Source organism: Gossypium raimondii, chromosome 1 (genome assembly GCF_025698545.1).
Source record: "Gossypium raimondii isolate GPD5lz chromosome 1, ASM2569854v1, whole genome shotgun sequence".
NCBI lineage: Eukaryota > Viridiplantae > Streptophyta > Magnoliopsida > Malvales > Malvaceae > Gossypium > Gossypium raimondii.
This window is the reverse complement of record NC_068565.1, coordinates 22,984,922-23,057,010: the sequence shown is the minus strand read 5'-3', so window position 1 is coordinate 23,057,010 and position 72,089 is coordinate 22,984,922. Positions and strand designations below refer to the sequence as shown.

The 72,089-nt window shown below is 36.0% G+C and overlaps 2 protein-coding genes and 1 long non-coding RNA gene across 3 annotated transcripts; all 3 read right to left on the bottom strand.

Moving 5' to 3' along the window:
* Nucleotides 1-1,457: 1,457 nt before the first annotated feature.
* LOC128039683 (uncharacterized) lies at nucleotides 1,458-2,804 on the bottom strand. Its single transcript, XR_008194145.1, has 3 exons — nucleotides 2,726-2,804; nucleotides 1,828-1,895; nucleotides 1,458-1,496 (listed from the first exon to the last, which is right to left on the bottom strand). It is a non-coding gene; the product is annotated as an uncharacterized LOC128039683 (long non-coding RNA).
* A 21,938-nt stretch (nucleotides 2,805-24,742) lies between these two features.
* Nucleotides 24,743-25,918, bottom strand: LOC105786908 (uncharacterized). Its single transcript, XM_012613380.2, has one exon. It carries the CDS (start codon nucleotides 25,916-25,918, stop codon nucleotides 24,743-24,745), a length of 1,176 nt encoding a protein of 391 aa, XP_012468834.2.
* A 5,324-nt stretch (nucleotides 25,919-31,242) lies between these two features.
* Nucleotides 31,243-32,133, bottom strand: LOC128041909 (uncharacterized). The gene has a single exon (XM_052632723.1). The coding sequence runs from the start codon at nucleotides 32,131-32,133 to the stop codon at nucleotides 31,243-31,245; it is 891 nt and encodes a 296-aa protein (XP_052488683.1).
* Nucleotides 32,134-72,089: the final 39,956 nt, after the last annotated feature.

Sequence of the window (72,089 nt, the reverse complement as noted above, 5' to 3'; positions counted from 1 at the left end):
AGCCAGAGCTTACGCAATTCGTGCATGAGACAAAGCTTCAACGCTAAATGTTATTACTAGTACATTTTCTATCTTTGATACTGATTTTATTACTTTGATTGATCCGGGATCAACCCATTCATATGTTTGCACGAACCTAGTGTCAAGTAAGAATTTACCTGTTGAGTCCACTCAATTTGTGGCTAAAGTATTGAACACCCCAGGTCAGTATGTGCTAGTTGGTAAGGTTTGCAAAAACTATCCGTTGATGATACGGGGTTGTAATTTTTTGGCTGATTTGATGCTATTGCCGTTTGATGAGTTTGATGTGATTTTGGGCATGGATTGGCTAACTCTACATGATGCTATTGTAAACTGTAGACGAAAGCTTATTGTGTTAAAATGTCAGAACAATGTAAAGCTTCAGATTGAATCAGATAGTTTGAATGGTATGCCTAGTGTTATTTCGGCTATGTTAGCACAAAAATATGTGAGAAAAGGCTGTGATACGTACCTTGCGTATGTATTTGATTCCAAATTTTCTGAGTTGAATTTAGAATCAGTTCTAATGGTTTGTGACACTATACCAAAACAGGTTTTTAGCGGCGTTTTTTTAGGAAGCGCCGCTAAAAGTACAAAAATGCCGCTAAAGGTCATGACCTTTAGCAACGCTTCTCCCACAAACGGCGCTATAGATCATGACTTTTAGCAGCGCTTTTCCCATAAACGCCGCTATAGATCATGACTTTTAGCGGCGGTTTTCCTACAAACGATGCTATAGAACATGAGTTTTAGCGGTGCTTTACCCACAAACACTGCTAAAGAACATGACCTTTAGAGGCGTTTTACCAACAAACGCCGCTAAAGAACATGATCTTTAGCGGCGCCGCTAAAGAGCATGATCTTTAACGGCGCTTTAATCACAAACGCCGCTAAAAGTATGGTTCTTTAGCGGCGTTTATGGAAAAACACCACTAATTTTGGCAAATTTGTAACACCCAATTTTCATCCATATACAATCCTTCCTGTAACATAAAATCCAACCAAAAACGAAAAATTTAAATGATACTTCAAATTCAATGAAAGATATATGATATAAATTATAACTGAATTATAATTCAAAATATTCTTACAATAATATTAAAATTAACAATGTTAAAAATATTCTTACAATAACTAAAGCACACTAAAATGTTTACACAATCACCTCCAAAAACACAAATCCAGAAACAGCAGTTTTTGGCAATCACTTTTTCAGGAGTAATACCGAAAAAATAACCCCCTAGTTTCAACAAAAATGACACATTACTTAGAAGTCTCCTTGCTTTTCTTCGGTTTCAAATCTTAACTGCAAATAGAAGAATAGAAATGCACTTCAGATTCATCATATTTGTTCACATGACAAATCAAAACCCAATATTCATAACTTAAACAACACAAAATACCGCAAATGTCGCAAGTAACAGACTAGATCAAAGCTAAATGTCCTTCTCTTGCAACAGGGTTTCCAAATTATCCTGTCAAATGAATGTGTCATCAAGGCGGAGAAGAGAAAAGCATTGAATAGATTCAACCTTTTAAAAGTTAAAAGCTAAACGCAACTTTTACCGTAATATTTTCTCTCTTTCTTTTCTATTTCAAACCACATTCACAAAAGAAATCATTCAATGTTAAAAATAAAGTCAATTTATGTCATTAATCCTTGTACTATGCATAAATTGCAAATTTAATTTAACTACTTTTAAAATTTTGAATTCCAAAAAACATATGTTAAATTCTATTCTTTTCAAGATCTTATACAACAAACATATTATTATCATTAAAAGGCCTAGCTATTATCGTACTTACCTTCTTTAAGTGCTTCAATGGTTGATAGAAAATCCTAACGCTCTTTCTCTAGGCTAGACATTTTCTTTCTGCAAAATTCAGAATGAATAAGATGTCCTATAACTATTAGAAGAATCAACATGAAAATATATCCAAATGAAAGTCTAAACTTGATAATATATAGCAAACGGAAGGAAACAACATTAAACATTTCACACAGGAAACCTACTTAATAAGCAAATAACTAACAATTAAATATCTCCCATCCCACAGGCACTCATATTCTTTTTCTTCCTTTCTGGTTCTTTAGTTGTAATAAGTAACAATAATAAATGTTTCTCTACTAATAACAACAAAAGTAACCTTCAATTCTGCACCAAAGAGTAGAGGTGTTCATGGGCCGGGCCCATAAAAAAATTTCGGCCCGCATTCTAGGCCCGGGCTTGGCCCTACCAAATATGGGCTCGAATTTTGTCCAGCCCTACCGAGAAAATTCTTAGGCTCGAGCCCTACCGCCCATTTTTAAAAATAAACACCAATTTTAAAAAATTTTAAAATATTTTAAAATATTTTAAAATATAAAAATATAAAAATATTTTTATTATATATTTAGTGGTAATGCCCGGCCAAAAAGTCGTGTTCGAGGTCTGCCCTGCTTTTTAAACAGGCCTCATTTTTGCCCAAACCCATATTTTGGGCCTATATTTTACCCGAACCTCCCATATTTCTAAGGGCCGTCGGTGGTCAGTCCGCCCTACCATGAACACCTCTACCAAGGAGTTATGTATGAGCATTATAATCCACGCAGTTACTTTTGAACACATATGGCAAAAGGCATATATAATTGAAGAAACAAGTAATCAACTCATCCTGAAAATGTAGATCACAAGCCCTTTGGTAAAGAAAAATTACAGCATACTTGAAAGAAGAAATTTCAGCCTCTGTGTTCTCCAATTGACTCTCCAATTTTAGCTATTTCGACCTTAATCTAAGTGCCTAAAAAGAAAAAAGCAGATGCCAGCATAAATAACTTTATACAAAAAAAACATTCAATGGAAGATAATCCAAATGCTAGTCATATAGTCTAAACAAGCAAATTAACAAGATCAAAACCATATAAATATAGGAGAGAGAGAGAGTTAAATCAACACTTTAAAATCCTTTGGGTTCTGTGCAGTAAGGATGGCAAACTATTTAATCTAATGGTAGAAATTTATAACAAAGATATTTGTAATCATTAAATTAATACTTTTTTTTGTCTTTCCACTTTTCATCCTTGCTACCAAAAAGTGCTAGCCTTTTATCACATGCCTAAAGGAGAGGCCTTCAAGCAAGACATACACACAATAAGTACTGGAAAATTAAGCCAATACTAACTTTCAAGGTAACACTTTGGAATAAAAATAAATAAGTAAAGGTCTAATTATGAATTTTATCCCCCTTAATTTACAAAATTTGATAAGTTAGTCCAATTGGATAACATTAGTAAACCTTAATGTTAAATTACTAGCTTGAATATCAACACTTCAATATTTAATATGTAAGGAATTATCAAAATCAACATTTCAATAATTTATATGCAAGAAATTAACACAAATCAATCTTACAACAATTTATGTGAAACAAATTAGCAAAAATCAATTATTCGTAGTTCATATATTTACCTAGCAATAGGGCTAAATCTTCTATTTCTATAACGATTTATATGCAACAAATTAACAAAAATCAATGGTTCAAGTTCATGTATTTACCAAAAATCGACTAATTTTTCAATATTTATAACAACTTATATGCAACAAATTAGCAAAATAAATGGTTCAAGTTCATGCATTTACAAACAACTGACTAAATTTTTAATTTTCAATTTTAAAACCCTAAACCCATTTTGGGTAACATTAGTAAAACATTTCAATATCTAATATGTAAGGAGATATAAAAATCATCATTTCAACAATTTACATGCAAAAATTAGCAAAATTAACAGTTCAAGTTCATGTATAATGTATTTACCAAAACCGAACCAACTTGTCAATTTTATAACATTTTAAATGCAACAAATTAGCACAAATTAACAATTCAAGTTCATATATTCACCAGAAACTAGACTAAATTTTCAATTTTTATAAAATAAGAGGATAGAAGTCTAACAAATTAAAGTTTCCAATGAAATTTAGACTTACACCATTAAGTAAATAAGAGTTTTAAACTATCGGAGATCAAAACAAATTAGCAAAAACCAACTGTTCAAGTGCATGTATCACTACACCAAAACAGGCTTTTAGCGGTGTTTTTAGTGGCGTTTGGATAACAAACGCCGCTAAAAATCAAGCATTAGCGACGCTTTTAAAAAAATGCCACTCAAAATCAAGTATTAGCGGTGCTTTTTAAAAAACCCGCTAAAAATGAACATTAGTGTCGTTTTCCAAAAAGCGCCGCAAAAAACCTAAGTCCAACGATGTCGTTTTCTGAGTTTTCGGGGCTTTAGCGGCGTTTTTGAAAAAGCGCCGCTAATGCTCGGGGTTTTAGCAGCGTTTTTGGAGAAGCGCCGCTAATGCTCGGGGCTCTAGCGGCGTTTTTGAAGAAGCGCCGCTAATGCTCAGCTTTAGCAGCGTTTTTGAAGAAGCGCCGCTAATGCTCGGGGCTTTGGCGGCGTTTATGAAAAAGCACCGCTAATGCTGAGGGTTTTAGCGGCGTTTTTTAAAAAGCGCCGCTGATACTCAGATTTATCATATTAAATAATTTTTTGAGTTTTTTAATGTTTTTTGGGTACATTACTGAGTGTTTTTTAATTTACATATGAAATAATTTCTTATATAATCGTAAAAGAGATTTATCACTATAGTTTAAGGTTTAGGGGTTACTATTTTAAGGTTTTTGCAGATTTTTGTTGGTGGTTTGGATCCTAGTGTTTCTGGATATTTTGTTGTTGGTGGTTAGAGATTTTTGTTGATTGATAGAAATGTGTTTACCTCTATATATTTTCATCATTTCAAGCAAGAATGATTGATTTTTATTATGGTCTGATTATGGTTTTAGTCCCTCTATATTGATGTGAGTTTAAAAAAAATGGTAGATATGTGAATTTATTATTCATTAGGATTGATTGGAAATTTAGGTGTTCATTTGTAAAAGTTTCATAGCTTGTTTGTCCTGTTGTTTCAGAAACTGAATATGACCCATGGTTTTGCTTGACACTTTTACATTTTAAATTATCTGTAACACCTTACTATTTTCTTCTTCCTATGGATACCATTACAGCTTGCAGTTGAATGTTTCTTTTAGGTATTTCTGCCTCCAATTCGCCTTCTGTTTGTTGATTGAATTTTTTTAAGTTATTAGGTTTGGACATTGGTGCTAGGGAGAAGCAAGGAAATCCTAAAGTTGATGATGGATTTGAGGTTCCAAAAGAAAAAATCACCTGCATCGCGGCATCTGTTGATGTGGATGAGGAGTTTGAATCTTCTGGAGTTGAAGAAACTAGGAGTATTGTTACAACTAGAAGTTTGAATCTTTTGAAATATCTTTAAGATTAAGGAACTATACTAAATGCGGTCACAAAACTTATGGAGGACAGTTATAAGGGTTGGGGTTTAAGGGTTAGGGGTTAGGGGTTAAAGGTTTACGGTTTATGTTTTACGATTTAGGATTTTGGGGATAGGGGTTAGGGGTTTAGGGTTTACATTAATTAGTGTTTTTCAATTTATATATTAAATAATTTCTTATAAAATTGTAAAAGAGATAATATTAATTTTAATATATTAAAATTATGATTACGATTTAAATTATTTAAGAGCTTAATAGATAAGTCAGTATATATATTAACCGATTTAGGATTTAAGGTTTACTTGAGATTTGTTAAATGATAAAAATTATACAATCAATTAATACTTTTATATTTAAAAATATTTAATCTAAATCATTTGATATATCTAAATATTAGATTTAACAAAAAATTGATAAATAAATAAAAAAGTAATGATTGATATGGATAGGTAACTATCTATTTTGGATAGAACCAAATTATAACAAATAAAAATAAAATACAAAAACTAAAATCATTCCACATCGAACATCTAGCATAATAGTTATATTTCAGTTAGGATGAAATATCTCTAATAAAATGTAGATTAAATCGGAAAAGAATAATATAAAATCGTGATTAACATTTCAATCTTTAATAGAAATCGTGATTAACATTGGATAATTCTAACTTAATAATTAATTGCACCATTTAATCATTTGTTTTCTTTTTGAAATATACGATATTTATTTTGAGAGTACTTGGTTTTTTTTTATAAAAATCCAATTTATAAAAAATAGTAATAATAAATGTTTTATAAAATCACTTAACTAAAAATTTTTAATAGACAAAAAAAAGATTTTTAGCAGAGCAAAACGGCGTCGTTTTGTTTAAAATGAAATAATTTTTTGTGGCGTTTTTGTCAAAAACGCCGCGAAAAGTAATCAAAATCCCGCTCAATCCCATAAAATGATTTTTGGTTACCCGCTCATTACTCCCTTTTCTTCTCATCTCCGTCGTGTGCCCTAAATCCCAAAATAAAAGTTTGTTTTTCTTCAGCTGAAATCCCCCAAATTTCCCATTTCCAACAACACTAGTCAATACACCTACACCAATACACTTCTTTTTCCTTTTCATTTCACTGCACTGAATTCACTCACCATAGCTACTCCTTTTCTCTCGATCTGTTAAGGTTTCTTTTAATTTTTGGCTTTCAAGGGAACATACAGTTTCCTTTTAATTTTACTGGTGATTTTATAGCGACGGAAACCCTAGATGAGAAGAAATCAGAGGAAGAGGAGTTGAAGTTATTTTATTCCTTAATATTCATAAAATCTTATCTTGTAGCATTCTTTTACCGCAAAGGGATTGGAGTTATAGGCGAACAGCCAGTTATTCTTCCCAGAACAGGCTTCGAATACTCAATCGCTTGCTCATTAAGCACTCTCAGCGGCAGAATGGTATGAGAGGCCTGCTCCTTATTTGCTTTCTTTCTCACTGGAAAAGATGCTTAATTTGGCTCTTACCTTTACAGGAGCACTAATCTTGATGTTTAATCATTACTTAATTCCAAGGTTTCAATCTAAATTGATATAATCCTATTTATTTTAGTTTGCAATGAGTTGATAATCTGGGTAGAAAATAGTTAGACTGATAAACAGCGCAAAACATATCTTGGAATTTATTCATCATTTCCTATTGGTTGTGATTTGTACTTCAATTTTTTGAGCTGTACATAGATATTCTAACATAGCTGTAATGATAATCTTTCTTTGGCAATGGCCAACTGGTATGAGTCAAATTACCTGACCCTAATCAAGTTTTTTGGTATTTTCTCCCCTTCACTAAGGGTGTGGAAGCATAAATTCTGATGCAAATTACTAAGGGTCCATGTCCCGGCTCCTTGTATGCAATGCATGTCATTGTGAGGAAAGTTTCTGTCCATTTATATCACTTTTGATACCTTTCTGTGTCATGAAGTTTGTTATCTGACAAAAGAGATGAGAATTTGGGACTCGAGTTATAATTTAATTTATTAATGAAATCTTCAGTGCTTAATTTAGGGATTTGATTGATGTTTTGCTTGTATGATTTTATGAATCTTGTGCACACAAGTTTCTTATCTAAACATAAGAGATGAGGACTCGGGAGTCAAGTAATAATTTCATTTATCAAAGAAATATCAATTGAGCATGTGACAAAAGCGCCGCTAAAGGTCATGGTCTATAGCGGCGTTTGTGGGAAAGCGCCGCTAAAGGTCATGGTCTATAGTGGCGTTTGTGTGAAAAGTGCCGCTAAAGGTCATGGTCTATAGCGGCGTTTGTTGGAAAAGCGCCGCTAAAGGTCATGGTCTATAGCGGCGTTTGTGTGAAAAGCTTCGCTAAAGGTCATGGTCTATTGCAGCATTTGTGCTAAAAAGCGCCGCTAAAAACCTGTTTTGGTGTAGTGTATGCACCAAAAACAGGATCAAATTTCCAATTTTTGCAAATTAAGAGGATCAAATTCTAACAAATTAAAGTTTCCAATGAAATTCAAAATTACACCATTAAGTAAATAAGAGTTTTAAATTACCTAAGATCAAAAACACATTCTGGGTATAAACTTTTGTAACTATTAAATCTGCAACGTCGTTTTGATGCTTTGGTTCAATATTAGCTGAATCTTCTCTAAGTTCCTGCAATTTTAAAACAACAAAATTTAAAAGAATAAAAAAACAAAAGCTTTTTTCGAGATGGGGATTCAATAAGGCAAAATACCTGTTTGTCAACGACGTTGATATCACTGAGTTTACGAGTAGATTTCTTCCCAGAATTGCCCATTTCTTTTGCTAAGAAATAGTTTCTTGAGAATCCAAATTCCTCTTCCTCCATCGCGTTAAAATCCATTTTTTGAAGATTATTCGTTCAAAAAAAATATTTGCAAAGATAATCGAAAATGAAAATGAAAATAAAATGACATTATACATGATTGGAGTGCTATACGTGTAATCATGTTGCAAGAAAAGTGGCCACTATGTAAGGTCACAAAATGACATCTATAGAGTATAGCAACATTAGCTTCAAAAGATAGCATTAAGCAACAGGAGAATCTCATTAGTTAAAGTAATAAATAGTATACAGAGTGGTAGGAAAACTTTATGAGTTATCCTATCATCAGATTTCTATTTCCTTACATATAGGAATTCACATATTACAGATGAAATGGGCAAATGACCATCATAGATGACAACGTAGAGATGAACAGGTGAACCCAATCATAGACATTACTTGGGAAGGAGTTAAATCAAATGATGGACGAGCATCATTCTCTCTGCTCTGAGCACATACACAAGAAAGACCTCGACCCAACCATGCTGTTGATCTTGCCACAACCTCAGCTGTAACAAAATAAAGCAACTGTACTAAATTTCAAAAGGACCAAGACCTAAGACAACCATGATTCCAAAAGATTGTTCACTTCAAAGACTAATAAAAGCAAAAATCAAGAGAGAAAAACGAGAAAATGGATTCATCTCCAAGATTAGAAAAAGGAAAGCGAAGGTATAAACATGTGCACCCCGTCAAGAAGGCTATAAAATCTTCATTATACATAGTATCTGTAAAATCATTAAACACCCAAACTTTTCTACGGGAGTAACAAAGATTGTCCCACAAACTGAAATACTAAGCAAGTTGTGAACCATGAACAAAATGTGGACATATATACTCTATTTACAGGTAGATCTAAGAATTTGCTTCATGAAAACTTTATCTAGAATGAATCCGCCAGCCTTGAAATATACTAATGAATGGCTTCTACATAAGAGAAGAATGATCTACTTGCACAACAGAATGCGTGAAAATTAAGTTAGATTTAATATATCTTAGAAAAAAAATAGAATAAAACACAAACAGCCTGGTCCAATGTCTGGTAGTTATCATCTGTAAGGTCTCCATGAATCTGTACCACTTGACCTGCTAGTTCGAGACCTCCTTTTGCTACAACCCTTTGAGGAGATGAAAAGGGCTGCCGATTTGGGGAAATTAGGGGGAAAATAAAGGGAATCGGGGTAGGGGAGAAATGGTTTGGGAAAAATAAAATGGGGAAAAAAGAAAAGAGATTCCTAGGGATGGGGGGAATCGATTGAGGGAAAAAGAAGGGAAAAAAATAATATTTCATTTGAAATTTTGGGATAAAAAAATATAAACACAAAATGACGTCGTTTTGTAAAAATACTAGTGGCGTTTGGAAGAAAAGCGCCACTATTGCTCTTTTCTTGTGGCTTTTTCAACAAAAACGCCTCTATTTCTTACCTTTTGCGACGGTTTTTCATAAACGCCGCTAACGCTCTACTTTTTTACAAGTTTTATATTAAATTATTGTATCTTTCATATAAATTTTAAATAAATAAATTTTTTAATTTTAAGTAATATTTAAAATAATTAGATAAAATTATAATTTTTAGTTTTTGTATTTTATTTTTATTTGTTATAATTTGGTCCTATCCAAAATAGATAGTTACTTATCCATATCAATCTGTTACTTTTATTTATTTATTTATCAATTTTTTATAATCTAATATTTAAATATATCAAATGGTTTAGATTAAATATTTTTAAATATAAAAGCATTAATTGATTGTATAAAATTTCATCATTTAACAAATCTCAACCTTAAATCCTAAACCATTTAATATATATAAAGTTTATCTATTATCTCTTAAATAATTTAAACTATAATCATAATGCTAATATAATAAAATTAATATTATCTCTTTTACAATTATATAAGAAATTATTTAACATATAAATTAAAAAACACTAATTAATCTAAACCCTAAACCCCTAACCCTTATCCCTAAACCCTAAATCATAAACCCCTAACCCTTAGGTACACCTAACCCTTAAACTTAAACCCCAACCCTTAAACCATAAACCATAATCCCTAAACCCATAATCCATAAACCTTAAGATAGTAACTCCTAAACCTTAAACCCTAAACTATAATGATAATTAATTTAATATTTTAAAATTAATACTATCTCTTTTACGATTATATAAGAAATTATTTAATATATAAATTAAATAACACTAATTAATCTCAACCTTAAACCACTATCCCCTATCCATTCAACCATAAATCAGAAACCCCTAACCTTTAAACCTTAAACCCCAACCCTTAAACCATAAACCATAATCCCTAAACCCATGATCCATAAACCTTAAGAAAGTAACTCCTAAACCTTAAACCCTAAACTATATGATAATTAATTCAATATTTAAAATTAATACTATCTCTTTTGCGATTATATAAGAAATTATTTAATATATAAATTAAGAAACAATCAATAATGTACCCAAAAAACTTTAAAATTATTTTAAATAATAATATTTTAATTTTTCCATTTTTAACAAATATTTTTCTATGTTTTTTATTTCAAATTATTTCTACGTGTCATTATTTTTTTCTGAAGATTTTCAATATTCAATTAAAAATAAATTGAATTTTAAATAATATAAATAAACCAATTAAATAATAAATAGATAGATAAAATGTTTTTTGCGGCGCTTTTTTAAAAATGCCGCTAAAGCACCGAGCATTAGCGGCACTTCTGTAAAAACGCCACTAAAGCACCGAGCATTAGCGGTGCTTCTTCAAAAATGCCGCTACAGCACTGAGCATTAGCGGCGCTTCTTCAAAAACGCCGCTAAAGCACCAAGCATTAGCGGAGCTTTTCCAAAAACGCCGTTAAAGCACCGAGCATTAGCGGCGGTTTTTCAAAAACACTGCTAAAGCACCGAGCATTAGCGGCGCTTTTTCAAAAATGCCGCTAAAGCCCCAAAAGGTCAACAAACGACGCCGTTGGGCTTAGGTCTTTTGCGGCATTTTTTCAAAAAATGCCGCTAATGCTCATTTTCAGCGGCGTGTTCTGAAAAGCACCGCAAATGCTCGATCTTTAGCGGCATTTTCCATAAAGCGCCACTAATGCTCAATTTTTAGCGACTTTTTTTGTCCAAACGCCGCTAAAAACCAGTTTTGTTGTAGTGTGAGTATCCAGATGTGTTTCCAGAAGAGTTACTCGGGTTACCGTTGATCAGAGAAATTGGATTTGTCATTCTGTTAGTAATGGGAACATCACCGATATTGATAGCTCTTTACAAAATGTCTCCTACTGAGTTGAAAGAGTTGACAGCACAATTGCAAGAGTTGACAGATAGAGGTTTTGCTCAACCTAGTTTTTCACCTTGGGGTGCACCTGTTCTGTTCGTTAAGAAAAAGACAGATCTATGAGATTATGCATTGATTACCGCCAACTCAACAAAGCTATGACCAAGAGTAATTACACATTACCACGTTTTTATGATCTAGTTGATCAGTTGAAAGGTGAAACGGTATTTTCGAAGATTGATATTCATTTTGGTTATTATCAACTGTGAGTTAAAGATTCTGATGTGCCAAAAACTGCATTTTAGACCAGGTATGGACACTATGAATTTCTTGTGATGTTGTTTGGTTTAACTAATGCACCTGTAGTATTTATGGATTTGATGAACAGAAGTTTTAGACCGTATTTAGATCGATTTGTTGTGGTTTTTATCGATGATATCTTGATTTACTCACAAGTATGAGCATGCAAAGAATTTGAGAATTGTTATACAAACTTTGCGCGAAAAGCAATTATTCGCCAAGTTTAGCAAATATGAATTCTAGATTCGGGAAGTTGGATTTTTGGGACATGTTCTATCAGCCGAAGGCATCAGAGTTGATCCGAGCAAGATTTCAGCTGTTGTTGATTGGAAACCTTCGAGAAATGTATCCGAGGTTAGATTTTTTTGGGACTAGCTGGGTATCACAGAAGGTTCATAAAGGGATTCTCGATGATTACTACACCAATGATGAGATTATTGCAAAAATATGTGAAGTTTGAATGGTCTAAGAAATGTCAGCATTGTTGACCAAGGCACCGGTGTTAGTTCAGCCTGAGTCGGGTAAAGAGTTTGTGATTTTCAGTGATGCATCTTTGAATGGTTTAGGCTATGTTCTGATGCAAGAAGGCAAAGTGATAGCTTATGCTTCCAAACAGTTAAAGCCACACGAAAAGAATTATACAATGTACGATTTGGAGCTTGCAACTATTGTGTTTGCGTTGAAGATTTGGCGACACCATTTATACGATGAAAAGTGTTGCATTTTTACAGATCAAAAAAGTTTGAACTGTTTAATGTCGCAAAAAGATTTGAATCTGAGATAGCGTAGGTGGCTCGAGCTATTGAAAGATTATGATTTGATTATAGATTATCATCCGGGTAAAGCTAATATAGTCGCTGATGCTTTGAGTAGAAAATCTTTATTTGCTTTGTGAGCGTTGAATGCGCAATTGACGTTGTTTGATGATGGTTCGATCTTAGTTGAGTTAAAGGCTAGACCGGTGTTTTTACAATAGATTTGCAAGGCTCAAAAACATGATGATGCATTGTTAGCTAAACGGAAACAGAGTGAGTCGACTTTTGATTCAGATTTTTAGATTGGATCCGATGATTGTTTATCCTTCAGAGGCAAAATTTGTGTTCCGAGTAATTCAAATCTCGTCCAGAAGATTTTGCATGAGGCTTATAGTGGTAGTTTATCTATTCATCCTGGTAGCAATAAGATGTACAGTGACTTGAAACAAATGTACTAGTGGCTGGGTATGAAACGAGAAATTTCTGAGTTTGTATCGAGATGTTTAGTATGTCATTAAGTTAAAGTTGAACATCAAGTACCTTCTGGTTTATTACAGCCAACGATGATACCAGAGTGGAAATGGGAGCGTGTCACCATGGATTTCGTATCGGGATTACCCTTGTCTCCGAGGAAGAGAGATGAAATTTGGGTTGTCGTTGATCGTCTGACAAAGTCTGCACATTTTATTCCAATACATACAAATTATTCTCTTGAGAGATTAGCTGAGCTATATGTTGCTAAGATTGTCAGATTGTACGGGCTACCAGTTTCCATTATTTTGGATAGAGATCTGCAGTTTACATGACAATTCTGATGCAAGTTACAGGAGGCTCTAGGTACGCGTTTACATTTTAGCACTGCTTTCCATACTCAGAAAAATGGTCAGTCCAAACGAATAAGTCAAGTACTCGAAGAGATGCTTCGATGTTGCGTTTTAGAATTTGAAGGAAACTAGGAGAAATATTTACCATTAGTTAAGTTCACATACAATAACAGTTATCAATCAAGCATAAAGATGGCACCATATGAAGCTTTGTATGGTCGTAAATGTTGAACTTTGTTGTATTGTACTGAGCTCAGTGAGAAAAAGATTCACGGGGTTGATTTGATTCGAGAGACTGAAGAAAAAGTGAAAGTAATCTGAGATAGTTTGAAAGCAGCATCAGATTGATAGAAATCGTATGCAGATTTAAAACGTAAAGCTATTGAATTTGAAGTCGACGATAAAGTATTCTTGAAAGTATCGCCCTGAAAAAAAGTTCTTCGTTTCAATTGTAATGGAAAGCTAAGTCCGCGATGTATCGGGCAATATGAGATTATTGAAATTTTCGAGCCAGTAGCATATTGTTTAGCTTTTTCGTCGGAGTTGGAAAATATTCATAATGTGTTTCATGTATTAATGTTACGATGGTATCGCTTAGACTCTTCACATGTTATCTCACCAGCGGATGTTCAGATTTAGCCTGATATATCCTATAACGAAGAACCAATCAGAATCATAGCTTGACAGGTTAAAGAATTAAGAAATAAAAACATATATTTAGTGAAAGTTCTCTGGCAATGAAACGGGATAGAGGAGGTGTAACACCTTTAACCCGTATCCGTCGCTGGAATAGGGTTATGAAGCATTATCAAAAAAATTTAACTTAAAACATTCAATTACAATCATTTATAAAATACATCATATTCCATTCAAACACATGCATAACGTCCCTTTTTCAAGCCCTCGAGGCCTTAGAAACATTTTAGAAAAGATTCGTGACTAAATCAAAAAAATTTAGAATTTCATGGCAAAAGATAGAAAAAATCATACTACAGGGGTCACACGGCCGTGTGGCCAGGCCGTGTGACTCAAACAGCTAAGACACACGCCCGTGTCTTAGGCCGTCTAGGCATTCTAAGTAGGGACACACGGCCATGTCCTAGTCCGTGTCTGTCCCCGTGTAGCTCTCTAACTTGGTTCACACAGCCAAGCCACATGTCTGTGTGCTAGGCCGTGTCACTCTCGAAATGCAACCTTTAAAAACCTATAGGGGGCACACAGCCGTGTCGCATGGCCGTGTGTCACACACAGCTGAGACACACGCCCGTGTCTTAGGTCGTGTGGACGAAAAATAGGTCATTTTCAAGCCATTTTCCTCACCCAAAACTTGGTCACTTGCACAAGCCAAAATCACCTATTTTCATGCAGCCAAATTGTACCTAACACATGCATATTCAAGCTAGATGATCATAGTATTTAATCATACAACCAATATGCCTAAAAGGTAGCTCAATCACAACAATCAAACTTGATTATACATTTGCTAATTTTAGTCATAAATCAACCAACCATTGGAACAAATTCTATACCAACATTTACCACAATGTTAACATACCAATCATACTCAAATATACCAATTTGACCATTCAACAACTATCATCACTAAACCTTAGAAAACTTGGACATATGCCAACCACATCCAAACTTACCATAATAGCTATTTATCTACTCAATACCCACTATCTATTTCCATATCAAACCATAACTCAATGACAATCTTCAAGCATATCAAAATGACATTTCATAGCATGCATTTAACTTACCATTCCATCATTCACCATTTAAGCACTAAAATACCAAAATGTTAACAATTATAGCATCACATTTACATGCCAACATAACAACCTATTCATCAATTAAAGTCCCAAATTTACAAGTCATATATATAATGACCATTTCTTCAAACACAAAACACTTATAAATGCCGTTATAATCATGACTCAAAATCACTAAAATCTACCGATATAGTCAATGGATAATGTGATGGACCTCTGACTAGTTTCCAACCCGATCGAGCTTTCGATAATCTATAAAGTAAGAGAAATATAACTACGAAAGCAATGTATGCTTAGTAAGCTCGTATAAACTTTAAGCATAAATTTCCATTTCGATAATAAACTTATTAGAATAGACATAGCCCTATGCCAATGCCAAAATTCATAAATCTATATGATTATCGACTCATAAATGATTAAATTCATTAATGTCGCATATATTTATAATTCATAACATGAAATGATTTTATGGGACGAATGTATAACCATCAACCTTTCTATAAGATTATACACCTTTCAATTTAGTTACTTTCTATTCCGCTCCCAATGCTTATCATAAGCCTAAACGACATTATCAATTCTTGACTTAGTGTATTTATCCATATTATAGGTATATTCATTCATAGTATACATAAAATTTCTCACATATAAATACGTTATAATGCATTTCAATTACGCACTTACCGTTTCATTCATTTTCTTACCCGTTTCATTTGCATAGTACAAGCATAATCATAAACATCAATTATTTCACAAGCTTGGCATAAGCTTAAGCACATCAACAAAACATGTAAGTTCATTTAAACATGATTCATATGAATTTGACATGGATAACCATTATACTTGAGCATAATTCAATTAGATTTATCATCCATCTCATAACATATCATGTTTTCTATGTATCACCATTTCAATGAGTTTCAAGCATACATATCTTAATTCATATTGAACACTTACCTTTTCATTTGCATAACACATAAGACATAAACATAGCATTAACCATAGTCACAAGTTCATGATTAAACTCATAACTTGGCAAAAATCACCACATGATAAAATAACTTTCATGAATATAGCATATAAGCATTCATACTTGTCATGAACATGGCTATACACACTTTAATCATCAACAACTCATACCTTTCTATACTTTCATGACATTTCCAATAGGAACACCTATCGTTCCTTCCCTTTGTATGCCCGTTGAACCACTTAGAATAATATCGAATATGCAGGAATCTCGCACACTGTTTGCTAACATATGGTCAAAACCATTTCTTTCCTTTTCCTTTACATATATGCTTTCTCTCGATCCATAAATGGGTTTGCTCACACAAGCTGTTGGTCGGAACATAGCTACACAGTGCTGCTCACACAAGCTGTCAAATATTTGTAACACATATTGGAACTCAGCCACCGGTAGGACATTTAGGACCAGCACCCAAAACATGGTAACCCTAGTGACATGTCACTTGTATCCTATATATTCCTAAGGTTCAAACGGGGCTCGATAGTCATCGTACGTCGTTAAATTTTTCATCGTTTCTTTACTCGATAAATTGTATAATAAACATATATATATTGATTCATTTTCAATAAAATCATATAATAAAATTTGATCTAATCAACATCATACATAGTACAGTTCATACGAACTTACCTGGTAAAATTGCAGAAATGTCAAAGCACAGGGGCATTTTGGTAATTTTCTATTCTCCTCGATTTTCCACCCGATCTTGATCTAAATTAATAATTTCATTCAATCTCGTAATTTAGATAGTAAAACAATGTATTTTATGCAATTTTGTCATTTTTAACATTTTACAAAATTACACCTAAAGTTTTACTTTTATTCAATTTAGTCCCTAAGCATAAAACATGCAAATTAACCATTTTTACCCAAAATTGAGCCTAGTAAAATACTTATGGCATCCAAAGAAATCCACTATTGTAACAATATCACATCAAATCCATATACTTTTACTATTTTAATAATTTAGTCCCTAATTAGAAAATTCATGAAAAACACTTAATAAAATACTTTTAAATAAAAATATTTCAAATTCATCATTTAAAATAAAAAATCACTAAATTCATCAATGAAAACATTAAAAATCTTTAACAGTTTCAAAATCGAAGGTACGGGCTAGCTGGACCTAGTTGCAACGATCTCAAAAACATAAAAATTATTAAAAACGGGGCTAAATAGGACTTACATGCATCATCCAAAGTATGGCCAAAGCTTAAAGGTATAACCATGGTTGCTTTCTTCTTTCAATTCGTAAAGAAGACGTGAAAATGATGATATAACATTTTAGTTTTTATTTTATTTAATTTAATTATCAAATTACCATTTTGTCCATTTAATAGTCATCATTTTTTTATTCTTTATTCAATTAACCATCTAATCACTCAAATCAAATAGTGATCAAATTTTACATCTTTTACGATGTAGACCTTTTAATTAATTAACTATCGAAACGTGAAAAATTTTCAACGAAACTTTAGTACTACTTTAATGACAATATTTATAAAAATATTTACAACTTTGCTTATAAAATGAGGTTTCGATACCTTATTTTCTAAAACCACTTTACCTTAAGGTTTTACCACTCAAACTTAATAAACCGCTTAAATAACATAAATTATCAAATTAAAAACCTTTTCAAAGTCACATTTGACTCATAAATATTAAATAAGAATATTAACAAACTTACTCGTCGAATTTGGTGACCTCGAAACCACTATTTCTAACATCATTGAAGAATGGGCTACTAGAATAGGCCATTTGAGAACCAGGAAAGCTATGAGAAAATAGTATCCAAACCTCTTTTTCTGATAAGATTTTCAGGGACAAAAATTCATTTAGGGGGAAGAGTTGTAACAGCCCGTTTTGAGTGAAATAAGAATAGTGGTTTTGGGAACACAAATTTGATGCGTGAATAATTATTTTATTATTATTTTAATGTCTATAGTATATTAGTAGTATCGTATAGAAATTTTGTTAAGAAATTTTACAGTTTGCATGCTTAATTTGATCAAAAGGACTAAATTGAAAAAGGTACAAAACTTGAGTTCTATAAGCTAAAGGGATTATGTTGTAATTAGACCATTGTTTAGTTGTTGGACATATTTGAACATAGTTTAAATGATTTTTAAAGTTAAAAACATAGGTTAAAGTAGTAAATAAGTAAATAAGATTAATTAAACAAAACAAAAAATTTGGTATCATCTTTCTCACTTGGTTTCCAGCAATATTTGAAGAAAGAAAACACCATTTTTAGTGATTTGAAGGTTTAACTAGGCTACCTTGTGCATGTAAGCATTTTTTTCATCCCGCTTTTAATGATTTCTATGTTTTTGGAGGAGTTGTAACTTAATCTAGCTAACCCAGGGACTAATTTTCAAAAAAGTTAAAAGAGTAGGGTTCTCCATGAATGTATACATGTTTTTTGTGATGTTTGATGGAAGAAAATGAAACTTTGTTGTTAGATAAACAACTTTTGTTAAGTGCTTTTTGATGAAATTGTCAGTAAGGGATTAAATTGAAAAATGAGAGTTATTCATGGTGTAATTTGTAAAATGATGAATGTGTGGGCTGCTATGAGCTTATATGAAATTTGGCTAGGCTTGGGTAGGGATGAAATTGCATAAATTTCATTTTACAAGCTTAAGGACTAATTTGTAAAGATATCAAAACATTAGGGGCAAACGTGTAATTTTGCAAAAGTGTGAATTTGGATTGAATTGAATAGAATGGATTAATTGAATTTATTCATTTAGATCAAGATAGACCTCGTATGACTTTAGATCAGGGCAAAAAGAAAGCTTCAGATTAATCGACTCCGTTTCTACATTTTATCGTCGAGGTAAGTTCGTACGTTTAAATAGCATTTTAAATTATGTTTTAAATGCTATCATTGTTGACACCATTTTTTTTGATGAAACGGGGTCGACTTGGATTTTGAAAATGAAAACAAAAAAACGGGAGTCGCCACCAATCCTTTTTTGATAAGGTGTGATCGGATCACCTTGAAAAATGGTTGTTTTTAATAAACGATTTAATTTTATTAAAACAATGATTTTGGTCCACGAAATTTAGAAAAATGGGTTCAGGAGTCGGTTACGTATGAGGAAGGATTAGCACCCTTGTAACGCCCAAAAATTGATACCTAGTTGATTAGTTAATGTCTTAATGTCGAAGATTGAAAACTTTTAAGAGTTTTAAAAAAATACGATCCTTAAAAAAACTCGAATAATAGATTGAAAGTTAAGAAGATATTTGGCTATTTGGTCAAACGAGAAATTGAGACCCAGCATGTTAGGGTACATTCTCTCAAATTTCCAAACGCAAATATTGCCTTACTTCGAAAGTTTAAAAGAATATTTGGCTATTTGGTCAAACGAGAAGTCGAAACCCAACACGTTAGGGTACTTTTCCTCGATTTTCCAAACGCGAAATATTGCCTTATTTTAAAAGTTTAAAAAGGATATTTGGCTATTTGGTCGAACGAGAAATCGAAACCCAGCACGTTAGGGCACGTTTTCTCGATTTTCCAAACGCGAAATATTGCCTTATTTTAAAAGTTTAAAAAGGATATTTGGCTATTTGGTCAAACGAGAAATCGAAACCTAGCACGTTAGAGTACGTTTTCTCGATTTTCCAAACGCGAAATATTGCCTTATTTAGAAAAACCTTCCTTTTGATGTTTGGTATTAATAAGCATGGAAAAACAATAACGAATAAATAAATATAATAGGCAAAATGAAATGACGACAAGGTAACAACAATATAATAGGCAAAATGAAATGACGAGGCGATTACATAAACAAAGCAAACGAATAAATAAATAGAACTAACAATTTAGAAAAGTAAAAGTGTACATGAATAAATAAATAAACACCAAATAACAATGATAATAAATGGAATAAATACAATTATGTAAAAATATGTATGCATGCATAATTTTAAGTTATGAAAATAAGAAATGTATATAAATTATAGAGTATAAAATGTATATAAATATATATATATTAAATAAAAAATCTGTAAGTATTATAAAATAAAAATGTAAGTATGTGTGTATATATATTTACAAATTGTAATAATATAAGAATATATGTATGTGAAGTATAAAAAATATTTTGAGAATATAAAGAATATATATAAGTATGTATATGAAGTAAAATATGTATACATATATGTAACTATATAAGAATTATGAAATATGAAAATATATTTAAATATGTACAAGTACACACATATATATATATATATTAAAATGTGTATATTTATACCTATATCTATGTATATATGAAAATATGAAATATAAAATATAAAACGTATATATTTATAATAAATGAAAAGTATGTACGAAATATATATTATAAAAATGTATGAACAATTTGAAATTATTAATATTAAAATATTTTTACATAGATAATAATATATAAGATGATAATATATAAAGTTAAACCAAATAAATAAATAAGATAAAACTTTAGATAAATACTAGTCAATCTAAAATAGCTTAAAATAAAACAATATACAAAAGAAAATCTTAAACAATAAAAGAAAGCTTTTTTTAAATATATAAAATTTTTAATGCAAAGCAATTTCAAATAAATGATAAATATAAAGGCTTAAAACAAATAATGGTAAAATAGCATATATATAAAAAAATTAAACATATTAAGGACGTGGTTGAAGCAGAATTAAAAAAAACTGGTCTTAAACTACAAATATATGAAATAAGTGGTAAAGGGGTTGAAATAATAGTATTTGAAGACACTGGGGACCGACACGAATATTCCCGTCCCATATGCGCATTGATTTGCGCGGGACCAGATTGGAACAAGCGAAAAAATAGGTGGCCAAAATTAAAAAGAAGCAAAAGGCGCCATTGAAAGCACCGCAGGATTAGAGGGACCAAAGGCGAAAATTACCCATTAGGGCATGAGTGCGCCGGTCCCACTCCTTGAAACGACACCAATTTAATTACCTTAAAAGCTAAAAAACAAAAAAACTTTCTGCAGTTTCATTCTCTTGCAAAAACACAAAAAAATAAATGGGAGGTCTCCTTTTTTCTGCTTGGGTTCCAGGCCCAGTCGCCGCCGCCATCACGCCTCCCCACCGCCCGGTGGCCGGAGCCATGCGAGGGCATCTCCCACCAGCGCTTTGGAGCGCGTTCAGAGACCCAAGCTCCGAAATGGGGAAACGAGGGGAAAACGGAAAACCTCTACCCCTTCCTAAACTCGTGTCCGACGACGGCTTCAGGGGTCGATTTGAGTGAGTTTATTCCTTTCCCTTTTTCCTTATCTATACTTAGAGTTTTAAGATAGATTAAAAAAGAAAAAAGATAATAATAAAAAGACTATATAAAAAAACGAAAGAACAGTTCTAAAAAACAACCTTTAGAATTTCAATTTCGACTTTCGATTTTTCGATGTGCGTTAAGTAAAAAAATACAACGATTAGATTCGGGCTTTTATAGCCGAATAAAAACACTTTCTTCTTCTTTCTTCTGTCATTAACTACCCTTTGCCTCCTTTTGCCATTGCATTTAATTTTTGCAGTGTCGACGCGTGGATGACCGGTGGTAGGCGAGCCTTGGGCGGTGGCGGCGTGCGAGGAGGTGGAACGGCGCGCATTGCTGGAGCCTGGGCATGCGGCGCTGGGGATTAGGGTTTCCTTTGATGGCTTAAAAGCTTTTAAGTTTTGTGGGCTAGGGTTTTTTTTGATTTATTTGGGCTGTAATTGTTTGGGTTTATTTTTTGTAATTGGACTGTTGGGCCCGGGTAGATTTTGGGCTTTACAGCTGCCCCTCTTTGCTCATTGTCGTGAAACGGGAATGAAGCAAAGACTTTTAAGAAAAGCCAAAATTGCCCGGTATCGTCAATTTTTGACCTCTTGGTACTGCTCCAATCCACTGCGCCTTGTTGCTTTGATCCAGTTCACGACATCTTTAGAGAGATATGACTTCACTCTATTCTACTGCAACTCCACGGGGATGAGATTTGTGGTTTTAGTCTGCTCCACTATAAATTCAGGGAGATAAGACTAGATGCGATCTGCTCCACTACTGCTTAGGGAGATAAGATCTGTATTCTTCGATCTACTTTGCCACCAGTATGAGAAGACAAGATCTGCATCTTCGATCCACTTCCTACCAATAGAGGAAGATAGGACCTGCTATCTTCGATCCACTTCCTACCAATATAGGAAGATAGGACCTGTATCTTCGATCTACTTCATGCCAATACATGAAGACAAGATCTGCATCTTCGATCCACTACCTACCAATATAGGAAGATAAGACCTGCTATCCTCGATCTACTTCACGCCAATACATGAAGACAAGATCTGCTTTCTTCGATCTAATTCGCCACCAGTATGGGAAGACAAGATCTGCATCTTCGATCCACTTCCTACCAATATAGAAAGATAGGACCTGCTATCTTCGATCCACTTCCTACCAATATAGGAAGATAGGACCTGCATCTTCGATCTACTTCACGCCAATACATGAAGACAAGATCTGCTTTCTTCGATCTACTTCGCCACCAGTATGGGAAGACAAGATATGCATCTTCGATCCAGTTCCTACCAATATAGGAAGATAGGACCTATTATCTTCGATCTACTTCACGCCAATACATGAAGACAAGATCTGCTTTCTTCTATCTACTTCGCCACCAATATGGGAAGACAAGATCTGCATCTTTGATCCACTTCCTACCAATATAGGAAGATAGGACCTGCTATTTTCGATCTACTTCACGCCAATACATGAAGACAAGATCTACTTTAATGACTTCAATCCATCCCACTGCAACTTCAGGGGTATAGGATCTGTTTCCTTGATCTGTTCTCTAGGGAACATGACCTGTAAAATCCATTTTACGGACCTATTTATGCCTAGTGTTTAGGATGACATGATCAGAATAAATCAAATGCTCCTAACTAGATGTGTATGAATGATATTTGCTTGAATGTAGAATGTCATGAGAATGATCCCTTTTTAATGTTTGGTTGTCATTCCTCGTTGTTTATCAAGGTTCTATCACTGATGTTTTCTCGTTTAGCAAGTATCCTTGACAGAAGATTCAAAGAAATAGTCTCAATTTAGACTATCCTTTCTCAAATGTTTTCAACTCTCAGGTTTGGTCAGTTCTAAACAATAGTCCTGTTTCAGGTCCTCATATTATTTAGAAACTTTCAGAGTAATATGCAGAACTCCTTCTGCATGAGTATTGTCAGTCCATTAATCGTTATTTAAATGAAAAATGCTCGAAAAATATTATCAAAATGGACAAAATGGAATTTTGTTGAGAGCAAAGCTCTAAACAAACAAATCAATTAAGGTAGCAAATTTTGCTGAGATACGATATGAATAAGATGAAAAACATTATCACAATGGATAAGATGAAAATTTGTTAAGAGCCAAGCTCTAAATGAACAAATTAATCAAGGTAGCCAATTTTGCTAGAATACAAAATAAGAATAAATTAATCAAGATGGCGTATTTTGTCGAAATAAAAAAAAAGAATAAAATGGAAATAGGTGCCTTCGATATCATAGTATGAGCTTCTCTGCTCCAAACCTCTTGAAGACCCTTTTGAACCTGATATGTGTTTAGAAGTCCTAGAAGGCCTTGTTGATGCCCCAAGATGTAGTATCTCTCCTTCTTGCCAATTCAGAGAGGACAAGGCTACCGCATGCCCCACATTCGATCCAAATTTGAATTGCCCATTCCTGGGTTTTCAATTCAAAACCCCTTTGGTCTCAAGGCGCCCTTTGCGGGTTTTCACCTTGGCCTCTCCCTTTTTTTTAGGTGAAGTACTTCTTTACTGAATCTGAATTCACAGGATTAGGCAGGCTTTTTCTATCCATCTCGGTCAAAATTAACGCCCCTCCAGAAAAGGCTTCCTTAACTACATAAGGTCCCTCCCAGTTTGGCATCCACTTTCCTCTAAAGTCTTTTTGTATGGGGAGGATCTTCTTTAGTACCAAGTCCCCTTCATGGAAGTTCCTAGGACGAACTTTCTTATTGTAAGCTCGTATCATTCGTTTTTGGTACATTTGACCATGACGGATAGCTCTTAACCTCTTTTCTTCGATCAAGTTCAGCTAATCATATCGGGATTGGACCCATTCTGCTTCGTCTAATTTTAATTCTGATAAAACTCGAAGAGAGGGAATTTCAACCTCAATTGGTTGCACTGCCTCCATTCCATAAACCAAAGAGAATGGTGTTGCCCCGGTGGAAGTCCTGACAGACGTTCGATAAGCATAGAGGGCGAACGGTAACTTCTCGTGCCAATCTCTATAGGTCTCAGTCATTTTCCCCACAATCTTCTTGATATTCTTATTAGCTGCCTCCACCGCGCCATTCATTTTTGGACGATATGGTGATGAGATGTGGTGCTTGATCTTGAATTGACTACAGACCTCTGCTATCGTGCTATTGTTCAAGTTCAATGTGTTGTCAGATATAATCCTTTCGGGCATTCTATACCGACATATGATTTCCTTCTTTAGAAACTTGCTGACGGCTGCCTTTGTGACATTGGCGTAAGAAGTAGCTTTTACCCACTTAGTAAAGTAATCAATCACTACAAAAATGAAATGATGTCCATTTGAAGCCTTCGGTGATATCGGCCCAATGACGTCCATGCCCCACAAGGAGAAAGGCATGGGGAAGTCATGACGTGAAGGGGTGAGGGAGGCACATGAATTTTATCTCCATAAATCTGGCATTTATGGCACTTCTTAGCATACTTGATGCAGTCTCCTTCTCCTTCCATGGTAGACCAATAATATCCGAATCTCATGATTTGTCTGGCCATTGTGAAACCGTTGGCGTGTGTTCCACAAACACCATCATGGACTTCTTCCAAGATTTGCTTGGCCTTCACAACGTCCACGCATCTTAACAGCACCTGATCCTTTCCTCTTTTGTACAGGATCTCTCCATCTAAGACGTAGTCACTAGCCAGCCTCCTCAACGTTCTCTTGTCATTCTCAGTTGCTTGGTTTGGGTATTCACGATTTTTCACATATCGCAATATGTCTTGATACCAAGGGTAGTCATCTTTTCCTTCTTCCTCGTCAATGTTACAACAGTGGGCTAGAGCATCATAAATGCTCATTTGGATAGGCTTCACATCCTCTTGTTTATTTACTTTGATCATGGAAGCCAACGTAGCCAAAGCGTCGGCCATTTGATTCTCGTCTCGTGGGAGATAACAAAAAGTGATGTCGTCAAACTCCTCAATCAATTCTAGGACTAGCTTTCGATAATTAATCAACTTGGGGTCTATTGTTTCCCATTCACCTTTGAGTTGATAAATTACCAATGTCGAATCCCCATATACCTCAAGTACCTTGATTTTGCATTCTATAGCCGCACGAATTCCCATGACACATGCTTCATATTCTGCCATGTTGTTTGTGCAATCAAAATCTAGTTTACTAGTGAACGGATAATGATCACCGTCTGGAGATACCAAGACTGCCCCAATCCCGTTGCCCACAGCATTTGAGGCTCCGTCAAAGTTTAGTTTCCAAGCTTTGCTTTCTTGTGTGTTTGCTTCGGCAGTTGCCACATACATCAGATCCTCATTTGGGAAATCGAAGTTCAAAGGCTCATAATCATCCAGGGCTCTACTAGCTAGAAAATCTGAGATCGCGCTCCCTTTTACGGCCTTTTGATTCACATAGGTTATGTCAAATTCAGATAGTAGAATTTGCCATCGGGCCATCCTTCCGTTTAGAGCGGTTGACTCCATCATGTATTTCAGAGGGTCCAACTTTGAGATTAACCAAGTCGTATGGTACAACATGTATTGTCTCAATCTCCGAGTAGTTCAATCCAATGCGCAACATAATTTTTCAATTGATGAATATCTTGTTTCGCATTCAGTGAACTTCTTGCTGAGATAGTAGATTGCTCTTTCTTTTCGTCCTAACTCATCATGTTGGTCGAGCACGCATCCCATGGAATTCTCAAATACTGCCAAGTATAGAATCAGCGGCTTGTCAGGGCAAGGTGGCATTAGTACTAGGGCGTTGGACAAGTAATGTTTGACTTTTTCGAAAGTTTTCTGGCACTCCTCATCCCATACACCTGGATTGTGTTTCTTAAGGAGACAGAAAATAGGATCACATTTCTCAGTTAATTGTGAAATAAATCGAGTGATATAATTTAGTCTTCCTAGAAAACCTCGAACTTCTTTTTGAGTATGTGGTAGAGACAATTCTTGTATGGCTTTGACTTTATCTGGGTCAATCTCAATTCCCCTTTCGCTGACTAAAAATCCTAGCAACTTCCCTGATCCAGCCCCGAAAGTGCATTTAGCTGGGTTAAGCTTTAGCTGGAATTTCCTTAACCTTAGGAATAGTTTTCTCAGAACTTGCACGTGTTCCCCTTCTGTTCTGGACTTTGCGATCATGTCGTCAACATATACTTCTATCTCTTTATGCATCATATCATGGAACATCGTTACCATGGCTCTTTGATATGTCGCTCCCGTATTTTTTAACCCAAAAGGCATCACTTTGTAGCAAAACGTCCCCCATATTGTTACGAAGGTGGTCTTCTCCATGTCTTCAGAATGCATCTTAATTTGGTTGTACCCAGAGAACCCATCCATGAAAGAGAACAGTGAGTATCCAGCCGTGCTGTCCACTAAGGTATCAATGTGAGGCAATGGGAAATTATCCTTGGGACTGGCTTTGTTCAAATCTCGGTAGTCCACACACATTCGCACCTTCCCATCTTTTTTAGGAACAGGGACTATATTGGCTACCCATTCTGAATACTTGACCACTTGTAAAAACCCAGCATCAAACTACTTCTTAACTTCTTCTTTTATTTTCAGCAAAACATCAGGCCTCATCCTTTGGAGCTTTTGTTGGACTGGTTTGCATTCTTCCTTTATAGGTAGCCAGTGTACCACGATATCAGTACTTAATCCGGGCATATCTTGATAGGACCATGCAAAGACATTTTTAAATTCTTGAAGCAACCCAACGAGGTCTCACCTTGTTTCCTTGGTAATGCAAGCGCCAATTTTTACCTCTTTGCCCTCTTCTAAGCTCACGACTTCTACAGATTCCTTATAGGGTAGGATTCGTTTTTCTTCTTCCTCCACCATTCTTAACAAATCCGGAGATAAAACGCTGCCTTGGTCATCTTCAAAATCCTGAGGATCATCCATACTCATGTCTTGTTCAAATAGGGACTCTGAGTTAGTAACAGCGTCGCTCATCTTATTGATATCTGAAGACCTGTTATTGGGACAAAGGGAGGCCCAAATAAAAAGAATCTAAGAATACTTGTATGCATAGTATGATTATAAATGGAATGAAAAGAATGAAAGAATACTTGCTCAAGGTGAGACTGAATGATAAGTTTTCATTGAAATGAGATTTTGGACATGTGCCTTTTACAAAAGATTCTTATTACCCCCAGGCTTAGGGCAACAAGTGTTTTGAATATTAGTCTGAATTAGTTCTAAATGTTACAGGGATCTCCTCTGCAGTCCAGTTGTTCAGAACACTTCCAGGTTTGTAAGGGCGAATGCCCGATAAATTTCTTTCCACCCTTTCTTCTTCAAATATGGCATTGATGTCCAACCTTCTGGTCCTTCCTTCCATAACTTCATTCTCTCCTTCGGGGTAGACAATTCCCCCCGACACAAATGTCTTAGATATATGGGGAAAGGTCATTGGTTCCTATTTGGTCTCCATCCCGCTCAAACGTGCTCTTCTTTTCTCTCGCTTTTTCTCCAATTCCTTCTTTCTTTCCCTTGCGTCAGGCTTATACCCCAAACCACAACAGTCCTGTTTATTAACCAAGATTGGTACTTCGACCCATCCCTGGAGGTATTTTCCAAGTCCTCTTCCAGGTAACGCTCTATTTCCCATTGTTAGCTGCAAACCCAATGTCGTAGCCTTGGATATTTTAGGCGCCGGAATTTTACTCCCCTCGATGAGAAATGTTGCGTTTATGAATTCCAATGATCTGAATGAACATTCTATCATTTCACTATCGGCCTTTATATATGGCGTGTCATTGGTAACTGATGCAATGATGTCTTCTTCTGCACCTATAGTTACTAATCGGCCCTTTATTACCAATTTCAACTTTTGATGGAGTGATGATGGTACAGCCCCTGCAGAATGGATCCAAGGCCTCCCCAAAAGGTAATTATACGAAGGCTTAATATCCATCACTAGGAAATCCACCTCGTATGTATTTGGGAAATCAAGAGGGGGATCTCTATTCTTCCCATTACCCTATTTTCAATGCCATCGAATGCTCTCACTATATTTTGGCATGACTTCACGTGAGAGCTATCCACAGGTAGCCTGTTTAACGTGGACAGGGGTAAAACATTCAGTGCTGATCCATTGTCAATGAGTCCCCCGGTAGTATGCACCCCTTGCAGCGGGTAGTGATGTGCAGGGCCTTGGTAGATCCATACCCCCTGGTGGGATCTCATCATCGTTGAAGAAGATGAAGTTGTCGGCACTTATATTGCTAACCAGGTGATCCAACTTATTCACTGAGATATCGTTAGCAATATAAGTCTCATTTAGCACTTTTATCAATGCATTACGATGTGTCTCTGAACTTAGAAGTAACTCGAGCACTGAGATGCAAGCTGGTTGCTTATGCAATTGTTCCACCACGCTGTACTCGCTATGCTTTAGAAATTTTAAAAATTCTCTAGCCTTATCTTCGGTCACCGGTTTATTAACATGCGATTCAATTCTGGCCGTCTTGGTTCTATCTTGTTCAACCGCCAAGGTTTTTCCTTTTGTAGTCTCTACTTTTGTATTTACTGGGTCATAACGTTTTCTACTGCGCGTATAGAAGCCTGCATCATTACCCTCTTCTAAAGCATTTATCAGTTTCTCCTCTCCCGTGACCGTCACATTGCAGTCATAATTCCAAGGAACTTTTTTGCTATCCTTGTAAGGAAAGGCTACAGGTTTTTGGATTATGACCCTTGGTGCCATTTGTGTTCCAAAATCTGTGCTCTTTGGCCTTGAAATAATCACCACTGGGCGGTTTTGGGTCTCTCCCGTAGGTCCTTCCTCCGAGGCATAGACTTCTCCTTCTTCCATTCCTTTGATCTCTTCATAAAATTCCACCTCTTTGTTGTTCATCAGATTTTGTACCATGATTCTGAACTCAGCGCATTTTTGGATGTCATGGCCCTCTTCGGCATGAAACTCGCAGTACGTCTTGGTTCCTTCGGGCCTTTCCTTTGAATCTTGTTTGATGAGACCTCCTTCTATCATTTGTCTCCAAACCCAACTCAATGGGGTTTTTATCTCTGCAATGTCGGCCTTGATTCTCTTTCTCCCCCCTTCGATTATTGTGTTTATCCCTTTATCAGAATGATTGGGTAACGGATTCGCTGCTACGTTTGGTCTTGATGGGTTGTCAAACTTCACGATCCCCATCTTAATGAACCTTTCCACCGCATTTTTAAACCCAGTGCAGTTCTCAATTGAGTGCCCTGGTATCCCTGCATGGTATTTACATTGGGCATTCATGTCATACCATTTTGGTATGGGGGTTGCATGGGTTCTAGATAAAATGGAGATACTATGTGTGCATCAAATAGCTTTTGATACAGTACCCCATATGTTATTGGGATGGGCGTGAATTGAAGTCTTTCTCTGTTAGGCCTTGTGTTGGGCCTTGTGTTAGGTTCTTGCCTTGAGGGGTCCTGGTGACCAGTGGCTATCGTTTTTAGAGGGCCAACAGTTATCAGTTTCGAATAACCTTTGATATATGTGCTTATGTTGTTTACCTCGCTTTCTTTTTTTCTCGGGGCTGGTCTTTTGGAGCTTTTCCCCGCGTCTATTTTACCGCTTCTTATTGCGTTTTCAATCATTTCACCGAACATTACCATATTCGAGAAGCTCTTGGTAGCATTCCCCAACATGTGGTTAACGTATTAATAAAAAGCATGGTAACCTCTTTTTCCAAAAGGGGTGGCTGGACTTGCGTTGCCACCTCCCTCCATCATTGGGCGTATTGCCTGAAACTCTCGTTTTGTTTCTTTTCCATGTTCTGTAACGTAATTCTGTCGGGTGTTATATCCGTCACATGACTGTATTGCTTCATAAAAGCTTGCGCCAAGTCTCTCCATGAACTAACCTTAGTACGACTCAGCTGGTTGTACCACTTGGCTGCAGACCCGATCAAACTGTCCTGGAAGCAATGGATTAACAGTTGATCATTGTTGACGTATCCTGTCATTCTTCGACAGAACATAGTTATATGAGCTTCAGGACAACTAGTCCCGTTGTACTTTTCAAACTCCGGCATCTTGAATTTAGGCGGGAGCACTAAATCAGGAACCAAACTCAAATCTTTGGCGTCAACTCCACATTGGTAGTCGGTGTTCTCCATGGCTCTGAATTTCTCCTCTAGCCATCTACACCGGTCCTCGAGTTGTTTTGGCAGGTCCATTCTTACTTTTTTCATTTCTGCCATGTCATCGAGATTAAGGACCATAGGGTTGGTAGGGTTGTCCCCGGGATTAGAACCAGAGCCTACTTGAAAGTGCATTGGTACCGAGGCGCCAGCCCGATATTGAGGTCCAATAGTGACAGGTGCTCTTTGGGGGCACACATCTAGCTATGCCTGAGTGCTTGTCGGGGTAAAACCTGAAGGATAAACAGGGTCCTCCTGATAAACTCCCAAATTAATTACAGGGCTCTTTCCTTTATCAGCCAATAATTGTGCCAGTTGGCTCATAATTCTTTGGGATTCCATCGCGTCTTGTTGGATTTTATCCAATTGTTCTTGCATCTTTTCTTGCATATCTTTTTGCATTTGTTCCAGCCTTTCTAACCTCTGATCCATTGCTTTTGTTTGACGTCGAGTACCGTAGTGATATTTGGTTGGATTTTTGTTGGTTTCCAGGGTAACTGTGACAATTTTGATTAATTAGGGCCTTTTTAATGAAACTTAATGCATGTAATGAAATGTAATGTAAATGCATGAATGCAAAGGGAGGCATTGATTCCAATTCAATTTCATTAGAAGAACTCAATTTTGAAAACAAATTTCTTCACATAAAATGGACTACATATACGGCTTTGCCCTTATACTTAAAGCCTTAACACTCTTAAGGAGTCGAGCTAACTCTCGACCTCGGCTCGATTCTGATTCAAACTTTAAACTTAATACATCAGCCTGAATCGCTAAGGTTTGTAGATGATCCGCTACTTCCCGTACTTGAGTCACAGCTTCGCCCATAATGTAATCCCTTTCTCTAATCTGATTTTGAGAATGATGGAATTGCTCTTGGCACTGTTCATTACGCCTTTCAAGATGTTCCATTTGCAGTTCAGAATTGTGCAATGCGTCCTCAAGATCCTCTATCTTTCCTTTCAGTTCTTCGATCCTGTTTAAGCTCGCTCTTAACTCTATCACAGAGTTGCGACTACGGTGCAGATGAAGCGACTTTTCCAACTCTGCTACCCGGGCTTTTAATCTTGCTTCTTCATTCTGGCATTCTGACAAGTTTTTCTCCAAAGTGCTCTCTCGAACTAGGGCGTCTTGAAATTTCTTCTCCCACTGATCAGCTTTGGTCTTTTCTACTTTGATTTCCTGTTGCCACTGCTCTGATGTTTTACCCAAACCGACAGTTCTCATCGACAATCGCAGCTTCTTATAATCCATTTTTAGGCTATCCAAATCCTCTTCAGCCTTGTTCTTTCCTTTCTTTAGTTTCTCGGCTTCTAGCTTGTGGTTATCGACGTCTAGTCCCAAACGCGTCTTTTCCTCTTCTAGCTGCTCTATCCTCTTTCCCCATTCCAAACTCCTTTTTTCAAAGTCCTGTTTGATGATTTCTAATTCTGACGGAGCTACTTGCAGACGCTCCTCTAGAGACTGAACGCAATCTTCTCTCGGCCCAGGGATATTGTCATTGACCCTTTTGTTCCACCACCCATAATACTCGGGAGTTGTCATTGCCCCTACGGTAAATCTTTTCATCCGGTGAACTCGTTTCCAAGCATTAGATATTTCTCAAAATTTTCTCTTATAGTTATCATCCTTATAAGAGAACTCACACTGAGCCAACCCATGCGTTGCCGGTATGAACTGTCTCGATCTATATTGTCTTAATACAAGTAAAGGGGTATATCCGATAGCTCCCCAAATTCCAAGTAAAGGGACCCAGTTGAAGTCCCCACATCGATATAAGATCTCATCAGGCACCATCAATTGAGCTTTCCATTCAACGTCATCTTCTTGAAGACTTTGGAGAATCACCATCCAATTCTCTTCCGTGATGTCGTCTCGTCTTGGTGTAGCCACTAGTTCTTTCAATGGGGAGTAACTTTCTGAGAAGACCCGATATGAGACCTTTTCCACCTTCCAAAAGTGACTATGAAACCACACCAATAGCAACTGCGCGCACTCGATGAACCTTCCTTCACTCGCTCTTCGACACGCATTTAGGGACCTGAAGGTTTCGGCCAAAATTGCTGGGACCGGTGTGACTCCCTTGTCAAGCCTATCAAATAAATCTGAAACTGCTTCATCCATGTGGCCTAATGCCTTAGGGAAGACAACCAAGCCATAAATACTTAATGCAAAGATATCAACCCTTTTCTTTATATCCGGATGTGCCAAGATCAGATCCCGCAAGCTTTTCCAAGGTATGCATTTGCTGTCCCCTTTTTGCTTAATCCAGGCTGCAACCCATTGCTCGCTCATTCCGGTGATGCACACTAATTTCTTCAAGAATGTTGGGACATTAGCTACTCTCGAGTAGACTTTGTCAACTTGGATCCTCGGACATCGTAACAAGGTTGTATATTCTTCTACTGTAGGTACCAAATCTACTTTCCCAAACGTGAAGCAACTATAGGCTGGATTCCAGTACTGCGCAAGGGCTCGAAATAGGCGCTTGTCTACTCTTACATCAAGCAAATAGGGCAGGTCACCATAGTTACCATAAAATAGTTGCTTGAGCTCGTTATCCCATTGATTCCATATCTCTTTTAAATCTTGCACACCGTCCTGAGTCACACTAATGCGAGTGAAGTCCCATAATTCTGATGTATATCCTTCCACGAGGTTATCACCCTTTTCTCGCTGAACCTTTTCGGACCAAACTCGGACAGCTGCATTGTCTTCCACTTTACCAAGAAACTCCCTTTCCATGTTGAGCTTCTCTATTTAGATACTGAACTTGAACCAACACCTTTTTATGATGAAAATGCCATGCAATCACAGTCAGAGCAAAGCAAGTCAGTATAACACAAAACTTAAACTCAAAGTATACAAGAAATAATAATTAAAGCCATTATTCAGGAAACTACTAGGGTTCGAGATGGTTCTACATAAGGTAGGCTCCTAGGGCTCATTATATGCGGTTCGGTTCTAAAGTCGAGGTACCCAAACCAGCAGATTCCTCGATCCTCACCCATTATAGGCTCATACGGACCGAGTTCAGTTCAGGGGACTACATTTCCCTATGGCTGCACGGAGATGAAAATCTCACGAAGACATAGGTACGGATGTATCCCGAAAGCGATCTACTATCCTGCACGGAGGTGAAAACCTCACGAAGGACTAGTTTCTCGCTCCCACTTAAAAGGTGTAACCCGCGGCCATGCAATGCAATGCAACAATACCAAGCTTAAACTACCATAGTAATCAAATCACAAAAAAAACTGAAATAACGACGAATGAAATACAATGAAAGGACAGTAAATTTAAACCAAATCTTCAATTTTCGACAAAAATACAAAAAATAATCAACTCGTAGCTTGACTCTCATGGTTATACTCCCCAGCGGAGTCGCCAAGCTGTTGACACCATTTTTTTTGATGAAATGGGGTCAACTTGGATTTTGAAAATGAAAACGGAAAAACGGGAGTCGCCACCAATCCTTTTTTGATAAGGTGTGATCGGATCACCTTGAAAAATGGTTGGTTTTAATAAACGATTTAATTTTATTAAAACAATGATTTTGGTCCACGAAATTCAGAAAAACGGGTTCGAGAGTCGGTTACGTACGAGGAAGGATTAGCACCCTCGTAACGCCCAAAAATTGGTACCTAGTTGATTAGTTAATGTCTTAATGTCGAAGATTGAAAACTTTGAAGAGTTTTAAAAAAAATACGATCCTTAAAAAAACTTGAATAATATATTGAAAGTTAAGAAGATATTTGGCTATTTGGTCAAACGAGAAATTGAGACCCAGCACGTTAGGGCACATTCTCTCAAATTTCCATACGCAAATATTGCCTTACTTCGAAAGTTTAAAAGGATATTTGGCTATTTGGTCAAACGAGAAGTCGAAACCCAACACGTTAGGGTACGTTTCCTCGATTTTCCAAACGCGAAATATTGCCTTATTTTAAAAGTTTAAAAAGGATATTTGGCTATTTGGTCGAACGAGAAATCGAAACCCAGCACGTTAGGGCACGTTTTCTCGATTTTCCAAACGCAAAATATTGCCTTATTTTAAAAGTTTAAAAAGGATATTTGCTTATTTGGTCAAACGAGAAATCGAAATCTAGCACGTTAAGGCACGTTTTCTCGATTTTCCAAACGCGAAATATTGCCTTATTTAGAAAAACCTTCCTTTTGATGTTTGGTATTAATAAGCATGACAAAACAATAACGAATAAATAAATATAAGAGGCAAAATGAAATGACGACAAGGTAACAACAATATAATAGGCAAAATGAAATGACGAGGCGATTACATAAACAAAGCAAACGAATAAATAAATAGAACTAACAATTTAGAAAAGTAAAAGTGTACATGAATAAATAAATAAACACCAAATAACAATGATAATAAATGGAATAAATACAATTATGTAAAAAATATGTATGCATGTATAATTTTAAGTTATGAAAATAAGAAATGCATATAAATTATAGAGTATAAAATGTATATAAATATATATATTAAATAAAAATCTGTAAGTATTATAAAATAAAATGTAAGTATAAAAGTGTATATATATTTACAAATTGTAATAATATAAGAATATATGTATGTGAAGTATAAAAAATATTTTGAGAATATAAAGAATATATATAAGTATGTATATGAAGTAAAATATGTATACATATATGTAAGTATATAAGAATTATGAAATATGAAAAGTATATTTAAATATGTACAAGTACACACATATATATATATGAATTAAAATGTGTATATTTATACCTATATCTATGTATATATGAAAATATGAAATATAAAATATAAAAAGTATATATTTATAATAAATGAAAAGTATGTACGAAATATATTTATAAAATGTATGAACAATTTGAAATTATTAATATTAAAATATTTTTACATAGATAATAATATATAATATGATAATATATAAATTTAAACCAAATAAATAAATAAGATAAAAACTTTAGATAAATACTAGTCAATCTAAAATAGTTTAAAATAAAACAATATACAAAAGAAAATCTTAAACAATAAAAGAAGCGCTTTTTTTAAATATATAAAAATTTTAATGCAAAGCAATTTCAAATAAATGATAAATATAAAGGCTTAAAACAAATATTGGTAAAATAGCATATATATAAAAAAAATTAAACATATTAAGGACGTGGTTGAAACAGAATTAAAAAAACGGGTCTTAAACTACAAATATATGAAATAGGTGGTAAAGGGGTTGAAATAATAGGCGCGAGGACTGGGGACCGACACATAATATTCCCCGTCCCATATGCGCATTGATTTGCGCGGGACCAGATTGGAACAAGCGAAAAAATAGGTGGCCAAAATTAAAAAGAAGCAAAAGGCGCCATTGAATACACCGCAGGATTAGGGGGACCAAAGGCGAAAATTACCCATTAGGGCATGAGTGCGCCGGTCCCACTCCTTCAAACGGCACCAATTTAATTACCTTAAAAGCTAAAAAAAAACTTTCTGCAGTTTTATTCTCTTGTAAAAACACAAAAAAATAAAAGGGAGGTCTCCCTTTTTCTACTTGGGTTCCAGGCCCAGTCGCCGCCGCCGTCACGCCTCCCCACCGCCCGATGGCTGGAGCCATGCGAGGGCATCTCCCACCAGCACTTTGGAGCGCGTTCAGAGACCCAAGCTCCGAAATGGGGAAATGAGGGGAAAAAGGAAAACCTCTGCCCCTTCCTAAACTCGAGTCCGACGACGGCGAACGGCTGACGACGACGACGGCTTCAGGAGCCGATTTGGGTGAGTTTATTCCTTTCCCTTTTTCCTTATCTATACATAGTGTTTTAAGATAGATTAAAAAAGAAAAAAGATAATAATAAAAAGACTATATGAAAAAAAAACGAAAGAACAGTTTTAAAAAACAACCTTTAGAATTTCAATTTCTGACTTTCGATTTTCTGATGTGCGTTCGTAAAAAAAATACAACGATTAGATTCGGGCTTTTATAGCCGAATAAAAAACACTTTCTTCTTCTTTACTGTCTATTAACTACCCGTGTGCCTCCTTTTTGCCATTGCATTTAATTTTTACAGGTCTCAGACGCGTGGATGACCGGTGGTAGGCGAGCCTTGGGCGGTGGCGGCGTGCGAGGAGGTGGAAAGCGCGCATTCTTTGGAGCTCTGGGCATGCTGTACTGGGCTTAGGGTTTCCTTTGACGGCTGAAAAGCTTTTAAGTTTTGTGGGCTAGGGTTTTTTTGATTTATTTGGGCTGTAATTGTTTGGGTTTATTTTTTGTAATTGGACTGTTGGGCCTGGGCAGATTTTGGGCTTTACAATCATTATATAATATCAAATTATGTCTCGGCAAAAAAACTCAATGACGTATCGACGATCACTCAATTTTGAAAAAGGATGGTGACGACCATCAACTATGAAAAGGGATGGTGGCGACCATCAAATTTTGAAAAGGGATAGCTTCACCTATCGATTATGAAAAGGGATGGTGAAGACCATCGTGATTCGACTTCATGTGAGCTTCGGTAAAAGTTTTTGATGCAAGTTACTCATTACTATGAAAGGTAGGAAGCATGTGTATTCATGATTTGTAAAAAGTTATTTTATCATGTGTTGATATTGAATTTATGTTATCAAGCACTAATTTGGGTTGTTGGTGATGCTTGTGTTAGAATGATTCATATTTATTTTAAGCTTATGCATTGTATTGGTAAGCGTCATTTATGAATTACGAACTTACTAAGCATTATATTCTTACCTTGTGTTCATTTTTCTATGTTTTGTAGTTAATCAGAAGCTCATTCGGGTTGGAAGTTCTTTAGGGACCTATCACACTATCCATCGGCTATATGGGTAGATTTTGATGTTTTGAAGTCATGAATATAATGGCATGTATAGTTTTTTTTGCTTGATGATATAACCATTATGTTTGACTTGTAAATGTGGTATTTTGGTTAATAAATTAGTTGTCATGTTGGCTTGTGTATATATGTGGTTTTATTATGGTTGTTAATTTGGTAGTTTGGTGCTTTTTGTGCTTGATGTTGGAATGGTCAAGTTGATGTATATTTTAGTGAACATTCTGGTATATTTAAATGTGATTTTAGTATGGTCATTTTGATAGAATTTGGTATGGAAATTGGTTGAAATTATCGAGTTGTAAAATAGATAAGCTATGCTTTTGTTTAAGTATATGTAATGTCATGATTATTGAGCTACCTTTTCGCATGTTGTTGTATGATTAGGTACCACATTGTGCTAGGTTGATTCTGCATATTTTAGGTACATTTTGGATGCTTGAATTGGATGCAAATGGGTTGTACATGTGTGCACAATATGGGTGAAGGTAATGGCTTGAAAATGACCTAATTCTTGTCCACCCTACCTAAGAGACGGGCGTGTGTGACACACGGCCATGCAACACGGTCGTGTGTCCTCTATAGGTTTCAAAGGGTTGCAAGTTAGGCTGTTACACGGCCTAGCTCATGGCCTAGCACACGTGCGTGTGAGGCCATTTCAAGAGTTACATGGCCTGGCACACGGGCGTGTGGCTCAGCTGTGTGACCCAAGTTAGAGAGTTACACGGGCACGGACACGGGCTGGGACACGGCCGTGTGTCCCTACTTCGAATGCCCACATGGCTTAAGACACGGACGTGTGTCTCAACAGTGTTAGTCACACGGCTTGGGCACGTTATCCTGTGACCCCTACATTTTGAAAAATCCTAATTTTTTCCTAAAAATTCTATACATTTCTGATTTAGTCCCGATTCATTTCTAAAGTGGTTTTAGGGCCTTGAGGGCTCGTATAAGGGACGATATGCATGTATTTGAATGGATTATAACATGATTCATGAAATATTTAGAAGTGAATGTTTTAAGTTTTAAATTTTTTGATAATACTCTGTAACTCTATTTCGGCAATGGATACGGGTTAGGGGTGTTAGATAACACCCCAAAATTGGGCCTAGAAGTTTCAAGGGTATTTTGGGAACTTTAGCTTATATTTGCTCTGAATTTCATATGGTTGGTAATCAATAATGTTTTCGACAATGGCTATTAGGAAATTAAGTCAATTTTTTAAATGAGTTTTAAATACCTCTAATTTTGAAAATAGGACTGATTTGTAAAAGAGTAAATTGAGAGTTTTTATGAAGGAATTTACCCAGAATTTTAAAATCAACCTAAAAACCCCTTCTCTAGTTTGTTTTCAGGATAGTTTGCTCCTCACTTTGTTTGTGCCATCCCTTCTACTCTCCCATATCTCCTAATTGATTTTTAATTCCAAATCATAATTCCTCTTGATTTCCAACATCCTTTGAACAACCAAGAAAAACACCCTAAAACCTTACTAATCCCATCATCTTCGAGAGTGAGTTTTTCAAAATTGTGTCAAAGCTCATTTTTCCTCCATCAAAGGTAACCATTCGTCATTTTAGTAGTTTTAAGAGATATCTAGTCTCTTAAACTAAAATTTTAGCCATTAAAAATCATGTTTTAAATAAAAAGCCAAAAATTTAGTTGTTAATGGTGAATTTTGGGATTGTGGATTAAAATGTGATTTTAAAGTATTTTTCAACTTTTTTAACAAGATTAGAAGGTTTCTAAAGTTATTTTGAAGTTTTGTTAAGAATTTCTCGACTTCTAATAAATTTTCATCATAATGGCCAAAACTTATCAAAAAAATGTTAATACCATGAACTGAGTAGTTTTGTGTAGTTTAATGGTTTGGAATTAGTCATAGATAACTGTGTAGATGAATAGAATTTGTTTCGTTTGAAAAAACTAAGTGTAGGATGAGATATTTGAATTTAAAGTTTTTATGTTGAAGGTTTCGGTTAAAAGAGAACGTAGCTGAGACTATTGTTTTTGACTAATTAAGGTGAGTTAATGACTGATTATTGATTGTATATTTTTTTGGTTTTTCTTGTTGAAGTGTCAGATTCAATAGGACTTTCAACGAGTAGAGACAAAGGCAAAGAAAGCTTGTCTAAGCTTTCAGCTTTCTGGCGAAAGCATATTTTTGGTGAGTGTTTTGGAATAGCTACTCGTAGATGATTCATTGTGTAATTGGGAATTTAGAAGTCGCCTAAACCCCTACTCTAAATTTTGATTGTAAGTGTTGTCACATCTATGATTAAATGTGATATATGTGTGCTTGTGTAATTGTGTGATTGTGAAAATATGAACATATATGAGATACTATGACATGTGCCATAGGCTTGTGATGATTGTTGATAAAAAGAATATGTGGGTATGTTTTCATAACATGTGATAGTGATTATAATATGCTAACAATGTGAATATGCAGTGAAAATGTGCGAAAAATTAGTAAGTAAATATGTGATAATAATGTGGATATTTTTGCCTTGTGATTTTATGAGACCGTTGGATATAGTTGGCATGCCATAGGACTGTGAGTACTCACATTTGTGATATGATTTTGAGGCATTGAGACCCACGGATAATTTTCGGAGAGATAAGGGAATGTGAGTTAAGCTCCATTCACTGGGATATGTGTGTTTGCTGTGTTGGAGAGTTTTACCTATATGTTTCACTTTTGGGACATGATCGGCTCTATGAGTCATTTTGGTGTGTTGGAGATCCGTGCATCCAATGTGTGGTGATAGAGTCCACATTATGTTTCATAACCTCAAGAGCCAAACTATCATATAATGTGACTGAATGTGATTAAATGTGATTTATATGTGCTATGACATGTTTACATAATTATGTGGTTAATGTGATAAATGTGTAATAGTATAAATGGAAGATGATTAAATGTGTGAAATATGATATTAGAGTTAAATACATTATGAATATGTGACATGTCTGCTGAGTCGATGCATAATGACTTGTTTACATAGTTTTTGTTTTGAGTATTCACTAACTTGTTAAGCTTACCCGCTCCTTTTTAACCATTGTAGATAAGTAGTGTCGGTGTGAGCAGTGTGGTCTCGAGGGGTGATCTAAGCCAGAAATTTTAGCTGCTATTAGTAAGTGTTATTTGATTATTCTTGTTTGGGGGATAAAAAGGCAATATGGTAGATGTTATGTTGGCTTTGCTATGATTTATGTTGTTTGCATGCCTGTTGTGCTTAGGAACTTTGTGTACTTTAAATATGATGTTTGGGACTGTTATTAAGACATTTCAGTGTTTATTTTATGAGATAATTGATGCATGTTGTTTTGGACTAGTTTAGAATGATTTATGTGATGATATGTTGTGCTTTTAGGGTTTGGAACAAAGGTATCAATATTCGAGTTTTAAAAATGATACCTCAACAATTTTTAAAGTGCAAAAAGTCAGTTTCGCTAGTTGGTATCTATAGTTTGCCACGAATATCGATACTTGGAGCAAAATTATCGATACTTTTTCAGTGGTACCGATATTTTCTGAAAGTTGGGTTTTTAATACTAGAAATAATAAGCTAATTTGGTATTGATTTTCCAAGTAATATCGATACCACTCTAGTAGTATTGATACTTACGTAACAGATTTGGGAAATTTTTCTAATTGGTCCTAATGCATGTTTAATACCTATTTTATGATTATTCAATGAATATTTAGCATGATTCAACTTCCTTAGAGTGTAAATGACCTACATTTCATGTGAATACTATTATATTAAAAGAAAAAAAAAGTTATGCATGTGTAATAATGTAGCAGTTTGTGATTAATACAAGTGGGGACAGTGGTGTAGCATCCTAGTATTCAGGCTCGGCGACCAAGCTGTGTATAGGGTGTTATATTTGATGGTATCAGAGTCTAGGTTCAGTAACACTCAGACCTAGGTGATTGTTTTTGATATGCTAATTGGGGTTTTGGAATCCATGGATCTAGAAATCTAAGTGATTAAATTATTCTGGTTACTTGAATTGCATTAGATATCTCTTATTTGTAATACATGTGGGGTACGAATGGGAAATCATTGACTTTAATCCTAAAGTTTTCTTACAGGAATGAGGCTTGTATCATTTCCTTCGCCACTCATACCTCTTTTATTTGTGTGTATATTAGATTAGTTCGATATGCCTCCTATACGTGTGAATGTGAGAGCTATTGCTTAAGAGGATGGTACATCCTCTGCATCTCATATGCCATTGCGTAGAGGGAACATACCTGATGAAGGTGTAGGCCCTCTAATGGAAGCAATAATTGGACTATTTCAGCAGATTGCTAGTGTTAACCCTGCTACTGCACCTGTGAATCATGGGTTGTTGCTTGAACGTCTTTGGGCATTGGGTGGTAAAGAGTTTTCTGGAGTTAAAGGGACCAATCTGACCGTAGCTGAGTACTAGTTGGAAGGAATTGAACGGATCCTTGAGCAGATGTCCTATTCTGACAAGAAGAAATTAGGTTCCATAGTGTTCTTACTCGACGGTGAAGCTCATCGTTAGTGGAATATTGTCAAGAGAGATACAACTACTGATTGTTTGACCTAGGATTATTTCGTTGAGGTATTTAGGAGGAAGTTCATGGGTGAGCAATATATGGAAGCTTGTAAGCAGGAATTTTTGGACCTTGTGCGAGGTGGTTTGTCTATGGCTGGCAATGAGGCAAAGTTTGTGCGACTTAGTTAGTATGCTACTGAGATGGTTTTAACTGAGGAGGACCTTTGTAAGAGGTTTTGTTTTGGGCTCAATCGAGAGATTTAGGTTTTCTTGGTGGCCCAAAATGCAGAATTGTTTAATGAGCTTTTGGAAAAGGCCAAAGCTAATGATGAGAATTTGGCTGAGCCAGCACATTCTTTACTTGCTGAGACTGGTAAGAGGGTTTCTGACTGTGCTTTCAGACGACCGCCCAAGAGAGGGTGGGATAATTATAGTTTTGGTAGGGGTGCGAGACATGGGTCTCGACCAAGTCAGTTTAAACAACAAAGTAATGTTGTGGTTAACACTGGTGGTTCTGGATGGCCACTTTGTGCACATTGTGATCGTAGGCATCCTAGATAGTGCCGTCAACTGACAGGTGGTTGTTATAAGTGTGGTTCTAAAGAACATTTTCTAAGGGATTGCCCGAATAGATTTGAGGTTTCGTAGACTCAGAGTTCGACACATGTTTCTACACCTGCTAGGAGTCGAGGTCATGGTAGAGGTAATGGGAGACCGATTGGATAGCAGACTGTTGCTCATATTATTGCTTCGCAAGTTGAGTCTGGAGGTCCAGCTCGGGTTTATGCTGTTAGGGAACCTAAGGATCAAGATCTGACTGATGTTATTGTAGGTACTTTCACTTTTCAATCTATTCTATTATTATCCTTGGTTGATTTTGGTTCTACACATTCGTATGTTTTGAGCGAATTAGGTTATAAGTTAGGGATTCTTGTAAAGATGATTAATTTTGGTATGAATGTGTTTTTGTGAATAAAGTTTATCATAGATACCCCCTATGATACAAGGGCACATTTTCTCTATGAATCTCATGGAATTACCATTTTATGGTTTTGACGTTATTTTGGATATGGACTAGTTGACAAAATATAAGGCTAAGGTAGAGTTTGAAACGAAGCAAATTACTTTGAAGAATAGTGATGGGTTGGAAATTGTTATAGTTGGTGAAAGATTGAGATTTTTCTCTAATATAGTTTTGACAATGAAAGCTGAAAAGATGATGGGGAAAGGTTTTGAAGCTTACTTAGCCTATGTAATGAATTTAGATAGTAAGGAGTTGAGAGTTCAGGATTTTCGCACTATTAAGGGTTTTCCTGATGTGTTTCATTAAGAGTTGCCTGGTTTGCCATTGAACTGAGAAGTCGAGTTTAGTATTGAGCTCTATCCTAGTACTGTACCGGTGTCCATTGCAACTTATCGCATAGCACTAATGGAGCTCAAAGAGTTAAAGATTCAATTGCAATAGCTACTAGATAAATGGTTTATTTGACTGAGTGTCTCATTGTCGATTGCATCGATTTTTCTTTGTAAAGAACAAAGACGATACAATGAGGATGTGTATTGATTATAGGTGCTGGAATAAGTTGACTATTAAGAATAAGTATCCTTTTCCTCGAATTGATAACTTATTTGATCAGTTCTAAGGTGCAATGGTGTTTTTGAATATTAATCTTAGATTTGGGTATTATCAGTTGAATATGAAGGAGTCTGATGTTATGAAAGCCATATTTAGGACTCGGTATGGGCATTATTAGTTTTTGGTGATGCTGTTTGTTTTAACTAATGCCCTTGCTGTGTTCATGGATTTGATGAATCGAGTGCTCCATTCGTACTTGGACCAGTTTGTGGTGGTATTCATAGATAATATTTTGGTGTATTCTCATTCAGAGGAGGATCATGATGAGCACCTAAGGGTTGTTTTGTAGATTTTGAGGGTTAAGTAGTTGTTTGCTAAGTTATGTAAGTGTGAATTTTGGCTTAAGGAATTTGCATTTTTAGGACATGTGGTATCGCTAGAAGGGATTCAAGTGGATCCTAAGAAGATTGAGGTGATCTTGGAGTGGAAGCCACCTAGGAGTGTTATCGAAGTGTGGAGTTTCTTAGGTTTGGTTGGTTATTATTATAGGTTTTTGGAAGGGTTTTCCCTTATTGCTGCACCCTTAATGAAACTACTTTAGAAAGATGTGGTGTTTGAATGCACCAATAAAAGGCAAAAGAGTTTCGAATGGCTTAAAGTAGTGTTGACAAAGGCACCTATGTAGATTTAACCAGAACTTGGAAAAGACTTTATGGTTTAAAGTGATGCTCTATATTAGGGTCTTGGTTGTGTATTGATACAAGAGGATAAAGTTGTGGCTTATGCTTTGAGACAGTTGAAGACGCTTGAGTGCAACTATTCTACCCATGATTGAGAATTAGTTGTTGTGGTATTTGCAGTTAAGATTTGGCACATTTATTTGTATGGAGAGAAATGTGTGATTTATACTTTAAAAAGAGCCTTAAATACTTCATCACCCGAAAGGAAGTTGAATTTAAGGCAAAGGTGTTGGGTTGAGTTTTTGAAGGATTATGACTATGTGATTGAGTATCATCCTGTTACGACGAATGTTGTTGTTGACTCTTTGAATAGGAAGTTGATGACAGAGTTGAGAGCGATGTTTGCGCGCTTGAGTTTGGCTAGTAATGGTGGTTTATTAGCTGAGCTTCAAGTGAGGCCAATTTTGGCTTAGCAAATTAAGGAAAAGAAGCCATTAGATGAAGATTATTGAAAAGGATTCGTCAAGTTAGGCAATGTGTTAAAAGAGACTTTTGATGCAGAAGGTATCTTGAATTTCCGAGGTAGATTGTGTGTGCCGCAAGATGTGGATTTAAGATAAGCAATCCTTACTGAGGCGCATAATAGCCCTTACGTTATGCATCCTGGTAGTAGTAAAATGTATCATGATCTCTAAGAGATTTATTGGTGGCCTAGGTTGAAACGTGATGCTATAGATTTCGTAGCTCGATGTTTGGTGTGTCAAAAGTTGAAAGCTAAACATCAATTTCCTTCAAGGTTGTTGCAACCAATTGCGATTCCTGAATGGAAGTTGGAAAGGATTACTACGGATTTTGTTTCAAGTTTTCCTTTGATGCCATCGAATAAGGATTCGGTTTGGGTTATAAAAGATCAATTTTCGAAGAGTACGCTTTTGTTGGATGTGCGTACCAATTATTCTTTGCAAAAGTTGAAAAAGTTGTACATCGTGGAGATTGTATGTCTTCATGGAGTTTTGGTTTCTATCATATTCGATAGAGATCTGCATTTTAAGTTGAGGTTTGGAATTTTGCAAGAGGCTTTGAGGTCAAAACTTACTTTTAGTATAGCTTATCACCCTTAAATGGATGGCCAACCTGAGAGGGTAATTCAAGTGTTAAAAGATATGTTGCAAAGTTGTGTGATTCAGTCCAGTGGTAGTTGTGAGTGATATCTGCCTTTAGCAGAGTTTGCTTACAACAATAGTTTCCAAGCGAGTATTCACATGACACTGTTTGAGGCATTGTATGGTAGGAAGTGTAGGACTCCTTTGTGTTGGACGGAATTAAATGGAAAGAGGGTTGTTGGATCGAAATTAGTTTGAGAGAGCGAAGAGAAAGTGAAGGTTATATGTGAGAGGTTGAAAGTAGCAACATATAGGCAGAAATCTTATATGAATTTGAAACACCGAGACATAGAGTTTCAAGTTGGCGATAAGGTGTTCTTGAAAGTTTCACCGAGGAATAAAGTTTTGAGATTTGGAAGAAAAGGTAAATTGAGTCCAAGATATGTTGGACCTTATGAAGTTGTTGAGAGGATTGGACCGGTAGCTTATCTACTCAGGTTATCACCGGAACTTAAATGAATTTATGATGTTTTTCATGTGTCTATGCTACGAAAGTATCATTTAGATCCATTGCATATTGTGCTAGTAGAGGAGATCGGGGTTTGACCTGTCTCACTTATGAAGAGGAACTGAAAGAGATTTTAGCTCGTAAAGAGAAGGTTTTGCGAAACAAGAGAGTTTCGTTGGCTAAGGTTTTGTGGTGCAACCACAAAATAGAATAGGCTAATTGGGAAGCCGAGGAAGCGATGAGACGTCAATATCCTTATCTATTTAGCTTAGATAATTTCGAGGAAGAAATTATTTTTAGAGGGGGAGAATTGTAACACCCCAAAATTGGGCCTAGAAGTTTCGAGGGTATTTTAGGAATTTTAGCTTATATGTGCTTGGAATTTTGTAAGGTTGGTAATCAATAATGTTTCGACAATAGCTATTAGGAAATTAAGTGAATCTTTGAAATGAGTTTTAAATACATTTAATTTTGAATATAGGAGTAATTTGTAGAAGAGTCAAAACTGAGAGTTTTTATGAAGCAATTTACCCAGAATTTTAGAATCAACCTAAAACCCCTTCTCCAATTTGTTTTCATGATAGTTTGCTCCTTACTTTGCTTGTATCGTCCCTTCTACTCTCTCATCTCTCCCAATTGATTTTTACTTCCAAAACCTAATCCCTCTTGATTTCCAACATCCTTTGAACCATAAATCTCAATTGGAACCAAGAGAAACACCCAAAAACCTTACTAATTTCATCGTCTTCTTCAAGAGTGGATTGTTTTGGATTTGCTTCAAAGCTCATTTTTCTTCCATTGAATGTAACCATTCATCCTTCTAATAGTTTTAAATGATATCTAGTCTATTAAACTGAAATTTTAGCTATTGAAACGCATATTTTAAATAAAAGCGAAAAAATTAATTATTAATGGTGAATTTTGGGATTTTGGATTAAAATATGGTTTTAAAGTGTTTTTCAACTTGTTTTAACAAGATTAGAAGGTTTCTAAAGTTATTTTGAAGTTTTGTTAAGAATTTCTCGACTTCTAATGAACTTTTGTCATAATAGCCAAAACTTATCGAAAAATGTTGATACCATGAACTGAGTAGTTTTGGGTAGTTTAAAGGTTTGGAATTAGTCATAGATGATTCTGTAGATGAACAGAATTCTTTTCGTGTGAAAAGATTATGTGTAGGCTAAGATATTCAAATTTAAAGTTTCTATGTCTAAGGTTTTGGTTAAAAGAGAACGTATCTTAAACTATTGTTTTTGACTGATTAAGGTGAGTTAATGACTGATTTGTGATTGTTTATTTGTGTGGTTTGTCTTGTTGAAGTTTCGGATTCAATAGGACCTTCAACGAGTAGAGATAAAGGAAAAGAAAGGCTTCTCTGAGCTTTTGACTTTCTGGGAAAAGCATATTTCTGGTGAGTGTTTCGGAATTGCTGCTCGTAGGTGATTCGTTATGTAATTGGGAATTTAGAAGTAGCCTAAACCCTTACCCTAAATTCCGAGTGTAAGTATTCTCTCACCTATGATTAAATGTGATATACGTGTGCTTGTGCAATTGTGAAAATATGAACATACATGAGATGCTATGACATGTGCCATAGGCTTGTGATGATTGTTGTGAAAAAGAATATGTGGGTATGTTTTCATACCATGTGACAATAATTATAATGTGCTAACGATGTGACTATGCAATGAAAATGTGCGAAAATTGGTAAATAAATATGTGTTAATAATGTGGTTATTTTGGCCTTGTGATTTTATGAGACCGTTGGATATAGTTGACATGCCATAGGATTGTGATGTGATTTTGGGGCGTTGATGCTAAAGGACAGTTTTCAGAGAGATAAGGGAATGTGAGTTAAGCTTCATTCACCGGGATATGTGTGTTTGGTGTGTTGGAGAGTGTTACCTATATGCTTCACGTATGGGACATGATCAGCTTTATGAGTCATTTTGGTGTGTTGGAGGTCTATGTATCTGATGTGTGGTGATAGAGTCCACAGTAGCCAAACAGTAATGCCCCAAAAATTTGAATGTGTGATTGTTGAATTATTTCGTAATCAAGTCTCTGTATCTTTGGCTTTGTGCTCTGCGTATGTGTTTGAGGTTAGGGGTTCGAGTAGTGTTTTTAGAAGTTTTGTTCTTTTATTTTAATTAACCTCTACTCTTGAGCCATTGACTTAAGTTTAATTCTATGCGGATCTTTGTCAAGAATAAGCATATTAGTTCAATGGTTAAGCCTTTGTATACCCTCTGGTCCTGTGTTCAAGTCTCGGTGCTTGCATTAGGGAATATTTTTGCTACATGTTAGAATTTTGATCAATAGTTAGATTAAAATGTAACGTTTTCCTTTTCCTTCCTTTCCAATTTTTTTTATTTCTTCTTCTTCATACTTTTTTTTTCTTCCTTTTCCTCTTTTCATTGCTTCTCTTTTCTTTTTCGCCTGGTTATCACTTAGATCCGTACTTCATATCTGCTACTATTGCCAGGTAAGTTTGTTTCTGTTAATGTCTTGACTTTAGTGGTTCCATAGCTGAAAATGTTAGTGTTGTCACCTCGCCAAAGTTGGTTTCTTGTCTAAACTATTCGAGTTATTTGTTTTTTATTTAATTACCCTCTTTAGAATAATGTCTCAAAGATAACAATTTCCCTAACGTTCTCAATTTGTGAATCGCGATTTTGTACAAAGGTAATTTTGATGTTGAGTTGGGTTTGTATTGAAACGTTTCGACAAAATTGGTTGCACTTTAATCTTGGCATTTTTTACGAATTATTGCTTAATTGTTTATTTAATGTTCGTTTTGGGTCTCAAGAGTCCTCTACATTGATCCTATTTCGAAACCACTTTAGGTGCGTACCAGAAACTTGACTTTTTGCGAAATTTGGACGCTAAAAAACATGATTGTTAACGCCACATGGCCGTGTGCCAAGCCGTGTGCATCACACTGCCATGTGTTAGGCCATGTGACTTACTATTTACCTTTAGGGACCAGACGAGCTAGAGACACGGGCATGTGTCCAAGTCGTGTGACTCACTGTTTACCATTAAGGATCACATGGGCCAGAGACACGGGCGTGTGTCCAGGCCGTGTGACTCATTGTTTGCGATTTAGGACTACAAGAGCTAATGACATGAGCGTGTGTTAGGCTGTGTGACACACACGGGTGTGTGCCAGGTTGTGTGGAGCCATACATGCTAGCCATTTAGGCTGTGTGAAACCACATGGATGTGTGGGTCAAAAATTGGAATTCTCCTTAGGACCATAAGCATCATTTGACTCAAATGTAGGCCTTCCGTAGGGTTCGTATGGAATTAGATCGTATAAGTTGCTATCTAATGATCTAAGGCTGAGTAGTTGATTATCTAAACGTATACTGAATGTGATGATTGTTAATGATATTGATCTAAACTATCTGATTATGAACTGTATCTGGGTAATTGAGTGTACATTCTTAATATCTGATTTCTGTAATATGCATCTGCATTAGATGGGATTGGTGTAACGAAGGAAGTGATCTATTCTGGTTCAGTGGCTAGGCCACAATCTATATATGTATCTAGTGTTTTATCGCAATTTGATCTGGCAGCTAGTCTGCAATCATGTTGAACATGTATTACCGACACGATGTTGTGTGTAGCGCTGGATAGGTATTAAATCCCCTTTATGGTGTATTGAGTTGGTTGGAAATGGTGTGTAGCGGATGAGGGGTAGGAAAGCAGCATTTGTTTCTGATCTATTCTGTATCTAAATTTGAATTGTTCTGTTTTTCATCGAATTTCTTAAAACTGTACTGAATGTCTTCTGAATCTTATTTGAACATGAGTTTGGAAAATTATATTTGTTATACTTACGATTCTATTTGAAATTATATATGTTATATACATTGAGTTATCAACTCATTTTGTCTGTTGAATTAATTATACTTAACTCACAGTCTTGATCAGATCGGTGTAATGGAAGCTCGATCATTGTACTTCATCACATCTTATATTATTAGTAATATAACAGCCTGTTTTCAGTGAAATCGGAACAGTAGTTTTGGGACCACAAATCTGATGTGAGAATAATAATTTTATTATTTTAATTTCTATAGCATATTCGTATTATCTTATAAAAATTTTGTTAAGAAATTTTACCGTTTGCATGCTTAATTCAATAAAAAGACTAAATAAAAAATGCAAAAGTAAAGTTCTAGTAGCTAAAGGTATCAAATGGCTATAGAAATTTAATGTAAGAGTTCTTATGTGCTAATTAGACCATTAATGAAGTTAGTGGATTTATATGGCTTGGTATTAATGAAATTTTTAATGTTTTTAAAAGGTTATAAAGGAATTTGGTAAATAATGATAAAATTAGCTAAAATAAAGGTATCATCTTCATTTCATCTAAGCTCAATCGAAAATCACCATTTGAGGAGGGTTTTAGGTTTGGTCAAGCTATTCTTTTGCATGTAAGTGAATTTTGCTTCCATTTTAATGATTTTTATGTTTTCGGAATCGTTGTAGCTTAATCTAGCTAGCCCAGGGACTAATTTGCAAAATTGTTAAAAGACTAGGGTTTTGCCATTAATGTATACATGTTTTTTGTGATGTTTGATGAAAGATTATGAGTCCTCGTTGTTAGATAAACAACTTTTATAAAGTGATTTTTGATAAATTTGTCAAATAGGAACTTAATTGAAAAATATGAAATATTCAAGGTGAAAATTGTGAAATAATAAAATGTATGAGTTGCTATGGATGTATATGAAATTCAGCTAAACATGGGTAGGGATGAATTTGCATGAATTTCATTTTACAAGCTTAGGGACTAAATTGTAAAAAAATCAAAATATTAAGGGCAAAACTATAATTTTGTAAAAATATGATTTTTTGATTGAGTTGAATAGAATGACTATTGAATGGCCTGAATTTATTCATTTAGATCAAGATAGACCTCATATGGCTTTAGATTGGGGCAAAGATAAAGTTTCGGATTAATCGACTTTGTATTTATGTTTTATCCTCGAGGTAAGTTCGTATGTTTAAATAGCATTTTAATGTGTTGTTTTAAATGCAATCGTTTTATATTATCATACCATGTCTCGACGAAAAAATCCAATTGGAACATCCCGAAATAGGGCCTAAACAGAACAGTGGTTGCGAAACCACGAATCTGATATAGAAAAGTTTATTGTGATTAATTTTTATGATTTATCGATTGATTGGATGCATGTGTTAGAATACCGATAAGAAATTTCAGCGATTGCATGTTTGAATTGCATATTAGGGTTTAATTGCAAAAGTGGGTAAATATGAGATTTAGATGATAAAGGATTTAATTGAAGTGCATAATTGAAGTAGAGGTCCTTAAATGGTAGTTAGACCATTAGAATTTCATGGACAAAAATGGGCATGAATAGATAAAAATAGCTAAAGTTTTAGTGAAGGGCATTTTAGTCATTTGGTAATAAAAAGAATTAAAAGGGAAAAAGATGGCAAAATGTGCTCATCTTCTTCCATAAGGGATGGAACTTCAAGGGACACCATAGCTAGGGTTTGTTCACTTTCTCAAGCTCATGTAAGTGCATCCAAGCCTCGTTTTTAATTTATTTACGTTTTCGGAGTTCTCGTAGCTCAGTTTAGCTTATTCTACCATTAATTCATGTTAGGGTTCATATTTGGAAAAATACCCATACGTGAAATATGTTTATTTTGATGTTTTATGGTAGAATATGGAGCTTGAAATTATGTTAAACAACTTTTGCTAGGCGATTTTAAGTGAAAACGAGTAAAATGACATAATCGGTAAAAATACCTAATGTTCATAAGTAAATGTTAGAGCAGGAATTTCATGTTGCCATAGAAGGGAAAGATGTTCAACATATGATAAAACATAAGAATAAGGGATGAAGTTTAATTTCCGAGCTTTGAGGTAAAAGTGTAAATAAGTAAATGTTTAGGGGCAAAATCATAATTTTACTAAAGTTCGAGTCAAGGACTTTTTTGATGAATGTGAGTATTAAATAAGCTAAATTACCTATTACAGATCAAGAGAAATGAAATCCGGAGTTAGACCGGGGAAAGAAAAAGGTTGAGGACTAAGTTGCTAGAGTTGATCGTATTTTGTACTAAGGTAAGTTTACGGTAAATAAATGCAATATTTCAATAATTATTATTCATGTTGTTATTTTCCAGCAATTATGTGTTTATTTCATGAAATTATTTAATGTTGACTCAAGTATGAGATGATAGAGAATTAGGGTTAGAAAGTCTCGTTGAAACATTAGGAATGTATCGGATTCAAATGTCATGACATTAGGGGATGAGATCCCATGTAAGACCATGTTTGGGACATGGCATTGGCATTATAAAGGCTTTGAGAGGTCCCACGTAAGACCATGTCTGGGACATAACGTTGGCATCGAGATGAGAGGTCCCCCACAAGACCATGTCTGGGACATGGCATGGGCACCGATATGAGAACCTCCAGACCATATCTGGGATATGGCATTGACAGTACAAGAAACATCCCATGTAAGACCATGTCTGGGAAATGGCTTTGGCATGTTATTATCAGACAGGAGACCCGAGTATCCTTAGTATTCCAAGTGATTCAACGGCCTAGTAAATAGACTATGTTACATGAAAGTTCAGGTAAAAGCATAATAAGTAGATTCAGATGAGTTATTAGGGTTAAGAATATTTTAGTTATTAGTTGAGAAAGAAATTTCAGCAAAGGAGGAGAAGTTATAATCATGAGTTATTTAAGTAAGCAAGTAAGTAAACAAGTAAGAGAGTAAGTAAAGAAGAAGCAAATACCATGATAATTGATGATGATTTATGAGTATAATTATTTATGATAAATGTTGTAACTTACTTGCTTGTAAACTTACTAAGCTTTACGCTTACTCCCTTTATTTTCCTTCTTTTTTATAGTATCGCCAAGCCAATTCGCGGATCGTAAGGGCGTTGGAGATTGTTTCACACTATCAATAGATCATCTCGGTATTTTGTGATTCGAAACGTTTTAAGTTATGGAATGTATAGGGACTTAGTCATTTTGTGTGTGTCCTTATGATATGGCTAATGAATAACATGTAAATATTCAATAATGATTAGCTATTGAAATGTTATTTAAGAACATGTTTTAGTGCTGTGTATGCCTAAATGATAGTTAATACAAAGAAATTATAAAAGAGTAAAAATTTGCAATGGAATAGTTTTTTGACAGCAGCATTGACGTGATTTTGAAAAATCACCAAGGATAGTAGAAATGGAATTAGAGAGTGAATGAGATATAGAATTAAATCTTATCGAGTCTATTTTTACATGAAAGAAATGGTGTAGGCAAAGGAATTTTATACTTTGTAATATTTGAATTTTAGTGAGACAGAGGCAGAATGGTTTTTGAAGTCTTCTGTTCTAACTTTAGAAAATCATTAAAAATTGTATAGGAAGAATTATAGGTCATAATTTATATTTCTAGATTCCTTAGTGAGTATAATTTCAATAGAAACAAGCTGAAGCACCATATGAAGCCTGTACAATAAGATAATTGATTTTTAGTGAATAGAAGTCAGAACTGTCAGACAGTGAAACAGGGGAAACTTTAACGAATAAACTGTACTATTTGGCTAATCCAAAAATTTTGGAAATTTTATAATAAGAAGATATATGGGTCTAGTTTCAGGGAAAATTTATGGATCTAAATTTTGAGTTTTGTAACTCGAGGTATATTTAAATTAGTGACTGTTACGTAAGTGGACAATTTTTTTGTGAGTAGTGAAATAAATTATGTTGATTTGTTTAAATTTTCAGAAAATTTTTATTGTTCCCGGTTTGGACCCGAACCATTTTCATTGCATGTTTTAGGGTTTCGAGGGTCCTTTTTAGGGACATATTGATTGAACGTGAACCAATTAATAAGTTAAGTTTATGCTTTGAATTAGTAAGTTAAGTCAGGTAACGCCTCATGCTCGACTCCAGCAGCGGTCTCGGATAAGGAGTGTTGCATTTATTGGTATCAGTGGGAGTTTTAGTCGGTTCTCAGAATATTCAGTATGAGTAAGAATCTAGCTATACATGCCATACTTGTATTTTGATAGTGTGACGACTCCTGACGATTTTAAAATGTTTTTCTTTTATAGTTATGGATCCCGAACGAGCTGGTGCAGATGATATAGAGAGTAATGCGCCCGCTCTCAGAAAAGGACGGTGCCACCAGATAGTAGTGAAAGGCCGTTTATAGTTAGTCAGGGTGGAGGGGCTCGAGAAGCCTTCTTCCAAGCTATGAATGAATGGTTTGTCGAGTTCGTTCGTACGAATCTGGCTGTTCGACCTCCACCCCCTCATGATTCTTCGATCCCCCATGTAGCTCCCCCAGTCACAGGTACAATTATAAGAGAAGGGCAACCAGTTGATAAGATCAGAAAACAAGGGGCTGAAGAGTTTCGGGCTACTAAAGATGATGATCCTGAGAGAGCAAAATTTTGGCTCAAAAATACTATCAGAGTCTTCGATGAGTTATCCTGTACACCTGAGGAATGCATGAAGTGTGTTGTCTCACTCCTTAGAGATTCGGCCTATCATTGGTGGAAGACTCTTGTGTTAGTTGTACCAAGCAAGAGAGTTACTTGGTATTTCTTTCAAGAGGAGTTTCGTAAAAAGTATATCAGTCAGAGGTTTATTGACCAGAAAAGAAAAGAGTTCATTGAGTTAAAGCAGGGTAAGATGACTGTAACCAAGTATGAACGTGAATTTGTCAGACTCAATAAGTATGCTCGAGAGTGTGTGTCTACAGAGGCTATCATGTGCAAAAGATTTGAGGATGGGCTCAGTGATGATATCTGATAGTTAGTTGGTGTGCTAGAGATAAAAAAAAAGTTTGTTGTTCTAATTGAAAGAGCCTGTAAGGTAGAGGAGTTGTTAAAAGAAAAAGAAAAGGGCAAAGCTGAAATTGAGGTTCAAGACACGAAGAAAAGGTAGATGCGTAGATCATTTCAGTCTACATCCAAGAGGCCTAGAGAGTTCTCTATTAGATCGAATTTTTCAGCTGGGTATGCTAGCCGAAACAGAGGTAGAAGATTTGTAGGTTCAGGAGCTCAGACTACTACAGTCGCAAGTGTGGGTAGCACTCGACCACCTAGACTAGAGTGTGCTCAATTTGGTAGACATCATCTCGGTGAGTGCCGAGCAAATGAAAGTGCTTGTTTCAGATGTGGTTCACTAGATCATTTTATTCGGGATTGTCCTAAAATAGTTAAAAGAGAAGTAATACCGAGTACGAGATCAGGAAATACTCCCACTAGAGGCAGACCACAGAGGAATCTGGGAGTTGGAGCAAGTAATAGGGGTACGTCCAAAGACTCAGCAACTAGACCAGATGCTAGAGCACCCACAAGGACTTATGCTATTCGCGCTCGCAAAAAGGCATCCTCCCCCGATGTGATTACGGGTACATTTTTTCTCTATGATACTAGTGTCCCAATCAAAAATAAATAAGACAGGCACTCCATGCAGCTCACTATTTCCGATATGTATAGCTTAGCTAAATTCTGAAGAGAAAAGTCTGTCTTTACTAGGATGAAGTGAGCAGACTTGGTCAATCGATCCATGATGACCCAGACAGAATCCTTGTTAGTGGGTGTTAGAGGCAACCCACTAACGAAGTCCATCGTTACTCATTCCCATTTCCATAACGGTATCTTAATTGACTGCAGCAAAGCCGAAGGTAACTGATGTCCAACCTTAACCTGTTGACAAGTCAAACAGTGAGCAACGAAGTCAGTAATCTCACACTTCAACCCTGGCCACCAATACAATTCCCGAAGATCTCGATACATCTTGTTCCTGCCGGGATACATAGTATAGGGACTACCATGTGCCTCTCTTAGAATTGGCTGCCTTAAATCCTCATCATTCGGTACACAAAATTGACCGTGAAAACAAAGTACACTATCACTGTTTACCCCAAAATCAGTAGTGCCACCATTCGCAACCTGACGAAAACGCAACCTGAGAGACTTATTCCCAAACTGTTTACCTTGAATCTATTCAATCCATGTCGGTTTGACCTGAAGTTCTGCCAACAGACTTCTATCGTTGAATAGGCTAAGTCGAGTGAACATCACTCTCAGATTGGTCTTAGCTCTACGGCTCAATGCATCGGCCACCACATTGGCCTTGCCGGGATGGTACTCAATGGTGCAGTCATAGTCTTTAAGCAGCTCAATCCATCTGCACTGCCTAAGATGAAGTTCTTTCTGAGTGAGGAGATACTTGAGGCCCTTATGATCAGTGTAGTTGATACACTTTTCACCATACAAATAATGCATTTAGATTTTTAGTGCAAATACCACAACGGCCGACTCCAAGTCATGCGTCAGATAATTCACCTCATGGGTCTTAAGCTGACGAGATGCATAGGCTACCACCTTACCATCCTACATCAACACACATCCCAAATCGACATGTGATGCATCACTACAAATAGTGAACTCCTTTCCAGGCTCGAACTGTATCAGAATAGGGGCCTTAGTTAGTACAGTCTTACTGCGCATTACTCCAGTCAAATGGTACACCTTTACGTAATAGCTTAGTCAAGGGTGCTACGACCAGTGAAAATCCTTCCACAAACCGTAGGTAATAACCTGCCAGCCCCAAAAACCTGTGGATCTCAGACACATTCTTAGGCTGCTTCTAGTCCAATACAACCTTAATTTTTTGAGGATCGACTTGAATCCCCTCAGCGACACCACATGACCCAGAAATGTTACTTCAAGTAACTAGAACTCGTACTTGTTGAACTTAGCATAGAGCTGCTTTTTCCTCAAAATCTGAAGAACAATCCTAAGGTGCTCGTTAGGCTCATCCTTAGTCCTCAAATAAACCAATATGTCATCGATGAACACCATTACAAATCGATCCATGTAGGACTGAAACACTCGGTTCATTAAATCCATGAAAGCTACCGGTGCATTAGTCAGTCTGAATGGCATCACTAGGAACTCGTAGTGACCATAACGAGTTCTAAACTTTGTCTTATAAACATCAGCCTCCTTAACCCTTAATTGAGGATATCCAAATCGGAGGTAACTCTTGGAGAAAACTGAAGCTCTTTGAAACTGGTTAAACAGTTCATCTATCTTCGGTAGGGGGTACTTGTTCTTAATAGTCATCTTGTTCAGTTATCGGTAGTCGATGCACATCCGCATGGATCCATCCTTCTTATTTACAAACAGTACCTGTGCTCCCCACGAAGACATAATAGGGCAGATGAATCCATGATCCCATAACTCCTAAATCTGAGCCTTAAGCTCCGTAAGCTCCTTCGGTGCCATTCGGTAGAGGGCAATAGACACTGGAGCTGTACCAAGAAAAAGCTCAATCCCAAACTCCATTTCTCGATTCAGAGGTAAACCCGATAGCTCCTCAGGAAAGACGTCCAGAAAATCCCTCACAATTCTGATGTCCTTAACAGTAGAGTCCTTAGAAGTGGAAAAACGTATATAGGCCAAATATGCCTCACATCCCTTGCGAACATGTTTCTCAGCTACCAGTGCAGAGATTACGTTAGCCAAGTAATTCTAACATTCCCCAATCACAACTACTTCATTACCCCCTTCAGTTCTCAATACGACCCTCTTAGTCACATTGTCCAAACTGACACGATGCTTGACCAACCAGTCCATCCCTAATATCATATTGAACTCCCCAAATGAAAGTTCCATCAAACCAGCAAAGGAACATCCTTGTACAGTTTGCTAACTCTAACAGATTGCCTCAGCGGGCTCAGCACAGCCACCTCACTAGAAGTACTCTCAACTGGAATCCTAGGTTTTTGGAAATAGAACAAGCAACATAGGAATGCGTAGATCCTATATCTATCAATCTATTGTAAGGTACGTCAAAAATAAGGAACGTACTCGTGATGACGTCCAGAGCATCTCTATCTTCTCGACGACATACAGCATAAACTAGGGCCGACTATTTTGCCTCAACCTGTCCAGCACCTTTGCCCGGTGCTCTCTACCCACAACCTATACCATTACCACCCCTAGCCTGACCACGGCCCCTCGACAGCTGCTGAACTACCCTCGGTGGCTTTGCAGTACCAGAATCCGCAACTTGCACCTGATCACCCTCAGCAGACACTCTCGAACACGGTGCTCAGTAGACCCACATCTTAAACAAGCCTCAGTCGTCCTCCAACATTCGCCCGATGGCGTCTTTCACAATGCCCACAAAGCGTGATCGTAATAGGTGAAACAGGGGCCCCAAATCTAACTAGCCCACCAGGTCTGACCTTTTTCTTAGGCCTCATCGCAGAACTCGAGGGCTCTGAATCGCTCTTATTCTTGCCTTTCTCCTTATCCCAGTTTTGGTGCTCAGCATGCTTCACCTCCTTGGTAATCTTCGCCTTCTCTACTAGTGCTGAAAAATCATGCTCCTTCTGCGGAGCTATCAGTACTCTCAAACTGTCCCTGAGTCTATCCTCGAAGTGGATAGAACACTCATATTCAGTCACCATGATGCCTCGTGTATAGCGGCTCAATATCAGAAACTCGGCCTCATTCTCGGCCATTGAACGATCCCCTTGCGTGAGATTCAGAAACTCAGGTCTTCTAGCATCGATGTAGCTTGCCCCCACATATTTACCTTGGAAAGCAGACTTATAGAAATCCCATGTCAATCGTTCGAGCTGAGTGCCCTCTTTAACAGTCAGCCACCATTGGTATGCTTCATCGCGAAGCAAGGAAACAACTTCTTTCAATTTATGTTAAGGGGTAAAGTCCAGATTATCCATGATTCTTTCTGTGGCCTCCATCTAGTAGTTGGCCACGCTAGGGGTGACTCCAGTGACACCCTTGAATAGTTGAGCCCCATTGGACTGGAGTCATTTCGTAACCGACCCTCGACCTCCAGATCCAGTGTTGGGCCCAAAAACCCTCTCTAATATCCCAGCATAGCCTGGGACAAGGCGTAGTCCCCGACCATGCGATCATGAGACCCAGTCTCTATAGCAGGTGAAACTGGCGTCTCACTTGTATCCAGATTTGGCATGCTGTCTAACGACGAGGACTCAGCTCGAGCCTCTCTACGGCCTCTACCTCGGCCTCTAGTACCCCGTCCGTGGATACTTTGTGCCTCATCATAGAATTCGTAGCTTATCTGTGTTAACAATTTTATGAATCAGTCACAGTTTTGATATCTATTAGTAGATATTTTATGCCAAACAGTATCAAAAGTTTAGAGTTTGTTATCACGAATCGCAGTCTTACTACAGTTTTCAATTTTGCTACTATTTTCAGTATACACTATCTACAATGTTCTCAGTACGGTGTACTACCTATAGTAGTTTCAGAATATGCTACTCATATTTTCAAAAACTTATCAGAGTTTTTATAACACTTAAAGAATCGACGCCAGAGACTCAATGTACCACATACTTAGTCAAAAATATTTCAAACCATTTAAAAAACTCATTTATTTAAAACCAAGTTTTAAAACTCAAATCCACAGCCGAGTTTTGTAACCTAGCTCTGATACCACTAAATGTAACACCCCAAACCCGACCTAGACATTATGGTCGAATCTAGAGATGTCACATGGAAAGGGATTTGAAGACAAGATTGTCGAGTTAAAAAAATCGTTACAGTAAATTAGCTTTTATTTAATTCGAAAAAAAGTAGTTGATTTGCTTTAAAACTTGTCTCTTAGCGGAAGATTTTGTAAAGAATTAATTTAAAGAAAATCATTTCTATTTACGAAAAACCTTAGTTTTTTTAGAAAAAAAATCGTGTTTTGTGGAGTTGCAGTTTTAAAGAAAATCCATAAAAAATAGTATAAAGTCCCAAATTTAAAGCCAACCAGTCCATAGTCCAGAAGATACATCAAAAACCCCAAATAAGTAATAAATTCTAGGCATTAATAGAAAATACTCTAAAATTTACGTGTGGCCACCGCCGAGTCCTCTGTTGCACCGACCCGTCAAGTCTGGGGATTACCTGTACAAATTAAACAGAAAAAGGGTGAGTTTTCGCAAACTCAGTGTGTACTCATCACAGAAAACATGCATACAAATAATCAATAGAATTTACTTAGATACATTATGGGTCTGTGCCCATCACAGAATCAGTTTGGGCCTTAGCCCGATTCGAATCTGATCTCGTAAATAATTAGGGCCTTTACCCATATCGATCTGTAATGCGATCGAGAAATCAAAATTTTACCCACCAGCCTCTACACACCATATCCGTCCAAACCTACACACCATGTGGGGATTAAATCAACCCACCCATCCCTACATACCATGTGGTATCGAAATGCGACACATAATCAGAAGGTTGCAGCTGAGCTGCCAGATAGGCTTAATAACCTTTCAGAAACTTCCTCCAAATATCATCAACCACCCTGATGCAATGCAACATGCAAAATATGTCATGCCATTATGCAATTAATAGTGCATACATTCAGATATCATAAGTCATGTTCGATATAGAAATCAGACAGACAGATCAAACAAATAAGGATCTAAGTAAAGCTTACTGACCCTATAGTAGGTCCATAGTCGACTTGGGCGACCCTTGCAACCTTACAGAGCTTTTCAAACAAATGGGCTCACATGCCCATATGGCCCACTCGGATCAATTTGGCCTTGGCCACGTGATCCATTTTTAATGTAACTCGTGCAAGCTAAATAGTCATATATGTTTTCACTATTTACCTATGTGTTCCTTCAAAGCTATTTACTTGAGTCACTGTTACTAAATTATTTATATATCGAGCTACAGAATTTCGAATTAAAATCCGCTTGATATCTTTGAAACTATACTCAAATACATTTCTACCATAAAATTTTTAGAATTTTTGGTTCAACCAATAAGTACAGTAAAATCTTCAAACTTACCCCTATTCTGCTGTCTGATAAGTTCGACCCTTCTTTGATAAAAATTAATTATCTTTTGGTACAAAATTTGGATGAAGTTTCTATTTGTTTTTATTGAAAATATGCTCATTAATAATTTAAACATGTAAATTTTATCTCCTAATTATATTTCTCCAATTTGTGATAATTTTCCAAAATTAGAACAGAGGAACCCAAATTCATTCTGACCTTGCCTCACAAAGTTTATTATATCTCACGATTTACAATTCCATTACTTACACCATTTCTTTTATTAGAAAATAGACTCAATAAGATTTAATTCCAAATTTTTTTCATCCTCTAATTTGATTTCCACAATTTATGGCAATTTTTCAAAGTTAGCCTACTACTGCTGTCCAAATAGCAAGCAATTTCGACTTTTTACTGAATCCCTTTTTTTTTCAGTTTCGGGTACACACTTGGTTTTGTTTGATGCTAAAATAGTCCCCGAGAACTTCAAAGCCTATAATCAAGATTCTCAACATCAATTTAATAGATTTACAAGTGAATTAACAACCAAGAATGAATAGAAACTCTACTTACCACCAACAATAACCCTCCATTTAACTATTGTTAAGACGAGACCACTGAATTCACTAGTCTGAGCTTCCCCATATGCGCAAATTGCAGAGAAAAAACATTACCACTTTAGTCACTAAGAGAGTCATGACAGAAACAAAGATAAACACTTACCAAAACTAAGCGAGCACTAACTGCGTGCAAAAACGAAGGAAAATAAATGGATTAGGGAAAAATCAAGAAGAACAAAAAGAAGAGAAAGATGGAAAAGCTCAGAAGATTTTGGCAAGAGGAGAGGGGGAAGGATAGATGGTAGAATTTTTTTGGAAAAGAGAGTCAAAATTCGGTTATGGGAAAAAAATAAAATAAAATCTCGATAACCCCCAAAATCCCTTAATCTTCTCCCCTAATTCCCACTACACATCCACTACTCAGAATCCCCCTATTACACAACTCTATCCTGAAATTTGAGCAAAAAAATACCCTTGCATGCATAGGGATTCAAACACAAGACCTCCACCATAATAACACACCATTTAACCACCAGACTAGCAGGCCCATTCTGATTAATTTACCCAACAATCAAATAATAGCCTACTGAACAAAAGTAAGGCCTATTTCATTCAAAATACCAAAATTTTCCCAAGCGAAGGCTTGAACGTGGGACCTCCCAAACACTTCCAGAACATATTACCACTAAAGCTGACAGATATTTGTGTCATATTTTCACAATAATAAAATTAGAAATTTTGGGGCGTTACAGCATATCAGTGGCGGAATACTTTGGTTTCAATTGTGCCGAGAGATCGTATCGACTGGGAATTCTTTCAAACCAAATTCTGAAAGAAATACATAAGTCAGAGATTTCTTGATCTGAAATGTAAAGAATTCCTTGAGCTTAAATAGGGTCGTATGTTAGTGTCTGAATACGAAAGTGAATTTGTCAGATTGAGAAAATATGCTCGAGAATGTATTTCAATCGAGGTTGCTATGTGTAAACTGTTCGAGGAAGGGTTAAATAAAGTTATAAAGCTTCTAGTCAGGATACTTGAACTGAAATCTTTTTTTTGTGTTAGTTGATCGATCTCATAAGGTCAAATAGCTTACCAAAAGGAAGAGAAAACCTGATTATAAAGTTAGAGATTCAAAGAAGAGATCATCAGGAAAGTCATATCAGTCGTCATCGAAGAAACTGAGAGAACATTATAACCGTTCAACTACTTCAGTGGGATATTCTGGTAGAGACTAAAATAAACAACATGCAAGTTCAAAGGCGCAAGCTACGTCTGTAGCGAGCGTAGAAAGTGTTAAAGATAATAAGCCAGATTGTCAATGGTGTGGACGTCAACATTTTGGTGAGTGCAGGGCGAAAGACGGTGCATGTTTCAAATGTGGTTTATATAAGCATTTTATTTGAGAATGCCCGGAGGTACCCGAGAAAGAAAAAGTTTAGAATGTTTGACCTAGCAATATTGCCGCGAGAGGAAGACCACCTCGTAATCCTAAAAATGTGAGTAATAGTCGTACTGGGACAAAAGACTCTACTATGAGATATGATGCATGAGCACCAGCCAGAGCTTATGCAATTCGAGCATGAGAGGAAGTTTCAGCGCCAGATGTTATTACTAGTACCTTTTCTATATTTGATACTGATGTTACTGCTTTGATTGACCCGGGATTAACCCATTCGTATGTATGCTCGAATCTAGTGTCAAGTAAGAATTTACCTGTTGAGTCCACTAAATTCATGGTTAAAGTATCGAACCCCTTAGGTCAGTGTGTGCTAGTTGATAAGGTTTGCAATAATTATCCAGTGATGATTCAAGGTTGTAATTTTTCGGCCGATTTGATGTTATTGTCGTTTGATGAGTTTGATATGATTTTGAGCATGGATTGGTTGACTCTGCATGATGCTATTGTGAACTATTGACAAAAGGTTATTGTGTTAAAATGGTAGAATGGTGAAAAGCTTTAGATTGAATCAGATAGTTTGAGTGGTATGCCTAGTGTTATTTCGGCAATGTCAGCACAAAAATATGTGAGAAAGGGCTTTGATATGTACCTTGTATATGTATTTAGAGTTTCTAAGTTGAAGTTAGAATCAGTTCCAGTGGTTTGTGAGTATCCAGATGTGTCTCCAAAAGAGTTACCTGAGTTAACGACGATTAGAGAGGTTGAGTTTATCATTGAGTTAGTACTGGAAACATCACCGATAACGATAGCTCCTTATAGAATGGCTCCTACTGAGTTGAAAGAGTTGAAAGCAAAATTGCAAGAGTTGATAGATAGGGGTTTTGCTCGACCCAGTTTTTCACCTTGGGGTGTACCTGTTCTGCTCATTACGAAAAAGGATGGATCTATCAGATTATGCATTGATTACCGCCACCTCAACAAAGTTACGATCAAGAATAAATACCCATTGCCACGTATTGATGATATGTTTGATCAGTTGAAAGGTGCAATAGTATTTTCGAAGATTGATCTTCATTTGGTTATTATCAGGTACGAGTAAAAGATTTTGACGTGTCAAAAATTACTTTTTAGACTAGGTACGAACACTATGAATTTCTTATGATGCTATTTGGTTTAACTAATGCACCTGCAGCATTTATGGATTTTTTGAACAGAATTTTAAGATCGTATTTAGACCAATTTGTGGTGGTATTTATCGATGATATCTTGATTTACTCACGAGATGAGATTGAGCTTGCCAAACATTTGAGAATTGTTTTGCAAACTCTACGTGAAAAGAAATTATTCACCAAGTTTAGTTAGTGTGAATTTTGGCTTCGGGAAGTTAGATTTTTGAGACACGTTCTATCAGGCGAGGGTAGCAGAGTTGATCCGAGCAAGATTTTAGCTGTTGTTGACTGGAAACCTTTGAAAAATGCATCTAAGGTTAGAAGCTTTCTGGGACTAGCCGACTATTATAGAAGGTTTGTCAAGGGATTCTCGATAATTGCTACACCAATGACGAGATTATTGCAAAAAGATGTGAAGTTTGAATGGTCTGAGAAATGTCAGCAAAGTTTTAATCAATTGAAAGTATTTTTGACTAAGGCACCGGTGTTAGTTTAGCCTGAGTCAGGTAAAGAGTTCGTGATTTTTAGTGATGTTTCTTTAAATTGTTAAGGTTGTGTTTTGATACAGGAAGACAAAGTAATAGCTTATGCTTCCAGACATTTAAAGCCACACGAAAAGAATTATCCGACCACGATTTCGAGCTTGCAGCTATTGTGTTTGCGTTGAAGATTTGACAATACCATTTATACGGTGAAAAGTGTCACAACTTTACAAGTCATAAAAGTTTGAAGTATTTAATGTCACAGAAATATTTAAATTTGAGACAGCGTAGATGGCTCAAGCTATTGAAAGATTATGACTTGATCATTGATTATCATCCGAGTAAAGCGAATGTAGTTGTTGATGCTTTTAGTAGAAAGCTTATATTTGCTTTGTGAGCGTTGAATACACGATTGACATTATCTAATGATGGTTTGATCTTAACTGTTCAAAGCTACACTGATGTTTATACAACTGATTTGTGAGGCTCAGAAATACGATGATGTGATTATAGCTAAACGAAAACTGAGTGAGTCGACTTTTGAATCAGATTTTTAGAGTGGAGCTGATGGTTGTTTATACTTCAGAGGTAGAATTTGTGTTCTGAGCAATTCAGATCTCGTCTAGGAAATTTTGCATGAATCTCATAATGGTAGTTTATCTGTTCATCTTGGTAGCTATAAGATGTACAATGACTTGAAACAAATGTATTGGTGGCCCGGTATGGAACAAGAGATTTTTGACTTTGTGTCGAGATGTTTAGTATGTCAACAAGTTAAAGCTGAACATCAGGAACCTTCTAGTTTGTTTCAAATAGTGATGATGCCAGAATGGAAATGGGAGTGAATCGCGATGGATTTTGTATCAGGATTACCTTTGTCTCCGATAAAGAAAGATGCAATTTGGGTTGTTGTTGATTTTCTAATGAAGTCTCCACATTTTATTCCAGTACACACAGATTATTCTCTTGAGAGGTTAGCCAAGCTTTATGTTACTGAGTTATCAGATTGCACAGGGTGCCAGTTTCCATTATTTTAGATAGAGATCCGCGATTTACATCACGATTCTGGAGCAAGTTACAAGAGGCTCTAGGTACACGATTACATTTTAGCACTGCTTTTCATCCTCAGATAGATGGTCAATCTGAACGAGTGATTTAGGTACTTAAAGATATGCTTCGGTGTTGCGTTTTAGAGTTTGAAGGCAATTGAGAGAAATATTTATCGTTGGTTGTGTTCGCGTACAATAACAATTATCAATCGAGCATAAAGATGGCATCGTACGAAGCTTTATATGGTCGTAAATGTCGAACTCTGTTGTATTTGATTCAAGTGACTGAAGAAAAAGTGATCTGAGATAGTTTGAAAGCAACTTCAAATCGATAGAAATCGTATGCGGATTTAAAATGAAAAGATATTGAATTTCAAGTCGGTGATAAAGTGTTCTTCAAAGTATTGCCTTGGAAGAAATTTCTTCGTTTCAGTTGTAAAAGAAAGCTAAGCCCGCGATTTATTGGGCAGTATGAAATTATCGAAAGAATCTGACTAGTAGCTTATCTTTTAGCATTGTCTCGGAGTTAGAAATGATTCATAATGTGTTTCATGTATCTATGTTACGACAATACGAGTCGAACCCATTGCATGTTATATCACCAGTGGATGTCGAGATTCAGCTTGATATGTTTTATAGTGAAGAACCGATCAGAATCTTAACTCGAGAGGTTAAAGAAGTACGAAATAAAAACATAGCTTTAGTAAAAGTTCTCTGGCAATGACACGATATAGAGGAGGTCACCTGGGAACCGAAAAAAGCAATGAGAAAATAATATCCGAACCTCTTTTCTGTTAAGATTTTTTAAGACAAAAATTTTTTTAGGGGGAGAGTTGTAATAGCCCATTTTTTAGTGAAATCGGAAAAGTGGTTTTGAGACCACAAATCTAAAGTGAAAATATTTATTTTATTATTATTTTAATGTCTAGAGCATGTTAGTAGAGTCATATAAAAATCTCGTTAAGAAATTTTATCGTTTGCATGCTTAATTTGATAAAAAGGACTAAATCGCAAAAGGTGTGAAACTTGAGTTCTATAGGCTAAAGGTACTAAATATCTATAGAATTAATGTGTAAGAGTCCTTATGTGGTAATTAAGCCATTTTAATTGTGAGTGGACATTTATGTGCCTAATTAAGTGAATTTAATGATAAATAATATAGGTTAAAAGTGTAATTTAATAAATAAAGTAAAATAACTTAAACTAAAACAAGATATCATCTTCCTATTCTCATCCCCACCAAATTTTTAACCTAAAAACACGATGGGAAGAGCTTGAAACATTCGACCATCTTTCTCCCTTGCATGTAAGTGATTTTTGATTCTGTTTTTAATGATTTCTTTTTTTTAGAGTCGTTGTAGCTTAATTTAGCTATCCCAGGGACTAATTTGAAAATTTTCCAAAAGATTACGATTTTTCCATGAATGTATACATGTAAATGAACCTTTTTTGTTAGATACACAACTTTTGTTAAGTGATTTTTGAAGAATTTGTCAATTAGGGGTTTAATTGAAAAAATATGAAAATTTCATGGTGAAATTTTAAAAAAAATGAAATGTATGAGCTGCTATGAGCCCAAATGAAATTCGGCTAGACTTTAGTAGGTATGAAATTGCATGAATTCATTTTACAATCTTTAGGACTAAATTGTTAAGAAATCAAAACATTAAGGGCAAAAGTGTAGTTTTACAAAAATGTGAATTTGGACTGAATTGAATAGAATGACTATTAAATTGATTGAATTTATTCATTTAGATCAAGATAGACCTCGTATGGCTTTAGATCGAGGCAAATTGAAAGTTTCAGATTAATCGGCTCCGTTTCTACATTTTATCGTCGGGGTAAGTTTGTATATTTAAATAGCATTTTAAATTATGTTTTAAACGCTATCATTTTATAATATCAATTTATGTCTCGGCAAAAAAATCCAATGGCGTAATGATAATCATCAACTATGAAAAGGGATAGTTTCGACTATCGATTATGAAAAGGGATGGCTTCGGCTATCGATTATGAAAAAGGGTAGCTTTGACTATTGATTATGAAAAGGGATGGTGACGACCAACTATGAAAAAGGATGGTGATGACCGTCGTGATTCCACTTTGTGTGAGCTTCGCTAAGAGTTTTTGATGCAAGTTACTTGTTACTATGGAAGGTAGGAAGCATGTGTATTGAATTTGTAGAAAGTTATTTTATCAAGTGTTGATATTGAATTTATGTGATCAAGCACTAATTTGAGTCATTGGTGATGCTTAGGCTTGTGCCAATCTTGTGTTGATATGATTCATATTTATTTTAAGCTTATGCATTGTATTGGTAAGCATTGTTTATGAATTACGAACTTACTAAGCATTATATGCTTACCTTGTTTTCATTTTTCTATGTTTTGTAGTTAATCAGAAGCTCGTTTGGGTTGGAAGTTTGTCGGAGACCTATCACACTATCCATCGGCTATATTGGTTGATTTTGATGTCTTTAAGTCATGGTTACCTTGTGCTTTTTGTGCTTGATGTTGGAATGGTCAAGTTGATGTATGTTTTAGTGACCTTTTGATATATTTGAATGTGATTTCGGTATGGTCATTCTGGTAGAATTTGGTATGGAAATTGGTTGCAATTATTGAGTTGTTAAATGTCTAAGTTATGTTTGTGTTTGAGTATATGTAATGTCCTGAAAATTGAGGTGCCTTTTGGGATATTGGTTATATGAATAGGTACCATATTGTGCAATCTTGATTATGCATATTTTAGATATATTTTGGATGCTTGAATTGGATGCAAATGGGTTGTACGTGTGTGCACAATTTGGGTAAAGGAAATGGCTTGAAAATGACCTACTTGTTGTTCACACGGCCTAAGACACGGGCGTGTGTCTTAGCCATGTGTCCCTCGTAGTTTTCAAAGGGTTGCAAGTCAGGCTGTTACACGGCCTGGCACACGAACGTGTGAGGCCATTTCAAGAGTTACACGGCCTGCCACACAGGCGTTGCAAGTCAGAGAGTTACACGGCTTGGCACACAGGCCTGACATATGGACGTGTGAGGCCACTTCAAGAGTTACATGACCATTTCAACTGCTGCAAGTTAGAGAGTTACACGGGCACGACACGGGTTGGGACACGACCGTGTGTCTCAGCCGTGTGAGTCAGACGGCCTAAGACACGGACCTGTGTCTCAGTCGTGTAAGTCACACGGCCGTGTGAGCCCTACAGTATGAAAAGTTTTAACTTGTTCAAAAAAATTCTATATGTTTTCGATTTAGTCTCGGATCATTGTTAAAGTGCTTTTATGGCCTCGAGTGCTTAAATAAGGGACAATAAGGTTATGTTTGAATGGAATACGATGTGATTCTTGAGATTCTTCTAGATGAATGTTTAAGTGTTAAATTTTTTGGTAATGCTATGTAACCCTATTCTGGCAACATATACGGGTTAGGGGAGTTACAAGGGAACATGGTCGTGTCCCAGCCCATGTCTATGCCCGAGTAAATCCCTGACTTGGGTCACACGACCAAGCCACAGGCCCATGTGCCAGGCCATGTGCTAGGTCGTGTAACTACTTGACTTGGAACCCTTTGAAACCTATAAGGCACACAAGCCGGTGTTGCATGATCGTGTGTCACATACAACTGAGACACATTTCCTTGTCTCAGGCCGTGTAGAAAAGAAATAGGCCATTTCCAAGCCATTTCCTTCACCCAAATCATACACACATATACAAGCCATTTGCACCCATTTCAAGCATTCAAAATGTACCTAAAACATGCATAATCAAACTAGATCAATATGGTACCTATTCGTACAACCAATATGCCAAAAGGCACCTCAATTCACATAACATCAAATATACTTAAACATAAGCATAACTTAGCCAATTATCAACTCAACATTTGCAACCTAATTCCATACCAAATCCTATCATAATGGCCACATACCAAGATCACATTCAAACATACCAAAAGAGTCATTCAATACGTCTCATCACTAACCAGTTGAACATTAGCCAACAAGCACTAAAATGCCAAAATGTCATCAGCCAAAGTACCTTATTTACAAACTAAATATATTGGCTATTTTTTCAAGTACAAAACACATATACATGTCATTATAGCCATGACTTAAAAACATCAAAATCTACCGATATAGGCAATCGATAGTATGATAGGTCTCTGACAATCTTCCAACCAGAACGAGCTTCCGATTAACTATAAAACATAGAAAAATAACACAAAGTAAGCATATATACTTAGTAAGTTCGTAAATCATCAACAATGCTTACCACTTTAATGGATAAGCTTAAAAATAAAGATGAATCAATCCAACACAAGCCTGGTACAAGCCTAAGCATGACCAACAACACAAATTAGTGCTTAATCACATAACTTAACAATATCATCACATGATAAGATAGATTTCATAAACATAATTCATATGAAGTCATAATTTCCATAAATATGAATATACATACTTCATACCTTTCCAAAATATCAATGTGAATTTCATCAGGACCTTACGAAAGCCTACACAAAGTGTGCTAAACAATGGTCAAAACCATCCCTTTTCATATTCGATGGTCATCGATACGTTGTTGGATTTTTCCGTCTAGACATGATATGATAATATAAAATGATAGCATTTAAAAAAACACATTAAAACGCTATTTTAACGTACGAACTTACCTCGATGATAAAACCTGAATATGAAGTCGGTTAATACGAAACCTTATCTTTTCCCCACTTTAAAGACGTACGAGGTCTATCTTGATCCAAGTGAATAAATTCAATCCATTCAATAATCATTCTATTCGACTCAATCCGAAAATCATACTTTTGTAAAATTATGCTTTTCCCCATAATGTTTTGATTTCATTACAATTTAGTCCCTAAGCTTGTAAAAATGAAATTCATGTGAATTCATCCCTCATTTAATTCTTTTGAAATTCGGTTTGAAAGAATTCCCAATCGATATGCTCTCTCAACACAATTGAAACCAAAGTGTTCCACCACTGATAAGCTAAATCTTTTAGTAGAGATACAAAACATTTTACACACTCTGTCGGTGTACACAATAACTCGTCAAAAACTCTGATAGTATTTTTTTAACTAGAATTTGGCTCTCTCTGGATCATCATCAACTATAGCTCTAAATTCTTCCACCCCATATTTACAAATTTTGTCGACTATTGGTTTATTAAACTCGCATTGTTTCCAAACCTTGAGGAACAACGGGGATAGGTTGGGGAACAGGTAAGGGTGGAGGTCGTTGAACCACCGGGTTCAGTCGTATGAACTCGGTAAACCATTCACTCATCATTTGGAAGAAGGCTTCCTTAGCCTCTCCTCCTCGGCCCTCAGATACGGGCCTAGTGCCACTCGACGCTGCTTCGTGAACGGAGGCTTGCGCGTTACTTTCAACTTCATCAGAGTTGGCTCTATTAGATGTCATTACTATATGCAAACATATTTCAAACGAGTCAAGAGTTATCACACTATCACTGTTTATATAATGGCATACATTTCTAGACTCTTACGTTACGTTCAGTCCGAGAATCGACTAAACTGTAACTCTAATACCACTAAATGTAACACCCCTAACCCGTATCCGTCGCCAAAATAGGGTTACAGAGCATTACCAGATAATTCATAACTTAAACATTTGATTTCAAACATTTCATAATTCATAGCATAATTCATCCAAACACATGCAAATTGTCCCTTAATCGAGCCCTCGAGGCCAAAGAAACACTTTAGAAATGATTCAAGACTAAATAGGGATCATATAGAATTTCATGGAAAAAGTTGAAAATTTTCATACTACAGGGGTCACACAACCGTATGACTCACATGGCTGAGACACACGCTCGTGTTTTAGGCCGTATGGGCATTCAAATTAGGGACACATGGCCCTTTCCCAGCTTGTGTCCGTACCCATGTAACTCTCTGACTTGGGTTACACGGCCAAGCTACACGCCCGTGTGCTAGGTCGTGTAACTCTCGAAATGGCCTCACACGCCCGTGTGTCAGGCTGTGTCCTAGGTTATGTAATTGCTTGACTTGCAACCCTTTTAAACCTACTGGGGACACACGGCTGTGTCGCACACACGACTGAGACACATGCCCATATCGCATGGCCGTGTGTCACACACGACTGAGACACATGCCCGTGTCTTAGGCCGCGTGGACAAGAAATAGGCCATTTTCAAGCCATTTCCTTCACCCAAATATTGTACACACATACAAGCCATTTGCACCCATTTCAAGCATAATTAAACTAGATCAATATGGTACCTATTCATACAACCAATATGCCAAAAGGCACCTTAATTCACATAACATAAAATATACTTAAACATAGGATAACTTAGCCAATTATCATCTTAACATTTGCAACCTAATTCCATACCAAATCCTATCATAATGGCCATACCAAGATCACATTCAAATATACCAAAAGAGTCATTCAATACATATCATCACTAACCATTTGAACATTAGCCAACAAGCACCAAAATAATAAAATGTCATCAACCAAAGTTTACAAACTAAACATATTGGCTATTTTTTCAAGGACAAAACACCTATACATGACAAAACATCGATGTAGTCGATGCCATTATAACCAACCCGAACGAGCTTGCAATTAGCTATAAAACATAGAAAAATAACACAAAGTAAGCAAATAATGCTTAGTAAGTTTGTAAATCATCAACAA

Excerpts from the sequence above, each read along its gene's own strand:
- LOC105786908 (XM_012613380.2), bottom strand. The coding sequence starts at position 25,918 with ATGGAGTCAACCGCTCTAAACGGAAGGATGGCCCGATGGCAAATTCTA.
- LOC128041909 (XM_052632723.1), bottom strand. The coding sequence starts at position 32,133 with ATGACAACTCCCGAGTATTATGGGTGGTGGAACAAAAGGGTCAATGAC.